The sequence below is a fragment of the Typopeltis vanoorti genome, chromosome 23 (assembly GCF_054136105.1).
Source record: "Typopeltis vanoorti isolate ZY-2024b chromosome 23, IOZ_Tvanoo_1.0, whole genome shotgun sequence".
NCBI classification, from domain to species: Eukaryota; Metazoa; Arthropoda; class Arachnida; order Uropygi; family Thelyphonidae; genus Typopeltis; species Typopeltis vanoorti.
The window spans coordinates 79,019,692-79,091,780 of record NC_143571.1 but is presented as its reverse complement, the minus strand read 5'-3'; the positions used below and the strand labels follow the sequence as shown (position 1 = coordinate 79,091,780).

Below are 72,089 nucleotides of genomic sequence, written 5' to 3'. Positions count from 1 at the left end.
TGAATGTTTTTTTGTTTTTTTTTTTGTATGATACTTTTTACAATAATAGTATCCAATGCGAAAAATATATCTGTTATGGTTAGGTACCAAGAGATGGTAGCACTTGTTTGTCAGTCTCTTCATCGGTTGACTCTTATAATTAGCGATAGTCCTGAGCCAGCTTTGTCTGATTAGTTACCACTACCGATGGAGATTGAACTGCCCACTCAGTCTCCAAAAGCTAGATAGAGTCTAAAAAAAGCCTCGTCTACTCCCTATAAGGGAATAAAAGACATTAGCTGACTTGATTTTAATAACCAATGTTTAAGTACTGTAAAAATATCGTATAGAGGTTTATGCAAAATATTTGTGTTCTGAGTCTGTCGCTAAGTCACTCTCGACGAAGCCTTTGGGAAGACTTAGATTCTGATTTCGTCTATGATGTGAGGAACCTTTATCAGGGTTTTTTTAATTAAAGATGCGAATGCAGGTTGGTGAGTTTTCAGTTAAATGTGAGTCTCCTACAGGGGTGGAGGATTCATTCCCCACAGGAAACTCGATTTTTCATCCTTCAAACAGCAAATCAAGCCGGGGAACACACATATCTAGAGACATAAAATACTTGTCCTTAGAGGGATGTAGCAAAGGAATGACAAACCGGTTACATTAAATTGCCTAAAATGCCATAATTAGAGGATTCACCGCTTCTAAGGACGGATGAGAATTGGATAGATAGATATTTGTTCGTTTTTGAGCAATTCCAAATACGAACTGAATTATAAATAACTATTTCGTAAGTGTCTAATTTACTGATCGTTGTGAATAATTTTTTCTAGTTGCAGTGTCCGAATTTATTACTTTATTTCAAATAAATAAATAAAATAAAATATCAGTACTGTTATCTCAGTTGAAACGAGTAGTTCTGAAAAAAAAGAAAGAAAAAAGAAAAGAAAAGAAAAGAAAAAAAGAGAAGGATTAATGCTTTTTATTTAAATTATTGAAACCATATCCCTAGCATTTCTAAATTAAGCGAATAGCAATGGCTGAAATTAGTCTAAAAATAGACATTCTTGTTATATTTTTCTGGTATAAAAATCTGTTTTGTAGTTATTTTATATAAATAGTTCCCATTTACTGTTTTATATTCTTCATTTTGTTTAGATTAAAAAAGAAAGGGAAAAGGAAGTTAAAAAGTATAAGCTATTAATAATGAAGAAATTTATTCATTTTTAATTATATTCATTTTTATTATTATTATTGCAGTTTGCTTCTTCATGACGTAAAACGCTATACGTAATACTTCCGTATAGCGTTTATTTCCGGCTGAGTGGACACGTAAGGCTATCAAACAGGGTCATTGAGAAACTGTATACCCATCTGCTAAAATCCTTTTTTAAAAGCTTTTAACAAAGTAACATTAAGCACTCTTAGTCTTATTCAGAGAGTGAAGTGAAACTAATCTATCCGTTTTGATGAGCAGAAACCAAGGGGAAAGAAATTTAGAACGATATTTGACTAATGTGTTTACAGATATTACAGATTACATTTTATTTTCATATTGTTCGCCAAAAGATATAAATAAATACGATTCGCTTTTGTAGTATATACATTACCTGTATATTCTTAATTGTGAAAAACAGCGATTGCAGCAGCATTTATTCCCTTTGAAATATGAAATATTTCTCATTTATGAAACATTATCTTTTATTCGTCGTTTTTTTTTTAAATTTTTTTAATAATAGTTAGTTGCGTGTGACTACGCAGTTAGTTTTTGAATGAATTTATAAATGGTCAATTGTAAAAAGAGTAGAGTGATGGTAAATAATATTAATAGGAAATAATAAACAAAACTTAATTTAGTGGGTAGTGGACTATTTAAAACTTTTATGTATTCGCTTAGTTTATAATACAATCGTTTCAAGAAAGTAACAATTTTTTTTTTTTTTTGGGGGGGGGGATGTCAGCTACGCGTAATTAGGCATACTTACCACGCAAACATTTGATTCTGACATTACTTATCCAGGCTGATCCAACGTTTATACTTAAAATGATTTTACAATCCTTGAATATGGATGATTATGCAGGTTCCCCCCCTTTCATTGATTAAAATGAAAAGGGGGAAATAGAAGGTATGGAAGTTGTTCTCTTATTTTGTTCTATTAGTTATCGCAAAAATATAATTATATGATAAAAGGACCAGAAATATAGAAATATATTGTGCCCATTTAACCTCTCTAGTACGCCTAGTTCAAAATTAGAACTATCCTACATACTGCAGTACGTGTTTCATGTTTTCAAGAACTGGGAAAATCAGAGCACTAGCAAAACAAGAATATGCGTTGGTCGACAATGTCAACTACAGTTCAACCAACATATAACAGTAATAATAATCAACAATAGACAACAAAGGGGATATTTTGCACTAAAATCTATAACTGACTCTGCACTTGGTGAACGCAGTTAATCCAGTTCTCCTGAATATTCGTCATCGATTCGTAAAGCTGCTGCGGAAATATAAGTATTTTCTTTCAAATTTTTGCTTATTATTATTATTATTATTATTATTATTATTATTATTATTATTATTATTATTATTATTATTATTATTATTATTATTATTATTATCAAATTTAACACTAATATACACATCACAAATCACTAGCATCCAATGCCTACATCCCATACATAAACAGTAGCAACAACACAAATAGTCTAGTGAAGGCTAAATTCCAATCTCTTCATAAAAGCTAACCCAAGCTTCGAAGTAGGTGGGATTAACTTGCCTCACTCATCTACAAGTAATCCTTATAAGTAAATGCAGAAATCTGTATGTATAATCACTCTTTCTCAAACTTTAAAAAAATAATAAAAATAAAATAAAAAATAAAAAAATTATACAAAAAATTCTGTATAATCTTCATTGTTAATATAAGAAGAACATGTGTTGTAAATACATAATATAAAGGCAAAAAATATTATTAAAAATTTTAATTGAAATCCAATGTAAGAATTGCAGCACTTAATGCTGAACTCTGTAAAACTATAACGTGCACTGTCACACAAGATGTTTATTGTATGTATAAATATTTTAGCAATCAATAAATAAATACATATTATATTATTAAAAAAAATCTCCATGGAATCAAACACAGAGTTTATCATACCGCCCCTCAAATGTTCACCGTCTCTGCACTCACCACGCTCTTGGACAATACATTCCAATGACTAACGACTCTACATGCAAAAACCTCTCCCTCCCTCATTCCCCCCTTCGCTCATATTCTCCTTATACAGCTTCCAGGAATGCCATTTTGGTATTATTATTATTATTATTATTATTATTATTATTATTATTATTATTATTATTATTATTATTATTACAGACAACTCCAAGGAGGCCTTAGACTCATCGAGGGAGGCCCTAAACATCATATCAAGAACAACTATTCGACATTCGCACAGTATCTATCATACTTTGCTTTGAATTCATTTACAGTCATAGCACCCACAACAAACTCTAGCAGCTTATTCCCCTCATTCACCACTCTCCAAGTAAAAAACCTAGTTCTAACATGACCCCTAGTTCTCCCATCACCAGACTTGTTCTGAAAAATTTCCCCTGAATTAGTCTTGTAAAAACTCTTCAGTAATTTGAATGTTTCAACCATATCACCCCTTTCCCGCCTATTAACCAATTTCTGTAACCTACGGATCTTCAACCTGTTCTCGTAAGGTTCATTCCATAGACCTGCTATCATCTTAGTCACTTGCCTCTGGATCCTCTCTACCTCCTCCCCATCAAGAAGAAACCCAGGGGCCCAGTAGTCAAGATTGGGTCTTATCAAGGCTCGATAAAGAATAACAAAAACTTGCTTATCTCTGCTCATCAAAGTATTCTTCAGTAACCAATTGATCTGATAAGCTGATTTAGCCACTTTTGCTATGTATCCCGTAAAGTTCAACTCCCTATCCACCTACACACCCAAATCTCTGGCTTTGTCAACCTCTTGGAGCACAGTTCCACCAATGTGATATACTGCTGCTAATTTTTTCACCCCAAAATGCATAACCTTATTACATTTTGCTACATTAAACTGATATCCATTCTCATTAGCCCAGACTGCCAATCTATCCAAATCATCTTGCAAAATTTTGATATGATGCGCATTCACTATTGCTCTACCCAACTTTGCATCATCCGCAAATAAATGAACAGTTCCTCTCAGATCCTTTCCTATATCATTAATGAAAACATTAAATAGCAGTAGTTCAAAATCAGAACCCTGTACCACACCACTAGTAACAGGCCCTCTTTTGTACTCCACTCCCGAATAAGCTACTCTCTGATATGTCTCTATCAACCACCCTCCAATTCATCTCACCATCTTATATCAATCCCCATGTACTGCAGTTTAGTGATTTGAATTCCATGTGGTATCATGTCAAAGGCAATAGCAAAGTCCAACAGTAAAACTGTAAATACATTACCCTCATCCAGTTCAGTCGTCACTGTATTATAAAACGTGAGCAAGTTACTGAGGCATGATCTACCCTTCACAAGCCATGCTGTCCTTCATACAGTATCCCAATTTCATCTATCCATTCCTGTATTTTGCTCTTGACTAATATCTCCAAAACTTTTACAACGATTCCTGATATGCTGATCTCGGTAATTTGCAACAGCAGTCTTCGAACCTCCTTTATGCAATGGAACTATCTTCCCCTATTTCCACCACTCTGGACTAACCCAGAACTGAGACTTAAATTAAATAATATGGTCAAGGGACCTGACAATTCCTTTGCCGCTTCACATAAGACTCGAGCTGGTATACCATCCAATCTGACAGATGTATTTACATTAAGGTTCTGTAATATACTATTCACCTCCATTTCATTCACTTCAATTCCTGTATCAGCCATTCGTTCTCTCATTCCTGAAATATCACAGACTGGATGATATATTCATGCAAAGTGTTCGTTTAGTAATTCTACTATTTCAGCTGATTCACTTACCTCCCTGCCATCGATATTCCTTAGATTCATTTTGCTTTATACATTTTTTCTTTTACTTGCAGCATATAGAAAGTACTGTTTGGGATTCACTTTAGCTTGCATTGCCAATTTCCTTTCATAATCTGCTTTTACTTTTCTTACAACACTAGGTACCCTTCTGGCCTGTGCTTTGTGCTGTTCATGTGCCTTCAGGTCATCTTTCTCCTTAAATTTCATCCACAATTGTTTCTTTTTTTTTTGCGGCTCAAGCTTAATGGTGTTATTCATCCATTTAACTCCCACTTGATTTACTCTCCAGACACTAGGCAGTCAGCCATTACCTCCCTCAAACGCTCCTTAACCACTTCCCAAGCACTATCAACATCCAGCGCTTGCAGTTTAACATGCCATGGCACTGATACAAGCAATATCCTAAGCTCGTCATACTTACCAGCCCGGTAATTCCACAATGCACCCTGTCTTAATTGAAAATTCCACACATTTAGCCACTTCGCAGGTCAAGACCTTATGATCACTCTCACCAATTGGTGGCAATATGATCATATTCATAATACTCAATTTCTCAGATGCAATTGCTAGGTCACGCACTCTCGAACCGTAGTATATTCCATTACATGCTGTCTCAGGTAGTTATCACTTAGTAACTGCATAAAATTCATTTCCTTCCACCCATTTGCCCTCTCCTCCCTCCAATCAATTTTACTATAGTTTAAATCCCCCATAATAATTACCTGTCCTCCACTGATTGAGTCTATTTGCCTGTGCATACTGTTTCCATCATCTATTCCATCACCTGGTCCATAGCAGCACCCTACTGTAAATTGTGTTCTGCTGACATCAATCTCACTCAAGATAGCCTCACAATGTGCTATTTTCACTATTTTGAAGTTGAACGTCTATTCTTTTTGGCTGCAGTTCATCAGCTATCATCAATAACACTCCTCCCCCATTCTTTTCTCTCTGTCTTTCCTGAAAACACTATACTCTTCACATTCTCTCCGACTAAATATATCATCTTCTGTTAGCCATGTCTCACTAACGCCAATAACCAGTGGCCAGGAAGAACTAACCAAGGCCCAAAATTCCTCCTTCTTATTCCGAATACTCCTAGCATTAGTATACATAAAGTGCAGAAGTCCCCTAGCCCCATTCGTATTTTGACGCCTTATATTAACTATCCCATTTTGGTTTGTTATCCTTCGTCCTAACTCAGGCATATTATACACATTCTTATAATCATCTGCCTTACTGATATCTGCATGTCCACTTAACAGCATCTCCACACTCCCTAAAACCTCCAGTTTCCCTGATTCTGCACATTCACTTTCACTTCATTCAGCAACAATTTTTCCAGTCTCCGAATACCAAATCCTTTCAGATGCAAACCATCCTTCTTGTATAAGTTCTTTTGCCCATCAAACTCACTCCACACATCCACAAACTTCACACCACTCCTACTGCATAACCTACGCATAGAGTCATTCGCAATTATGGTCCTCCTTCTCAACTCTACTCTGTCATACGGCGGCAACAGACTAGCTATCTTAACTCTCTCACTCTTTCCTTTTGATACCGCTAGTAATTCTTTCAAGTCCTCTCTCATAGCAAATTTTTCACCTTTTAAATCATTTGTTCTGCCCAATGCCATCATTTCTTTCACCTTATGCTTCTGTGCTCTAATAGCGTCACTTATATTATTAATTTTCGCACCCGGAAAGCACGATTTTGTCAAACTCTCATCTATTACACTTTTTGAATCAGCATATAACACTGGCTTCTTAATTTTTCTTTCACTCCCGATCATGTTCTCATTTATCTTATCACGCACTTGTTTCTTTTATCATATTATCCATATTCCATGTTATCTTGGTAATAACCTGTACAACTTATATGTCTCAATCATATCCTCATCCTCTTCCTCCTATCCACCACTTTCAGCAAATTGCATTGTCTCAATCGTCTTCATACTCAACATTTTACAAACCACAAACCACTTTAGTCAATCATCTCTGAACCCTTTTCAATATATCTTCATTTTTTTGAAAGCCAAGTGACCAAATCTCTGCACAATAATCTATATGTGACCTGATCAAAAGCTTTATACGCTTACAATGGAACCCTAACATCTATAAGTCAGTGCTATCAGCATCATTTCCATTATCCGCTGTCTTCACAAGTTTATCAATATGACTTAATAATACACACACGCGCACGCACGATTGAATTTTAAAAACCTTGTAAGAAAGATTTTACACATCAATTTCCAAAATAATTGAATAAATACATAAAGACCATTGTTCTGGTCCAATCGTGGTCCCCGCTTTCAGACTAGGTTTTCTTCCCCGCTAAGAATAAATCCACTAAGAATAAATAAATAATTAAAAGTCAGATAACTCGTTTTATTCCTATTGCATTTAAAATAATTGCACTCTTTGAAGGAAACCATGCATTTATTCAAGCAAAAACAAACCGATGCCTGTGATCCAGCAGAAATACTGTTTGTTTTCATAGAGATAGGCTGCCCTAAAAAGCAAAATTAAAAATTCAAAGCTCGTCACCAGCTATAGGAACTTTCCTAGGCCTTACTTCGGCCGGTTCCCAAGTTAATCGAACTTTGGCACAGCCATTAGAGTTTTTCTCCGGACACTGGTTTTCACACAAACCAACCACAGAATTGCAAAATACGTCTTCACATTCGACACCACGTGTTCCAGACAACTATTTAAGGATGCTGCTGAACAGTAATGGTCAATATTAAGTATGTTGATCACAATAGGAAAAGCAAAGGATCTTTCGGAGTCCGATAAATGGCCTGCTGGAATCGCAATTTTGCAGCAGATATTTAATCAGTTGAAAAATAATCCATTTGCTTCTATAAGGGGTGTAAATATGGTGCTAAAACGTTCTGTCGAGAATGAGAACGCTGTCGTCTGTATATATATAAACAGAACTTCCTGTGTACAGCAATTGATCAAAGCATTTAATGAAGAGTGTTCCCGACCAATATCTCGCTGAACTATGCGTAAGGAATAGAAGAGGATTGATATTGACAGTCGCGTGCCTATGCAGAAACCACTGATTTCTGCGCAGAATTGGAAAGTTCGCCAACAATGGTGTCAGGAACACCGTCACTGGACAGTGGAAAAAAGTCTTGGGTCCGACCAGTCATGGTACACCTTGTTCTGTGCCTAGTTTAGGCTAGGCACAGAACAAGGTGTACCATGCCAAACTCTCTGCCTAGTTTAGGCAGAGAGTTTGGCAAGAGCCCAATGTATCAATGAACTCAGATTGCCTTGTAAACATAACTTGAGGTTTAGGAGGTAGCGTCATGGTTTGCAGCTTATACTATTGTACGTAATAATATTAGTGTATTGCACCAAGAAATAGCGTAGCTGTCAGTCATACTCAGTCTCTCATGAGAGGATTCATTAACAACGTTGGTTTACTACTTACCTCTCTCTCTCTCTCTCTGTATATATATATATATATATATATATATATATATATAGGCAACAATCAAACTGGTAACAACTAAATGGAAACTTCCATTGTGCTCTCTCTCTCTCTCCATATCTGCCTTCAGGCTGGAGATGCTAGGATATCGTTTCTTGCAAGCTTCACTTGAGCTACAACCACAATTTGAAGTCCAATCCAACGGAATCAGATCACGACTTCCAGACAGCCAACCGGATGGTGATATGTGGTCGGACACATTCTCCTCCGATCACTGTTGTGTGGTCTTTGCACTGTGTGCTGGGGCTAAATCCTTTTGGAAGGTCAACTGCCTACTGTGAAACAAGGTATTCTTCAGGCGCATATCACAGGTCTCTCAGAATTTCTTAATACATTTTGATGGAGGGTTTGACCCCTTTCTCACAGACATGAAACTTTCCCGCCCACTAAACCCTCACTGACACAGTGATGATAACCTGTGAACAACTGCCTACTGTGAAACAAGATGTTCTTCAGCGGCCATACCACAGGTCTCTCGGCATTTCTTGATACATTTTGATGGAGGGTTTGACCCCTGTTAAATTTGTTTGGCAGTTAAATGATTCTTCCACTGTGAAAATCTTGTCATCTGTGAAGATCTCTCTGTGTCTGTGTCTCTGATAAGCGCCTTTGAGTTTTTCCACCCTCTGCTGGATAAGTTGTGGTGTTAGGAAATGTCCAATAGAATGAAGGTAGGCTCTAGCCCGAGGTCATCAGTTAGTACACGTGACATCATTCTCTGCAAAACTTTCATATCTCGCGTCATCGCTTTCTGCATTTTTACAGGATTAAGGTGGAGGCGTGCCATCAGAGCTCTCACAAACTGTGGCGTCCTAGCAGACTTGTTCTTTGGAGGTGAGATACATCTTGTTTATCTTTCCAAATTAGTAGTCCGATACACAAACATCCTAATCGTCCCAAGTATTTTTAGCACATTGAAAATAACTGTAGCTGCATTCTAAACTTGCAAAGTGCTATTACAGCGACACGTTTCTCATAATCACCTGAATTGCCCATAATGTACAGAAACTTTTACTTCTCTTGCAGTGACGTGAGTGTTTTCACCAAGCAGAATGATGAAAAGTATATAATTCTTTTTCATCAATACAGCATCCAGTCTAGCTACTTTGTGCGAAATTTGATTAAAAAAACAGCATCTTGAGCAGATTTTCTAGTGGCACCATAACATACACTTTTTAGATCTTCAAAATCAAATACAGATTTGTGTCATATTTCCACATTTCTCAACCATTTGCCATAATATAAAAACCTAATACTGAAAATCACTGTTTGGTTTGATCTCCCCTAACTTTTCCAAAAGTTCCATATTTCGCGACATCGCTTTCTGCCTTCGGGAAACTCGGATATTTGTCTTAACCTCAAACATGTAGCAGATAAATGTTCAATAATCTCCTCATTAAATTTTATTTCTTAAGACTGTGTAGCTCAGTGGAAGTGGCGTTTACACCCCATAGAGCTTAACTGCATGACTGAAGACTTCTGTTCAAATCTAATTGCCGACTAGATAAACATTTTTCTAAGCCTTTTCTCGACCGCTTCCCGAGTTAGTCGATCTCTGCCACAGGCAAGCGGGATTTTTTAAAAAAACTCCGGGAAACTCGGATTTTTTTGTCCCGTAAACTGAAGAAAATCGGCCATCGAATCCACGCTATTTTCAGGCATTAAAAATATTATGTTAGGGCTAGGGACCACGAGATGGCGGCACGTGTTAGCAGCTGTACCAATTAATTAGTGATAGCCTTAGGCCAGCTATCTCTGATTGGCTACCAGCAGGGACGCGCGGACAATGTGTGCAACGCACACAGGCGCCAAAGATTTCAGAGGAGCAGGAAATCCTTTAAAAAAATATTATTCGTTAATTATATCAAAATAAATTACATTTTTGTTTAAATTTTAATTATATTTTATAGATTTGTCTTAAACAAATTATTTATAATCACTTATTCGTTATTATTCCTTAAGATCTTATTTTATTCTGATCTGGTTCTAAGAAGTATTTTAGCATAAACAAGTAAAAACTTGAACTTGCATCATTTCACTGTTTACAGGGTGACGCGCGTTTGAATTTGTTTAATCTTGTTCACACACATATTTGCTCTAAACATATATAAGAAAATAGGCAGTTTTTAACTTTATTCTATATTCCGCTGTTATCAGCAGAATAAAGGCAACATCTTGCAATGTACCTGAATCGTCATGAGAAAAATTTAAATCATTTGAACAATTACAAAAAATGGACAGAATTAATTACATCCTTAAAAAATAAAACTTGTATTGATCATTTGCAACAAACAGTTTTAGATAATGAAAGGAAACGTTGGTATGAAGTTACAAAAATAATAATTTTTGTAACTTCATTACAAAAATAACTGTATTACAAAAATAATAATTTTTGTAATACAGTTTTTAGGCAAAGAAAACCTAGCTCTTCATGGTAAAAGTAATAAACTTTACGATCTAAACAATGGCAATTTTTTAAAATGCACTGAGATGTTAGAAAAGCTTGATCCTTTTATATAGGAACACACGCGACGTGTAGCTAATGATCCTGACTTTTAAAATATGCCCTCCTATTTAGGAGATAAATTTCAAAATAAATACTCACTTTATTGGCATCAAATATTAAAAATAACGTTTTTATAAAGTGTTTTTTTTATTGGAGGGAGGGGTATAGGGGCAAAAACTAAAGTTTTGCACACAGGCGCCAGACACTACTGGCGCACCCCTGGCTACCAGTGGAAGTTCCTCCTCATTTTCCAAAACTTAGATACGACTAAATCGGCCTGAACTACTCCCTATGCTGGAACAAAAAGGCGTTAGCTGATTTTTTTTTATCATTTTTTTATAGATATTTGAGAACAGAATGCTTGGAAAGAAGTGAATGGACATCATAATATGAGGAACAAGCAGTCACAGCACCCACTTTAATGAGAAGTAAGAATGCTTTCTCTGAGATGAAAGCAGCCAGCCTACAGGACATATATTTTCCACAAGCATATGATAGCTCTCAATGGGAATTTTGGACCCGTCTTCCTGCCAGCATGTAATGAAGTCCTGGACTGTTCTGCAGCAGATTTCCTTTACCTGAAACGACGCACCGGTACACTCTGCAGTTGTTCAATAGGATTGCTATCAGGGATCTGTGGATGCCAATCAAATATAGTGACGTTCATGTCCACAACCCATGCAGTTACAGTAGCAACAGCAGCAGTAGCATTATAACATGGTACCTTATCTTGCTGAAAGAGACAATCGTCAGCGTAGAAACGCCACAAAATAGGAAACTGCATTGTCCAGAATGTTGAGAAACCTCTCGGAGTTCAATGTTCATGGCACCACAAACAGTGATTCAAGGCCAAACCAAAAAACAGAACCGTACCATCACACTGCCACCTCCGAATTTCAGAGTTGGCAGTATGATCCGCCGTACCCTTCAGTCTGCTCGGCAGAGAGTCTAGCGTGATTCGTCACTCCATAACAGCTTTTCGAGTTTCCACATTCCACTGTACAACGCTCTTTGCACCACTGAAGATAATGTGCAGGTTGGTTCGAGTAATGTGGGGCTTGCATATTGCAGTTCTACCATGGTAACCCATATTATGCGCCTTGGTTCTGAATCTTTTTGTGCAGATTCGTATTTCAGTCGATGCCCGAAACTCTGCATTCAACGTGTTGGCCGACGTACCCTAAGGTCACGTTTGGTGGGTCGTCCACTACGGGTAGCAGCACTTGCAAGTTAACTCTTTGCATTTCCCTCTCAGAGTGGTATCACTGATTGTTGACCCAAAGTAGCCCAATTATTCAACAGTTTGCAGAACACATAGACCTGCAACATGGCGTCGTATCACAATGACTCTTTCTAACTCCTTCAGTTCCTTTCTCGTGGCCATTTCCCCCAGATACTACTGTATTGACTTGGGTGCATCATTTTCCTCCAATTTATATGGCTACAAAGAAGTGACTCGTTACATAACACGATATACTTTGCCCATGGGGGTGTTCATTGACTTCTTTCCCAACTGTATATACAGTCAATTTTAATCTACTTTAGCTGTTTTTCAGATTTCCAAGATCAAATTCTGTTCTAATCTTCAAGTTCTTTCATCACTACATTTCTCCTGGGTTTGCTCATAGAGCTATTCTGCCATTGATTATCCCATTTAAAAATTTTTTCAAAGTAATCACTCGGTTATGAAATGTACTGTATTTATTTTTTGTTTTCGTTTTGCCTTTATCATCCCCATTTCTCTTTAAGACACTTTTTCTTCTATCCTTAAATATTTTTTTCTCATAGTCTTTAGAGTATGCTGTAGCTAAGGAAAATTATACTTGTTCTTATCTCAAAATTGTTTTCAAATTTTCCTAACATTTCTGCATAATACGTATTGTTTTTTTTTGTATTCTTTTTCGTTCCTGTATAGTTTAGAAGAAAAAAATTTGGAAAAAAAAACGGGTGTTTTTGTAGCCCTATGGAAATTATTATTGTTAAATGATAATGTAACAATAATAATTCTACAGCTCTCTTTCTCCACCAACTAGAACGAATCGCAATACCAACACCATCTACGATTCCACCACACAATCACAAACATTCATACCCAATGCGGGATTCGAACCTGCAGCCTTTTGACTGGAGAGCTGATACGCTAACCACTTGGTCAACCAGGCCGGCCAAATGGAATTTACTTTTGCTTCATGTAGATAGCAATAGTGGACTAAATTCGATATCAGTTGTTTTTTGCCTGTTGGTTATTTATTTATTTTTTGCACGATCTCCCTCATAACTAATATCCTCTTTAACTTCTGATTTTGTTCGTTGTAATTCTACAGTTATCATCAGCATTGCCCAACCTCCTGTCCTGTTCCTTCTATTCTCCCTGAAAATACATTACTGTTTACATTCTATCCCTGTAACTAAGAGGTGTGATAATTTAATTCCCGGAATGTACCTGTAAAAACCTACATTCGGAACTATACATTAGTGGCCGCTGCCACCTCGAAGTAGTCCACTTGTGCATTTATACACTGGTTTAGATGGTGTTTCCATTTTTGGAAACAGGCCTAGAACTATTTTTCAGAATACTTTTGAGTTCCTTTATCACATTATGCTGGATATCAGCGATGTCAGAAAATATTCGTCCTTTTAGTGCAGTCTTTAATTTTGGAAAGAGCCAGAAATCACTGCGAACTAAGCCGGGTGAATAAGCAGGCTGACCTAATTCGGTAATCGATTTTTTGGCCAGAAACTCTCTCATGATGAGCGCACTATGGCTTGGTGCATTGTCGTGATTTCTTTCCAAATCTTTCGCATATCTAATTTTCAGTTAAAATTACCCTGACTGTTTCTCGATTCATTTGCAATTCATCAGTCATTAATGGCGCACTTAATCGTCTGTCAGGCCATACCAAATCTTGCACTCTGTTCAAATTTGCGTCCGTCATTTTTGTTTTTGGCTGCCCACTTTGGGATCGTCGTTCATATCTTCTCGCCCATCTTTGAATTTCTTATGGCACTCAAAGACACTTGACGTTTTCAGAGCATTCATACCATATGACAGTTTTAACAGCTCCAACGTTGCAGTAGCAGTTTTGCCGATTTTCGCACAAAATTTGTTATTACCACGCTGCTCTAAATTCCCGTCACACACTTTTAATTCAAAATTTACACGCAGATCACTATTGATTGTTTTTGCAATAGTCAACTATCAATGTCTCTACCGCTTGAGGTTTATGCACGCATTAGTTAAAAGATGTACAAACATCTTTTGTACTCACGTTTCTCCAACCAAATCACCACACGTGCGACACTACGCAGCCGTTCCAGGAATTAAATCCTCATAGCTGGTATATAATTTTTAGTCAACCAGGTCTCATTGATGCATATAATATTTGGTCAAGTTGAGCTTACTAAGGCCCCATACCCCTCACCCTTATTCCTGATACTTCTTGCATTTCAACACCCAGTTTGTACCCATTGTTACTCTTGTCTAATGTCATTACCAATACTTTAAACTGGATACCTTTAAAATCCCATTCGGCATTGCATAATCATTACGGAACCCAAGCTCATTTATCACAGGGATGATAAGATACATGCTTATTTCATCCTCCCTAATATCTCTAGTTTTGCAGTACCACATATTCTCACTAAACAACACTTTCTCCAAACATCTAACTCCAGAACCATTCAAATGCAGTCTATCAGGCATATACATCCTTTCGTTCATCAAACTCACTCCATACATCAAGAAACTGCACACCATTCCTCCTGCACAATCTTTTCATTGACTCATTGGAAATCATGGTCCTTCTCAGTTCTGTCCTGTCATACCAAGGCAGCGACTCACAATCTTTCCTTTTTTTGCTCATCATTTTCGCTTCCAGTAACAACTCTTTTAAGTCTTATTTCATTGTATATTTCTCGCCTTTGAAATCATTTGTGCCAGTCAATACAATCAACCTATTCACTCCATTCTTCTGCATACTTACAACATCACTAACATCCTTCATCTTCGCACCTGGAAAACATGCTTTCGTCACTTTCTCACTAATTACACCTCTTATAATCGAATCTCCATAAATAGTATCTCTTTTTTTCTAGTTTCGCTCACTTTTATGATTTTGCTATTCACTCCTTCTTTCTTCAATGCTATGTCCTTCTGTACTACTCGCTAATCGTTTTTCGGGTCGTTCCAGCTCACGTTTTGTCCTGTGAATGGGTCCACGTAAGCGTGCAATTTCTTTCCGAGCCAGCATCTCATTTTCTAGATTACTTTCAACCACTTCATTTATATTATTCTTTTGCACAATCTGAAAGAACAAATCTCCTATCAAGGTTATTATAACTTTCGTATAAAACTGTGCTGAATTTTTTACGGAGCATTTGTTAGCTCCATTGTAACTCGCTTCTGCTCATTAGAATTTTATGAAAAAGTTTAATTATCAGGATCTTCTAGCAACCTTGTGACTCTCATTAAACAGTTGAGTAAGAGTTACAACAAAAATACCCTTTTAATACACATGGCAGTATATTATGATGACCTACTGCTTATTTGAAGCCTTGTGATTCCATATCATTGACCATGTTCGAATCCGTCCAGATCTTTGCTAGGAGCATTTCTAGAAATGTTTATTCTCTATATTATTACTCTGTTATAACTAAGATGAAAAGCCAAACGACTATTTTTAATAAATAAAAATAAAATAGCCGTTTGGCTTTTCATCTTAGTTATAATATAATGATGGGCACACCTTTCTGGCATTCGTATAGTGAAGGTATGTAAGTTCTTTTCACTTAAACCTTGATATCATCCAGGTCTAGCTACTCAAAAAAGGTTAAAACCGGTCTGGGTAGTGACCTCTCCTCATAATGTATTACTCTGTTAGTTATCATTTACTAGATATCCTCGATGAGTCTACTTACTTCACGAGGATTTGTTAATAATTATAATATCCTAATTAAGTACTTATTTTTATATGCGTAATATGCGTTAAAAATCAACACAATCCGCTTTACTTACCATTTCCAACCAAGCACGTGCTATGTATTGATTGATAATCCACATTTAATCATGTGTTTTATGAATTATAATAAGTATTTGAATTGGATATTCAAATATATAATATAATATTTGAATTTCAAATTTAACTCATTAACATAGTCCTTTCTATCCTCAGCTGGCTTGTTTAAAATTGGACCTGAATTTCTTTTCGTGCATTATTTTTATTTCTATTATGAAAGTTGCAGTTGAATGGCGCCTTTGACTAAATGATTTCAGTAGCGCTACAACTAGAGATTCCCGGTAAAAGTGCATTTCGGCTGTGTTTTGGGGACTGTGGTTGTGAATACTATATTGGGAACTGATAGTAATGCTGATAAAAATGACAAAATCTAGGTAAGTTAACCACGGAAGAAAGTTTTATAAGAAGAACAAAAAAATGGATCCAAAATTTTTCGACACAGCTGTGTATATGATTTTCCTTATACAACCTCGTTCTCGGTGCTGTATTTGTGAGTTTCGAAATTTTGCTGCAGAATTTAAATTGCTTTTTTACAAAACATTGAAATCTAATTAGATAACTAGAGCGTTTTGTATTTCCGTTAGCTTGATATTCGAGTATGAAAAGTGGTATAGCATATGCAGACGAATGGACGTGAAAAGCATGGCAGCGTTCATAACGGACGTTGCTTACACAAAAAAAGAGGAAAGCCATGTGTTCAGCTTTACCATTGTAATGTGTTATATCTTGTGTATCGAAAATTTTACATTCTTCCAAATATTTCGGCATATATATGTAATTTGCACTGACCTTATAATATAAACGACTATAACTTATCATTATTGGATTTTGAAGATTTACAGATTGGTGCAATAAAAATGAGTTTTCGATTAGAGTGCATCTTTGGTTAAAGATGAATAAATTAACTGCATATGATTATACTTTACCGTTATTTGAATAATATACTTTCGCTTCGAATGAGTAGAACAGCAATTATCACTGGCTTTCGTTGCCATGTTTTGCGTGAATAGAGTTTTTAATATGCTGTAACTAGTCAGTTAAGTAGTATTAAGTATAGTTTAGAATCTTGATGGCTTCTCTTATTACAATGAGCACTGTTTCACCAGAAATATCGCCCAAGGAGGTTATCAAGGCATAAATGGAACAGTAAAACCCTAACTAACATCGAAATTTCCGACTGTTTTCAGTACGTTTCAAGATATTAAAAATTGGAACAACATAAATACCACTTGAAATATGTAGGCACAGTTAGCGAAAAAAGGAGAAAGTAATTTATCTAGCAGTAGGTATAGCCATTTATGTGAAGCTGAACTATAATTTGAAATCACTTTTAACACACTTCCACAATGACAGAAACCAGTCTGCTTAAAATTTGTCAAGATTCTTAAAATGGAAACGTCAAATATTGGTGCACCATGCATTTTTTTTTTTTTTTTTAGTAAAAATATAATACCAAGGAAGCTTGCTTAATCATCCTTCAGCAGCAATAACATTTTCTCCCCTGTTTAATAACTTTGCTTTTGTGCCCCCCCCTTCCCCTTTGTTTTTCCACATTTCAAGTTTTTGCTGCATAGTGGTTTATCCTTACTAGTCGTTAATAGTGAGAATTAATATGTCATCCTTCAATGGTAAGTGTGTGGAAACATGCATGCTCTTGGAGTTAATAGAACATGGCATTATCACCAGCAGTGCTATGGGCTTGAATTTCTGAGTGGCACAGATATCAGGTCTTTTAGGTGATGGTTTCATCACATTTATTGATATAACCACTTTGCTTACTGGTGACCTGAAAAAAAAAAAAAATCTGGAGTGGGTTGAAACAGTTTCCTAAAATAAAACATTTTAATAGTGCATGCATCAAATATTTTAATCAAAAAATAATACCAAGGAAGTCTGATAAATTACTCTCCAACTGCAATAGCTTTTTTTTTCTTTTTTTTTTATTAACAGGAAAAAAATGCCATTGCATTTGGAGATTGAGCTAAAGATTTTTTTTCTATTCAGAAACTCTGCTCCAAACTAAACATGGAACTTTTCAAGTTACTTCAATCCTTCAGTAAGCAGGACAGTGGTCTCACATTGGCCAGTAAAGTTCATTTCCCACCCATTGACCATCACAAACATTCATGTCCATAGCAGGATTCCATCCTGCAGCATGATGGTTGGAGAGTAGATATTGGCCAATCAGACTGGCTTATACTACTTCAAGATAGAATATCAAGGAATCTACCCAAGAGCTGACAAGAAGGCATCCCTTGAAACTCTACTAAGTTCATGAGTAAGGAAGTAAAAAAAAAAAAAAAAAAAAAGTGGTGGCTGATGAATGAGGGGAATCTGTTTTGCCATAGTGGATAGCAATACTCCAACACTATGACTTCATGGTAAGGTATGATAATTAGTGATATATGTGTGTGTGTGTTTTGACTTCCTGCAATGAGTCTTTGGACTCCATGGAGGTTTGGAAGTAATACTTTAAAGATTTGTTTTCTATTCCTCAGATTCATAATTTAGAAAAAATTATTAATATTCATCATTACAAACTGTTATTAAAAAATCGGCCAGTACAAAATTGTGTGTAATAAAAAAATGTAATTGATAAGAACAGATCAGTGTGGTGAATCAAAATGATTTTTGCAGCCAAAGGAAAATATGTGCAGCAATATGACATTCAAAACTGATTGATTTTAGTATTATCTTCAGGAATGGAATCAGACTCGCGAGTAGCCAAACACTTGGCCTGCAATACTTATTATACCTTCCCTTGAAAATAGTGTCGGAGCATCACTCACTCCAGCAATACATTCACTGCTTGCCATGCAAAATCTCCCTTTTTTCTTCCTTATTGACATGATTTTTATACAATTTCCAGGGATGACCTCTCATTCTCCAACCACCTATTATCCTGTGCAATAATTTTCCCCTCTGTATCTTCTCATTAACTAATGTTTGTCATTATAATCTCTTCTGTCTACCAAGATATGCAGACCACATTTCTTAATCCAGTCCTGAAAGAGGCTTAGTCATACTCTAAGGTTTCATTATCATGCACACTGATGATAGGTATAGATTCAAGTATCTATCAAATTTCACCTTGGGCACAATGCTTTGGTGCACTCACCACCCACTCTCCATGCAAAAAATCTTCACTCTTTTACTCATGTACTCCCCACTTCTCCCCTTTTTTTACAGCTTTTTGAAATGATCTTCTACCATCAGTTACTCTTATATCCCACACATTTGTCTACTTGATGATAGATATCTTTTGCCTATCTACATTTTGGTTAAGTCATTGCTCCTCCTTTAATCCACCAAATATTTCAGCTATTTAGGCACAACTTTTAGTGACAAATTTGGAAATAGACAACAGAATAAGCAAAGCTGGTATGGTGGAGTCATTGAATAAATTCACATGAAATAACAGAAATTAGCCATACCTCCAAACTAGCAGAATATAAAATTTTGTTCAATGCAGTTGTAAGATGGATCTGAGAGTTGGGTTAAAAATAAGACACTTGAGCAAAGACTAGAGACCACAGGTATGAATTCTAAGAAAAATTAGAAGAGTGAATAGATGGCATCAGTGACATAATCATATTAAAAATGAAGATATTAGGAATGAATTGTTAGTGAATGAATTAGGAATGAAATGATTGTTAGCATTCATGAATGTCTGAGCAGAGCTGATATGAGGAAAGATTAGAAAAAAAGGTGCTTGATGCCAAGATAGCAGGAAAGAGACCAGACCTAGAGAAAGACCAAGGTCTGGGTAGATTGATTCATTCATTTGGGAGTGCTTTAGAAGCATGAAATGCTAGATACGAGAATATTGGAGTGCTGAGAAGCAATGGAGTAATTTGGAGAATATAGTTGATAGATTAATATTAAATAATGTGAACTTAATTATATAGTGTTATAGTTGCCTATCTGAACATCCCTTCAGGTTACATATCAGGAAATTGATGATGATGATTAAAATGCACTGAAAGATATGAATGCTTGAGCTATCTGCAGTGGAAGTGCTCTGTACTGCAATCTACACTTCATTTTTGGGGATTGAAGATTTGTTTTGGCAAGCTGATGGGTTGTGGCCTGGTTAGCTGAGTGGTTAGCATATCTGCTCTCTAAACAACAGGTCATAGGTTTGATTCCTACCATGGTCATGAATGTTTCTGTTTGTCTTTAAGTGGAGATGAATTTCATCACATTCTGTGATAACACCACCCTGTTTATTAATGGAGGCCTGAAGTGGCTTGAAAAAAGCTCCATGTTTTGTTTCTGGGCTATATAAAAAATAAACTACAAAAGAAAAATTATGAAATCAATAAAAATAGAGGAAAAAAATCCCACTCATGGTACTAATGAACTATAGGCTTACAACCGTCTGTGAGTGAGAATCACATTAACAATAACTGTATTTCAATAAAAAAATTATATAAATATTATTTAATTATATAAAGTTGGCAAAAGATTATATTCATGGTTTCATCCTTTATCCAAGTGTAAGTAAACAGTCTGTGTATAAAGTGACTTCATGACTATGCTACTTGTATATAGAGGAATGACTTCACATCAGTTTCTTTAGTATCTCACAATGCAATGCACATATCCTTATGCACATGTAGAATGTACATTATACAATGTAAACGTACATGTACAATCAAGTTCATTCCTAATATCTTCATTTTCAATATGATTATGCCACTGATGCCATCTATTCACTCTTTTAATTTTTCTTAGAATTCATACCTGTGGTCTTTAGTCTTTGCTCAAGTGCTTTATTTTTAACTCATCAGATAACGCTGACCCAGTGGAGTCTAGAGGGAATAATGCTGAGTATAGAAACAGTGACATTTTTATGTTTTATACCAATGCCAGGAGTATTCGGAATAAGGGAGAGGAATTGGTGGCTCTGATAGCATCAGCCTGGCCAAAGATTATTGGAATCACAGAGACGTGGTTGACAGAAGAGTATATAATAACAGGAATAGAAGTTGCTGGGTACAGCATTTTTCGGCAGGATAGAAAGGGAAAGCGTGGTGGTGGAGTACTGTTTATGATAAGTGACGACCTATGTCCTCTAAGAGTGGAGGCTTCGGAAGGCTGTGACACTAATGATTTTCAAAGCATATGGTATGAGGTGGAGGTGGACAAGACAGGATATTTAGTGGGGTGTTGCTACAGACCAAGGAGCACAGAGGGTGGGGACCAGGAGATGTTGAGACATTTGAGCGTGCAAGTAGAACAATTGTTATGGGAGATTTTAACTACAGCAGTATAGATTGGGGAAAGGAAGATGCATGTAGCAATAAGGGAATGGAATTTCTAGAATTCTTGAGGGACAAATGTCTTAGGCAACATGTAACAGAGGGAACAAGAGGTTCAAGAGTTTTGGATTTGGTTATAGCATCTGAAGAGTTGATAATAACTGAGATGACATCTCTCCCACCAGATGGAGAGAGTGACCATATGGTTTTGACTTGGAAAATGAATAGACATGCAGGAGTATCAAAGAGATGGGAATGTATGTGGAATTATAAAGCAGGTGATTATAATAGTCTTAGACGTCAACTTGGGGAAGTTTCGTGGAGTGAGGAATTGGAAGGCGGGATATCATTAGTGCTTGAGAAATTGTGAAGGAATATTTGTTAGCAGCAATGGTAAGCTGTATTCCACGTGTGAAGAAGAGGACACAATTTGGAGTAAAGTGGATGACAAACAATATTAAACAGGAGCTACATGCGAAAAAGAGGCTATGGAAGAGATATAAGGAGACAGGTGAAGAGAAGATACATGAAAAATATAAGACACAGGCCAGAAGAGTGACTAAGTATGGTAGGGAAGGTGAAACTGGAATATGAGAAAATATTGGCCCTTAGATCCAAGGAAAATCCTAGGGAATTTTTTAGCTATGTGGCCAGTAGGAGGAGAAATGACTGTGGAAGAATGACATTGTGAGATAAAAATGGTAATAGAGTGACTGATGCAGAGGACATAGTGGAATTGTTCAATGAACACTTTATTGGAGTATTTCATCCTGGAGGAGTCAATTTGAATACTAGAGGGATAAAGCAGGTTCGGGGTTTAGAGATGCAGGAGGAAAGTGTGTTCTACATACTGAGTACTCCGGATGGTATTTCACCACGAGCTTTGAGAGAATGTGCTGAGGGACTGACAGTACCCTTGACCTGGCTTTTCAATGAAAGTCTGCCTGCGGGAAAGGTGCCCATGGAAGGAAGGTAAGATAATGCCATTGCATAAGTGCGGTAGCAGACTGGAAGTGTCTGATTATAGGCCAGTTTGTGTGTCATCAGTAGTTAGTAAGATCTTGGAGAAAGTAGTGAGGGACCATATACAGCATGGGGCAGATGAAGGTAATGTTATCAGTGAGAGTCAACATGGATTTGTGAAGGGGCGCTCTTGTTTTAGCACTATGCTAGCCTTTTATGATAAAGTTACAAGAGCATTAGATGAGGGAAAGGCATATACTGCCATTTTCCTAGACTTAGCAAAGGCATTTAACAGGGTGCCACATGATAAGCTGATATTCAAGTTGCAGCACATGGGTCTGGATGTCAGATTGGTCAATTGGATTCAGGATTGGCTGTCTGATAGGTCTCAGAGAGTGGTGTATGGTGGAGCAATATCAAAGAGGCAGAAGGTTACAAGTGTGGTTCCACAGGGTTCAGTACTGGGACCTATATTGTTTAACCTTTATATCAATGACATTGTCCGTGGATTGCAAGGAGATATTCAGTTGTTTGCAGATGATGCGAAGCTAAGAAGGGTTATTAGTAATAGTGCAGATGTGGTAGCCCTGCAAGAGGATTTGAATAAGCTAGATATATGGGCAAATGAATGGGGGTGTCAGTTTAATGCAGCAAAATATAAGGTCTTGAGCTTTGGGACACATCGATGGGACAGCACATACTCTGTGGGGGGGTTAAACTGGAGGAAGTAGGAGAGACAAGAGATCTGGGTTTGATGATTGATAGAAACCTGAAATTTAGAGGACATATTGCAAAGGTAGTGAAGGTAACACAGAGAATTGCTGCAATAATGAGAAGGACACCGACCTGCAGAGATAAAATGGTTATCATTCCGTTGTATAAGACTCTGGTCAGACCACACTTAGACTATTGTTCTCAGATCTGGTCCCCAGGATTTGAAGGGGATAAATTAGCTATGGAAAGGATACAAAGGCGGATAACAAATATGGTGTCGGGACTGAACAATGTTAGTTATGAGGATCGGCTGAGGGAGTGTGGACGAGTTTGGTGGATAGAAGAAGGAGGGGTGATATGACTGAGACTTAAACTGTTGAGAGGTGGTTACAGGGTTGACACTGGGGAGTTTTATCGCTTGGTTGAACAGCAGGAACGTCATAACAAGGGGCCATCCCTGGAAGTTACGAAAGGAAACTGTGAGAAAGAGGGTGAGGAGTGGTTTCTTTGCATGGAGGGTGGTTGAACCATGGAATGCATTGCCTGATGGAGTGGTGAGATCGAAAACGGTCAATGCATTTAAGGACTGGTATGATAGACTTTGTGTTTCCTAGGAGGGACCTCCCTCGATGAGTCTTGATAGACTTGTGTTTCTTAGAAAGGACCTCCCATGATGAGTCTTTTGACTCCATGGTGGCCTGAATAATAATAATGATATGCATTATGGGAAGGGCCACTACCCAGACTGGTTTTGACCTTTATTGAGGATCAGTGGAAGCCAGACCCAGAAGTGACACTACAGTTGAATTAATGCAGAAGTCATATTTTCATATACAAATAGTCAAAAAAGATGTCACACCTTATTACTAAATTCCAAATTATTACTGCATTACTTCAACCTTAGTATCATTTCTGGGTCTAGCTCCCACTGATGAGACCTCGATAAAGGTTGAAACTGGTAGTGGCCCTTCCCATAATGCTTAGCATTATACCTGTCTGTAAGGATATGTGTATTGCATTATGGGATACTAAGGCAATTGATGTGAAGTCATTAGCCTCTGTATACAAGTGGTCCAGTCATGAAGTTATTTCATGCACAGATTTTGTTTGTCTATACTTGAATAAAGGATGAAACCAAGATCATTTCTTGGCATCATTAATTTATAGTATAACCAAGTGAATGAACTTTCAACTGAATTCCAAATTTGATCAAAATTGGTTAAAGAAGCTCACAAAATCTTTCTCAATTGCCTCTTTTCATTTTATTTAAATTAGGTTGAATATATCAGTGAACTAAATCAACTATATGTCAACTATATATATATATATATATATATATTTCAAAATTTTGTCTCATTGTAAGTGTAAACAAGTGAGAAACAGCTGTTATGAATATGGTCAGTTGAACATTTGTAAATTATGGAAGTGTGAAGAGGAGGGAATCATCTTCTACAGGAAGAAGTTCCCATCCCTTTCATTTCTGAGAAAATCTTAAACAATATAAGAAGGAATTATATTTCATAGTTTGCTATCATTGAACAGTACAATCTGCAGAGGTTATAACTATCATGCAGCAAGGGGATATTTTCCTAGTTGGGAAAATATCCCTTATTATGATCTAGTAGTCCAGTCAGCAAAATGCTGACTGGACTACCAGATCATAATGAACCTTCATTTCCTGGTGTTCATCACCTCTGGTGATGAAGATCAGAAATCCTCGAAGGAAAAGTTAATCATACTGTGTGGACCCAAAACTCCATTCACAGACTGACTTCCAGATGGTACACAGAAGTTAGTTAGCTGATTTGACAGTGATAGCAGGGTTTTCTATCAAGGTTTTACATTTTGCAAAACACAGACCAGCCAGAAGGATATACACTTAACAGACATAATACACTATTCTTATTACATTAGTTACTTCAACTATAACTCCAAATAGTCCTGATCAGTTTATTCATAATCCTACTGCCACATACTCTTCCAGTAGTGCCTTGAGAATAGTAGTATTATTATCTTTGGAAATGCCATCAAGGCATGGAAGAATCTGTTTCTCATTGCATTTTGCTATTCTCTAGTAGGCTACTTAACAACTTATACTGTGAGAAACCAGAGGAATCATGTTAGTGTCACTGAAGTTTTAAAAAAAAAACTCGCAATTTTTTTTTTTTAAAAAGTACTAACATAACTACATCCATTTCACCATTATAGATAATCACAAATATAAATAATGTACATCATTTATAGACATTCAGAACTGACCTAGTTTTGACAACCTAAAATATGAATTGGCATCCACTGTGCATCTTAACATCACTATCCAAAGTATGCTCTGATTTTTTGTTATAAAGGTGGTACTTGTGTCTTGGTGCTATCTGATATCTCTTGTCAGAGAATGCCAAATCAGGAGTCCTCTGTTTTTGACCTTCTCTGACTTATTGTTTCTTTGCTGTATTTAGTAACATTTATCTGCTATCTTTTTTTTTTGTTGTTGTTGTTGTTGACATTTATCTGTTGACTGCTGCAAACAGTGAAAATCACTTTGTCCTCTTAGACTACTTATCTCTGAAACTTGACTTTCTGCACTACATCTCTAACAGGGAAATAATCTTCTTAGGTGACTTTAATGTCCACAACTGTACTTTGTTTTTGAAATTTATTTGGCTGATTTATGTTAGTAAGGAACACTTGGTTAACTGCTTATCCAAGTATATAGTTTAACTCATGAAGCTTTGAAATTGGCATACCATTTTGTACCTATGGTGTATACACACATTGGACTTTTTGTTTTTAGATTTGGCTGTTTTGTGTGTTATGGAATTGTCACTGTAAAGTTTAGCAACTTTCGAAGAGTATTTCATATATTTAGCAACAGAAGCAGTTGGTGTGCTTTGCTTGATATACATAATTCCCTTTTGTGGTGCAGAAAAGTGGTTCGATATTTTTAATATTATGATTATCCTATCTATCCCAATGGCTTTAACAGGCCTTTAAGGCCCACAACCTTCCAAGCATGCTTGGATTTCGTAACCGAAATACGAGGATAGAATGGTCACTCCTATGCCTCAATATTATGATTATGGTTAGCTGTAATTCATGTCATATTAAAGACAGAAGTAGTTTAAACATTTAAAATGATTTGTATCTAATGCTATTGGTGGTACATCATGTGAATTGTAGTGGGAAATTTAATGGAACTGAAAACATTGATAGCTGTCAAAATTTGCTCAGTATAATTTGGAGTTTATGTTTAGAGACAGCTTTGTTCCCTAAGAGTGAAAAATTGAAGTCAGGAAAACTAAAGATATTTGGATAGATGCAGATGAGTGAGTGTGATCAAAATATGTGGAATCTAATGTCTCAAGCAACAATATCGAATGGGGTAGGTAATTCAGGATGTAAAGGTGTTTTTTTGGTAGGGGGGGGGTTAAGATAGATGCTAGAGTTTATGTATATCACTGATACATAAGTACTAGGAAAAAGAGAGGAGTTTTTGACATTGGTTGCCACAGTCTTGCCTGTAGTTATAGGCATTAGTGAGACTTGGCTAATAGCAGATGGTGTAATTACAGATATAGAATGTGAGGGAGTATATTGTTTTCTGGGAGGATAGAGAAGATAGTGGATGAGAGAAGGATACTGCTGATTAAAGCAGATGAATTGCAGCCAAAAACATAGATCAGGAAGACATGCATATGGTTTAAAAGTTCATTGAGGCTATCTGCTATGAGGATAGAGCACAAGTGCAAAGGATGATGTGGAAGACATGCTTCAGCAAATTAGCACAATGAGTAGAGATTGAGTAATTATTATGGAGGTACTTCAACTACAGAGACATAGATTTGAAGGAGGAAAGATCAAATGGTATTTATACCATATGATGAAATGGAATTTATATGCTTACTAAGAGATGATTATTTGAAATAGCATGTGATAGAGGAGACTTGGAGCTTTGATAGTGTAGGATCTGGTCATGGGATCAGAAGATCTGTCCATAACCAAGGTGGCTGGATTCACTGATTGAGGAAGAGTGATCATGCAGAGTCTTGACTTAGGACATTGTTTCCCAAACTTTCAGTATCTACATACCCCTTCTAAAATTTTATTAACACTGGCATGCCCCCCCCCCCCCTCCCTCTCTCAGGGTAGACATGTCAGTGTGTACCAGGAAACACTGACTTGGGAGATTGCAAAATGTGGAATTTTCAGTTAAGAATGTGTGTATGTGGAACTACATGGCAGGTGATTGACAAGCTGCTTAAAAGGAAGTTTGAAGTGGTGCCATTGTAGAAGAATATGCAAGGGAAGATTGTTAGCAGTATATGGAAGAAAGTCTAAGAGTGTCTGAAAGAAACAATGTCAGACTATACCCAAAGTCAGGAGGATATAGTTGCATAGGAGTTAGATGGATGAGTAGTATCATCAAGCAGAAGCTGTTAAAAATTTTTTTTGAAAAAGTAAAAGAAAGAATGATTGTGGTAGAACAACTTTAATAAGTGCTGACAGTATTGAAGTGACAGAAGCAGATGAAATATTGAGTGACCACTTTGCAAGAGTCTGTCATCTAAGTAAGGATATTACTGTGAAAGGAAATGATGTGAGAATAAAGTTGATGAATTAAAAGTAGAGTAATCTGCCTTTTATCTGACCACAGCAGGAAAGCAATTTGCTATGCTTCTAATGGAACTGTCAGTTAAGTCAAGTACGTTCCATGCCACTCTGCCACAATTCAGTTAATTGAAGGACCATTGTTTTGAATGTCAAATAAACAGTAGAGTACTGTACTTAGGACATTGTAGAATCTGAATGCAAATACAGCCATGGAATTGCCTCTGACTAGGCTGTTAAACGTAATCTCTGATATAGTTCCAAGGGAGCAGGAGGAGACTCCAAGACTCCACTCAGTATGTCAGATGTGGTAAAAGTATTGAAAGAGTTGGTAGAATTCAAGAATGGGTAGATAAGAATAGGATACTCTATGGGGACAGCATTGCTTTCTGAAGGGTCAGTCTTGCTTTAGTAATTTACTAATTTTTTATAATAGCAGTGACTCAGCTGGATAAAGGGAATGGCTGCATGCTGATACTCCTGGATTTTGCAAAGACACTTGACAGGATACCACATCGAACTCTTATGCATATTGGAATAAATAGGGATGGAAATGAAACCTGTATGGATATCAGGGTTGCTGATGGACATGTACCAAAGACTAGTGCTGTATATGAAGGAGCAGAATCCATAGGGAAACAAGTAACTAGTGGGATGCCACAAGGCTCTGTGCTTGGACTTAATTTGTGTTTAAATGATACAGGAAATGAGTTGAAGGGATTTACTAAATTATTTCCCTTCTTTCTTGCATTTCTTGTAAATCACAGAAAAATTGGGTCAGGTAATAGTTAAGTAGAGAACTTGCAGGAATTAAATAAGCTGACAGTATGAGCAAAAGATAATGGTTGCCAGTTTAATTTATAAAAGTGTAAAGTTAGGCATTTTGAGACAAAGAATTGAGAAATTGATGAAGCTGGGGATTTGGGTGTGGTGTTAGAGAGTTGAGGTTAGGGCATGTTGCTCAAGTGGCCAAGGATTACTCGGTTATTGAAGAACATATTAGATAAGGAAGTTACCATAGCACTTTATAAAGCCTTGATATATCCATATCTGGATTACTGTGCTTAGGTCTGGTCACTTGGGTTTCTCCAGGATGAGGAAGTGGTGGAGAGGATACAGAGCAAGTAACCAAGATGGTGAATGGTCTGAGGAATGCTTGCTCCTGTTATGATAAATTGATGGGTTGTGGATTGCAAAAGTTGGTTGATAATCAGAAAAGAGGGGATATGCTAAAACCATTTAGATTTCAGCTGATAAAAGGTTGTTTATTAGGAGTGATGTAGACGAAATATTTCCACACTTGACTAGAGGAAGCAGAACAAGAAGTCATCTTTGGAAGAGTAGAGTTAGCAAAGTAAGGACTAGAGCTTTTTCTTGGAGAGTGGTAAATCAGTGGAATGGGTGGCCAGTCTATGTTGAGTGCTTTATGAATGATTTCAAGAGAGATATGATACATACTATGTAGATAGTTTGGGTTTCTTACAGTGAGACTCTGGACTCCATAGAGGTGCTCATTTACAGGGCTCGACAAATTATGCAAAATGTTATTCGCCATGAAAAAATGTACTTACCTGAGATTTCCTATCCCATTTTTAATGTCCCAATAACTCAGTAGTTCTATAAAGTGATTAGTGGTACCAGTTTTGAGAATATTTCCTTTGTGTAAGAACTATTATAAGAAGTCAATAAATAAGAATAACTTTGAAGAGCAGTAAAACATTTATTTTATTTTTTTTAAATGTTTACATTCATTTTGTTACTAGAATTCCCCTTTGTATTACACGTGTTTTGTTAAAGACAAAAAAATTGTTCAAAGGTTTTTTTTTTTTTTTTTTACTAAATAAGGCTGATGTGAGTAGATTTCACAGCAGCTACTTGACAGCTGGTGAAATCTGCTGACCACGAGTGAGTGGGCAAGCGGATTTGTTGAGCCTTTCTCATACAGTAATAATAAATATTATTAGAATAAAGAAAACTCAAAAGATGAAATGTTAAATTCTTAACTACTAGAAATGAAAGTTGGTAACATTTTATTATATAACGATTTTATACAAACTTAACTAGAACTTGCATGTTTCTAGATGAAGTAAGCTCCAGAGTATGAGTGCACAGGACGTTAATGCATAATAAGATTTTGCTGTTTGCAGTAATATATATGTTAATGGAATTTAGCAAACCTGTTGAAAAGCCATAATGTAGAACAGTAATACAGCTCCTAGGAGCTAAGTTCATATTATGGGTAAATACCAAGAATAGTGATCGGATCTTGCTCCACCCTTACTATGAGTTGCCTCAGCTTGCACTACCAAATGGGTCAGGTGCTGCACTATCCAGGTATTTGTTTATGCTTGGAATCGCCAAACTTTATATAGTTTCTATATTTGGCTAAGAAATAATATGGGATGTAATATCCCTTAACTTTAATAAGTTCATGTTGCCAAATTGAAGCCTTTGGTTCTTCATATAATTTCTAAATTCCAACTTTTATGGCAGATGCATTTTTGAAGTTTGTGTTTCACAGATGGTAGCAAATTTGTCTTACAGAATTTTTGTTTGCTGCCTTCAATTCATACTGAGGGTGGCAAAGTAATATACTGTAAGCTTACAATCTGTCATGGATTGGATAAGGATTTTTCATTTTTTTTACATAATCCAGAAACTCTGCTTTGGAGGCAACATGGAACTTTTTTTAAAGCCTTCACTAAGCAAGGCAGTGACTCATATGCCATCTAAAGAAATTCTACAAATATCAATGCTTACCATGGAATTTGAACACTCAGCCTGTTGGTAAAAACACAGGCCCTGTTTGTTTTACTAAATGAAAAGCCAGTTTCTGGAGGAAAAAACCCTTCTACCTCTGTATGAGGTCAACTAACTCATCTTCAGTTAAAAATTCCTTTTCTGATGAGAATTGAGCAAAGAATAATGGTCCCAGAGTTCAACTTCTCCTTTCATCCAGGGGTTGAAATGGTCTTGAACCATGAGAAAATGTTCAAAAATTTTTTTTTTCTTCTAATCAGATGAATTAATAATCCCAGATAGAAATTTTTTGTTATCATGAATTGTTTTATCTATCCAGATAGCTATTTGGATTGGAACAATTTATATTTGTTCCTCTGAAGATATATTTTTGGTCAGAGCAAAAAATTTCACTCTGAAGGTAATGCTTCATTTGTAGGGGGGGGAGGTCGATACATATAGGCTAATGAAAACAGTCAGGATTCATTTCCAAATTATGATAGTGAATAAAATGATGCAAAAATAGCATTTATTTATTTATTATTATTATTATTATTAACAAGGGAAAAGAATATTGATAATTTAAATTGACTGAAATATAAAATGGAAATAAAAGCTTTATTTATAGAGAATATATGAGGTGTGTGTGTTGTCATTGCTTCCTAAAAAATGAAGTTGTCTATGGAGTTGGTCCATAAAACCTATGACTTCGATTTTTGACTCTGGATCCTGTATTTATATATTAATCCTGATTCTGATTTATGCCCACGCATAGACCTACATTTTTTACCGTGTAGGTATTCAGAACCGAAATCCTACGGAATAGGTTGGTTACTTCTTATTCCAGGAGGTATCCTTATGACTGTAGCCTGTGTGTTCACGGGGCCAGTTTGCTTGCTTGTGGGATGAAAAACCCCAGATAAACTGGGGAGAAAAACCCTTGCTGCCCATGCACAAGACCGGCTATCTTGGCTATGTCTAAGAAAAATCCTTAAACTCCTCATGTCAGCGACGGGAATCGAATGCAAGACACTCCTTTCCCAGACATATGATTGTGAAGCACATAGCCATTCGGCTAACTGTGTGGACATATATCAATATAGGAAATAAATATACTAATTATTTATTTTCAATATAGACTGAAAGCACTCAACATACAAGGTATTTCATCACTGCCGATGTGAATCATCATGCTACCTTTTATAACTCTAACCTGTTAAAAGTTTGAGTCTAAAGGCTATAGATATGCCATTGTGGCTTTTTTTATTCTATTAAAGAAATTACAAACATGTAGTAATTTTAAACAAATTTTAAATTTAATTATAAACAAAAGAGTCCGCGTGGTTAGCCTAGTGGCTATGCGCTCCGCAACCATATGCCTGGGAAAGGGGTGTCCTAGGTTCGATTCCCGTCGGTGACGTGAGGAGCTGAAGGATCTTCCTCAGCCATAGCTAAGTTAGCCAGTCTTGGGTGTGGACAACAGGATTTTTTCCCCAGTTTATTCTAGGGTTTTTCATCCCGCAATGCAGGCAAACTGGCCTTGAGAACTCAACACTACAGGCCATAGGATACACCGGGGCATAAGGCTGACCACCTTATCCTGTAAACGGAGTGAGGTCCGATGATCAATGGACCCTCGACACCGCAAGGTAAAAGTGGGTATAAGGAAGATGATGATGACAAAAGACAAAACTTAGAAAATGAAAACATTGGTCAATTGAGGTTATATTTTTATCAAAAAGCTATAAATAATGAAGTAATATAGAATATAAAACAAAGAAACTATAAAAGAAAATAGGGAACATCTTTCTCTACCAGTTATCTTCCTTTTTTGTTGCATTTTTATCAGAACCACAAAAATTACTAATTTTTACATCACATGCTTTTCGCAACCATCATCTTGTATAATACATTGACACATAATATTTCCCATCTGTTATTGTAAGGTGTTCAAAAACAGCGGACTTTGTTGATGCATTTTTTTGCCATTGTGAATTTTTTCATGGGATGCCACTTTCACTAATATAATAAATTATAAAACCTGATTAGTATGTTATTTTCGACAACAAAACTAATGTAAAATGACTAACGCTGGGTTTATTTGTTGTAAGATTTGGTGCTACTAGTTACCAATTAGTTTCGCCACGTGAACTAGTGACTTCTTCTGGATTTGGATGAACATACAAATATAAATAAACAACAAGCTTTGATTATGAATCAGTATATCACTGAAAAAAATACTGAATGCATAGGAACCATTACACAAATACAATAGAAACACAAGGAGTGTTGATGCTGGCACATGGTCAATCATTGTTCAGTAGGTGCATCTGATAGTTAGCAGAGAAATTGAACTCTGATGTGTTTAGAGATCTAATGAGTGATTTCCATATATAACACAAATCATCCCTTGGTTTCTGTTTAGGGTACTTTGTGAGTGGATTACTACTGTAGCCTTTTTTATGTTGCAGGAGCTGTAGTCTTCTTCTGTGTATGGCATGGAGCTCTTATTATTATTATTCCTGACACCTCCAAGGAGTCCGAAGACTCATCGCGGGAGGACACCTACAACTGTCTCAACCACTACTAGAGGTTCGGTGTAATGGAGCTCTTATTCCATTCAATGTTGTGGTGAGTTTTGGAGAAATGGACATCTGCTGAGAAGAACACAAGAAATACATCTGCTGCCATAACTATGGTCGGTTGGTTCTAGCTGATCATTCCTTGATACCTTACACAGCATCAAATTGAAAAAAACCTATGCTTCACTACAATGAACATGAACTTGAAAGACTTTCCTTTGTTTTTCTTTTGCTACCCTTACTAAGCAAGTTACCTTTTTTTTGTTTGCTTTTTGTACTCTCCATGTAACTGACTATTTTCACTCATCTTGTGTTGCCTTCATAATGCCTTCTTCCATATTGCATGCTTCACCTCTTTATTCAGCCATTTCACATCTACCTTATTTGACCACCTGGCTTTGGGAATGTGTTCAGACAACTCCAGAACAGATCTCAAACAGCATTTGTAAACATACATGCTAGATTATTTCTGGTTCTGTAACAAGTCCCACTAACCTTGCTTCTCCCCTTGGCCACTATTTTTCATCACTGACCTTGCACATCTCCTCAGACCTGTTTGTTTCCCCTTCTCCTCCTCACATCTCTGGTCATCTGTTCTTTCCTGTACACATATATCTGCTCCTGAATCCATCATCAACTTTTCTCATACAGCATCTCCTTGTCCTCCCCCCTTGTTTCTCTGTTTGCCTCGTGTTCCTTCTGTTCACTCTTCACTCCTACTACTTGCCTCTTCATTCACAAGCTCTCCTACTCTACTTTCCTGCTCTTCCATGGCATCTCTACCACCTCTTGCTTTCTCAGGTCTTCCATTTATTTCATTCATTGTTCTTTCTTGCAGCAAGTTTCTTCAGCTGACTCGCATCATATTCATTTAAATGTAGTCCATGTCTTTTATACAGCTTCATCTATCCCACACATTCACAAAATCAATTCCTTTCTCTTCACACAGCATAACTTAGGAAAGTAACTAGGCAGCAGAACTGATGAGTAGAAATCACATTTAGCAATAGCACTGTAAGTGCCACAGGATAATGAAGCTGAGTGTGGCTCAAAGAAGTGCATTTCATAGAATGGAACATAGATGGCATAATGCTTTTTATTACCAAGAGAAGAGTTGAAACATGCAGTGTACTTGTAAGGACAACTGGTTATGAAAAGTTCAGGAGCATTGAGTTAAGGATTATCAAGTATAATGGTGGGTACCATACCCAGCCAGGGTCCAATAATTATAGATATTACAATGGGCAGACAAAATTCTTTGAATTTTTGTGAGAGGCACCTGAAAGCACTTAAATTCAACTGAAAAAAAGAAGTGGAGCAGTGCATATATTTGAACACTTAATTAAAAACAAAATTGCTGAATGTGAATTTAAGGTCATAGCACCAGTAACACTGATTTTTATCCATGATATTTTCACCTTGTGCACCCTTTGAGTGTACATATCAAATTTTATTTAATATGTACACTCAAATTTCATGATACTGTACCATGTTGCATTATTTTATTTTTCCTTGATATCACATACTTTTAAAACTTGTATATCTTACTAGCATTTCAAAATAAATATATCGTTGTTGTTTGGTTTTCCTTTCTAGGGGTGGCAGAATTGAGCTAGGATGTGTAACTCATCATAATATTAAACAGCTGAAAAGGCTAAACCAAGTTGTATTTCCTGTCAGTTATAATGACAAGTTTTACAAAGATGTTTTAGAAGCTGGAGAATTGGCTAAATTAGGTAGGTCAGAATTAACAGGTAATGAGTAATTCAGTTTTGTATAATCACATTGGTTTTAACAATACAATGTATAAATTATATGCCCATTTAAAACTTAAAAATTAGATGGGACAAGGATTGATTAATGCAAGTCTGAAATATTATATTCAGTTTGTAACATTGTCTGCATTATCCATACAAGCTATTCAAGATTTTTTTTCAACTAAGTTGGATAACAAGTCTTCGTCTTCTAATTCTGATGATAGTATTTTCCAAATTATTCTCAAAACATTTTCCAAGATTAACACTAATCATGAAATGCTCTGCTTCCATTCTCTAACTTAAAGACAGACCTTTATTCAGCCCATTCCAAAAGAGCAGTACTGGCCATTATTCTCATCTCATTGTCCTCAGCTAATTTTTCTCAAAAGGAATAGAAATCAGCATTAACAGTTAATTTCTTCATTACCTGGAAGTCCACTGATTAATTGGAGACCACTAGTAAGGATTCTGCCACTCTTAATCCACAACAAATCTGAAGAAGCTTGTGTGGTTGCTTTTGTGATTGTTTCTTCAATTTGACAATTTGCATGTTCAATCTAGTATAGATGACTGTCTTCCATCCTTTGCATTTGGATCACATATGTGTTACAGTGAGAATTTTTTCAATTAACTTTTAAATTGATAAAAATAAGATGAATAAAAATTATGCTTTTTATATGGCAAGACTTTATTTTTTTTATTTTTTTTGTTCAATCTAATTCTGATTTAAAAAAATCTTAATTTTTTTTTAATGTATTTTGAAAATTTATACCAAGGTTACAGTATGATATACTCTATAGAATTTGAGTGATAAAACATAGAAAAAGAATTCAAATTAGTCAGAAGAGTCTTGGTTGGTGACAACAGTATTTTTGGTTGAAAAGACCAGTGTTTGAATTCTATTTAAGGCCTGAAAAAATCTTTATAATTGCTTTTGAACCAAAGGTTGAAGTAGCTGTTTTCATATGTGGTGACTGTGTTTTCTCTCAAAAATTTGACTTTTTCATCTTGCAAATCAGCATGGTAATATATGCAATTAAGAAACATACTATGCAGATAGGATGCATTGCCTTTACCTGTCAAGGTATTATTGATTAGGTTATTTTTGTTGTTATGTTCCATCAAGTCATTTTCGACTCCTTATTCTATGAACATACTATTCAGATCTGTCCCTGGCCATATCTTTCAGAATTTCCAGTTGCTTCTTTAATTCCATCCACTCATCTAATTCTTGGTCTCCTTCTCCCATTTCCATCAACTTTAGCAAGCATCATCATCTTCTTCAGATTGTCATTTGCTTGCATAATATGTCCAAAGTATGACAATTTTTGCTTGATGGTCATAGCTTCAAGGGTGCAGTCTGGCCTTATTCTGTCTATCACTGATTTATTGATTTGCTTTGCAGTCTTGGTCTCCTTCTCCCATTTCCATCAACTTTAGCAAGCATCATCATCTTCTTCAGATTGTCATTTGCTTGCATAATATGTCCAAAGTATGACAATTTTTGCTTGATGGTCATAGCTTCAAGGGTGCAGTCTGGCCTTATTCTGTCTATCACTGATTTATTGATTTGCTTTGCAGTCCATGGTATTCTTAGTAAGCATCTCGAAACCCATAATTCAAATGCATCTATCTTCATTCTTTGGCTTTTTCTTAGGATCCAACTTTCATAACCATACAGTACCACAGGGAATACCATTGCTTTCATGATTCCGATTTTTGTTGCGAGGTTAATGTCTTTATCTTTAAAGATCTTTCTTAAATTTGTCATTGCTTTCCTTTCGAGTAATAATCTTCTAACTTCTTCAGTACAGTAGCCATCTTTATCAATTCGGGATCCTAGGAGCACCAAATTGTTATATATAACATCTTGTGTGTGTGTGTGTGTGTGTGTATATATATATACAGGGCTTGAAAAATCTGCTTGTATGCTCATCTATAATGAGTAAGAATTTTTAGTTGATGAGTAAAGAAATCAGAAGTGGAGTTGAATTATTAGTTTTATTTATCTGACATCAATTCTATTTCACCAATAATTTTTTTTTAAAAATTTATTGCACCAATTGGGGCATGTTGATCATTACAAATGCCTCTTTTGATTGTCACTGATTTTAATGGAATGTAAGAGGATAGAATGTGTAAGAATCATTTCATCTTTTGAGAGAACTCAGTTGTACCACAAATATTCACAGTGATGGAATATGCAGAATTTGAACCATTAATAGTGGATATTAAAACTTGGAAAGCTGAAAGAAGTATCATAATTTTTTTTTTTCTCTCTCATCATGAGACATCACTGGTCCGTTCTAATAATGCTTTTAGATCCACTCAAACCCACTAATGTAATTTATGTGTTGCAGACTTAAGAATTTTTTTTTATTGAGAGCTTATGGTTTTAAATGCTTTTATCTTTAACAGTTCTTTATTTATAATGGTAGACAAATTGTTTGAATGTTTTTCGTAAGTGATTCAAGATATACAATGTTAGAACCAAAAATAATTGTGTATCAGTAATAAACAAATGTCACATACCACTGAAAAATTAGTTTTCTTTATGTCTCAGACTGATAAATATGCTGATATTAAGTAGATAAAATATTTACTTCTCCCGTTGTGGTTACACAACTACTCATCATGGGATGTTTATACTCTTTCATGCAAAAAAGATCATTGAACCATGAACCCATTGACAGTTTATGTACTCACTACACTTTCAGCCAATGCATTCCACTCACCAATCAATCAGCATGCAAAGAATCTGCTTCTCACTCTCATCATCACACCCTCCTTATACAGTTTCCAGGAATGGCCACTAGTTATGTCCTTGCCTTCCTCTATGGAAAAATCTTCTGCACGTTAATCTGGTAACAATTTCTTACCAACTTATGTCTCAATCATATCTTCTCTTCTATTCAGGTTCTATAAATTGCATTCCTTCACTCTTCGTATCAGACATTTCATAAACCTGACACTGACTTAGTAAATCTTCTCTGGATTCTCTCTGAAAACCAGGCGACCAAATCAGTGCACAGTAGTCCATATGTGCTTGGTTCCAATGTCTTAATGCACAAGCTAAATGATCAGTGTCCCAAAACAGATTCTCGTACATTCTGCTAGTGACTTTTCTCTTTTGAGATACTATTTCTCCATACACAACCTGCTGATACCTATCTGATAGCCAATCAGCTATTCATTTCACTAGTCTGTTATCTAATCCCATCTGTTTCGATTTAGCTACTAGCTTGTCATATGTCAATATGTCAGTCCTTTAAAAATCAAAGTATGCCACTGTATACTCATCTCCTTTATCAAGTGAATTTGTCACCTTGTAATACTTCAGCAGATTACTAAAACATGACCTCCCCATAACAAATCAATGCTGACCACATTAAAGAATACTGCTATTATCAACCTATTTTTGAATCCCAGTCCTTTCCAACTTCTCTAACACCTTAACAACAACCCTAGACATGCAGTTTGCCCTATAATTTGTAGTCTTAGTCATCCTCTTCCACCCTGCAAAGTGGAACAATTTTTTCCACCTTTCATTCCTTTGGGACTCACTATGAAATTAATGGCACCTTTTGCACATCTGTTTCAAGACTCAGGTGTGCTAAAAGTGCTGTTAATTCCATAGAGCATTCCCTCAAGACACGTGGCAATATATTGCTCATTTGCCATCAGTCCCTCCTCTACCATATTTTCTACACTCCAGCTTCTATTCATATCCTTCCTCCTGTAAGGCCATGACATCTGCCCTACTCCTCATAGTTCTTCCCAACTCTGCATCATTGGTAAACAGCTGCATATCTCCAGTTAAGTACAAGCTAAACGACGATCTGTGTCCCAAAACAGATTCTTGTACATTATACTAGTGACTTTTCTCTTTTGAGATACTATTCCTCCATATACAACCTTCAAGGATGAAATACACTGATAAACTGATCATTGAATATTTCAACTATATCGTCCACATTGTTTACCAGTCTGCCAGCTCAACTAGTATTATCCTCGCATAGTCATTTTTTCTTCTACTTTCCATGTATTGGAAGAACTCACTAAGATTTTTCTTAGCTTGATTGGCTAATTTATTCTCACACTGCATTTTGCTGTCTTTACCAACTGAGTCACCTTCCTGGCTTATTTTATTTTATTTTTTTTACTCCTCATGCAGTTGATCATTACCAAAATTCATGTTGTGTTGCCTCCACAGTTCCTTCCTCTAGATTTCACACTCTTCATTCATCCATTTTACTACCTTGTTTAGTCTTTTTGCCTTTGGAATACACTCAGACATTTACATTTATTATTATGTTTACTTATTATATTATTACATTTAATTATATTTACATATAGCTCCTAGCTGTCGAAGCTTGTCATAATCACAAGCCTGATGATTCCACATGCATCCCTTCTTTATAGAAGTTCTTATATGAGTGGCAACAACCTAGGTGATTGCTTCAGGGTTACTCTCACCAACTGTAAGATTAGGCACTCCATTCACAATCACATCCTCTGATGGTATAACGAGATCTAAGGCTCTTAGCCTTTGTATGCCTTCTGTTACATATGCCTGAGATTGTGTCCCTTGAAAACTTGAAATTTATTTTTCTTATTCCCTGGTGCTATCTCTTCATTCCAGTCATTATTGCCATAATTGAAATCACCCATAATGACAATCCTTTGCTTGCTAGGTCAAGTTGCCTGTATATTTCTGTCTCTACCCTCCACATTCCCTTGCCTGCAGCAACACCCAACAAAAATCTCATTCTGTCAACTTCCACTTCACACCATACTGTTTCAAAACCACTGCCACTTTTTTTTTTTTTCTACTTTGTATCTCAACCTTGTGCAGACATAATTCCCTTGCTATCATCAGCAGCACTCCCTCTCTCTTCTTGCCTTTCTTATCTTCATGATAAACATCACATCCCTCCATTTCTGTTCCCATCAAGGTATCATTCTCATCCAAATATGTTTCACTTATTCCCACTATTTTCGGGACCTAAACTCAGTCAATGCAAAAATTTCATCTCTTATTTTTTCAACTCCTAGCATTCATAAATAAGCATAACAACCCATTTTGATCTATAATCAGTCTTATTCATGTTTTCTTTTTAAAATGATCTTTTTCTTTCATTTAAGTGATGATCTTTGTGATAAGAGGAGTAATTCTGTGAGCAAACTGACTCGGAGCTGCTAACTATAATAAAAATGTCTATTATGTACTTTTGTTGCACTTGGAACTTATTAGTGATCTATTGATGTTATTATATTGAGATGTATAAAATAATGAATAGCATTATATTTATTGCAAGTGGTAAATAGTTACATTAATTCATAATACAATTTTAATGATCATCTATAATCTGTGATACAATGCTTCTTTTATTAAAATTAAGAATTATAATAAATTAAACACTTTTCTGTTTAACATTTGTAAATTTATGACAGGTCTCAAGCCGGTTTTCCCAGGACTCAAGAAAGATTAGAAAATGTCCTGGGACTTTCCAAGACTGAAACCCTAATTTAAACAAACTTATGTTAGAGTCGATATGATATCATTTGACGACATTTAATTGGTTTAAAGATTAATGTAAGTTTCACAAGGAGAAAAGCTAGCTTTTCTCCTTGTGAACTTTACATTAATCTTTACTTTTTTACATGCACATTCTATATAGGAATGTCCTCCTTTCATGTATATTAGGCCTTGTGGTCTGTTAAGTTTGTATTAGGCATGGCCTATTATGATTTGAAACTGCTACCGCTTTGAGGATAAGGTGGTTAGCCCTATGCCTTCTGGTGTATCCTATGTCTGTAGATGCATGTGTTCATGAGGCCAGTTTGCCTGTTCTGGGGGGTGAAAAACCTGAGTTTCTGGTTGGAAAAAATCTCTACCTCAGACTAACTCGTCTTTATTCGAAAAAGACCAATTAAAGGTCCTCATGTCTTAGACATGGGAATTGAACCCAGGTCTTTCCGACCAATAGCACTGTACAGGACTTGGTCTATGCCGACTGAGCTACAGAGACTCAGTGCAGGAATATAGACATCTCAAAATATTTCAACCAGTATATGTGCATTGAGAGGGAGAAGAAAATTTTTATATTGTTTAATAATGCTTGTATTTTTCATTTAATACTTTCTACCAAAAAATTTTTGTTTGTTGTTTGTTTACATTACATGCATTAATAAAAAGAAATGTTCCTGAACTTTTAATTTGTAGCCTACTACAATGACATAGTTGTTGGAGCTGTATGTTGTCGTATTGATACTTCAGAAAACTCTCGGAGACTGTATATCATGACACTAGGTTGCTTGGCTCCTTATCGTCGTCTAGGAATTGGTAAGAGGACTTTTTAATTAAATATTTTCAGTTTCTTCTCTCCTTTTCTTTAAAACATGCATGTTTTAGTTTTAAATCTTTATGCTGTCATTTTTATCTGCTGTGAGATTGTAAATTATATTTCTTTGCTAATATTAAAGGGACGTCAGTGATGTTTGAATATGAATGGATGTAATTCTTTACGTAGAAAAATTAACTGCCAACTGATTAGTCATCTACTCAACTATCAAAAAGTCCTTATCAAATTCACGTGGTACAGTGCTGTTGTTAAGGAAGCTCGCTATATACTATACTGTACTATCCACTACAACAGACTGTTTTCCTGCATTGCCCATAAGTTAGTTGCAGCAAAAGTCACCTACCATGATATCCCATCCATAGCCTTAATGCTACACTAAAGGAAATTCATTATCATAAACCTTCTGCTATTAACAAACTATTCTTTGTTACTACGACTTTATTATAAGGAGGGTCAACTATATCAGCAAAGCGAAAATGTATTGGTATTATATTACAAAGGGGTGGGAAAGAGAAAATGGGAAACTTCATCTCCTCTTAAATAGGACATTTATAAAATATAAAGTGGTTGAAGGGTTAGATAATCTAGAAACCAAGTATGGAATTTTCTCAAACATTTTACATTCTTAAACAATAAAGATTAAGTTGTTTTCATTACCTTCATGTTTAATAATTTCACTATCTGTTCATTCAGTTCTCTTTTTGTTTCAAACCTCCATTAATTTTTTTCTGTTAATGAACTGTTTTGTTTTTAACCAATTCCTTTCTAATAAGGTAACTCTTCTTTATAATTATCTTTGTAATTCAGTTAATTCAACCCTTTAACATTTTGATACAGTTCGTGGCAAATGGTTTGAGCATACTGTATGTGCTGGTGAGATATACTGGCTAATTTTTCCTTTATACTATATAAATTTCACCCGCTTCTCACCTTAACATTCTGGTTATTTGTTTGTCTATTTTCATGTTTAATTTTCCATCTTACAGTAAAATTATGTCATAACTAAATTTTGTTACCTGTAGCATTAGCATTTAATCAAATGCAAGGAAGCAAATAATATTTAGTATCAATGTCAGATCATGATTCTCAACAGTAAAAACCCATTAGTCACCTTATACCTTAACCATGTCCAAAAATAAAAAATAAATTACCTTATCACCAGTGACCATAGTGAATTAATGCCTTCCAAATACTTATCCAGAGATCTCTGAAATTGAATGTATCAAAAACATAACTTTTAAAAATTTTAGAACTGGGATCTAATGGGGAGGAGGGGGGTATACATTCTTCTTGAGACAGCAAAAATAAAATGCATGACTTTATTGGGATGGGTGGATAATGCTGATGAAACTGATTTTCAGCTGAGCAATAAAGGACATGTTGTCAAGAAAATATGGTCTTCCTAAAAATATTTTATGCTAGGAAAAGGGAACATGAAACACCGACTCCTTGTTGATCTATAAGAAAATATTTCTTCCACCACTGCATATCATATTAAAATGAATCATATGTGGGAACTTTGTCAAATTACATTGAACAAAAGTGGAGTATTCAAGAGCCAACATACCGTTCTAAAAATCCTGCAGTTAGGAACTGGAATGCTTCACTTTTGTCCAATAAGCCAAACCTTATGATGAACATATGATGGATAGACATTATAGTAGTAGTATGTAGTGGAGGCAAATCAAAGAGAAAAGGGATAACTGGCAGAGCCCAGTGTATGCGTCACATGACGGCTCTGCATTTGTATACCACTGCTTTTAATTTTTAAATTAACGATAGACTACACCTCCAAATCAAAAAATTAGAATAATCAAAGAAAATATGTCGAATTATTTGCCATTCTAATTTATTGCATAGAAAAGAATTATATAATATTATATAATAAAAAGTAAACACATAATGTAATGTAAATTATAAGAAACTGCTATTTGAAAACATCACAAAATTAGAATAAATTTTTAATGTCGTTCAAAATATTAGAATAATACAAAAATAAATGCACAAAAATTACAGTCAAAGGGAAACAACATGATAATTGTTATTATATTATTATTATGTGACACCTCCAGGGGAGCCCAAAGACTCATCGAGGGAGGGCACCTATTCTACCACTTTGTTTCCACCACTCAATCTACCAACTACAATAAACTGCAACTACACCAATGCCATCTACCGCCCACCAGCACCACTAATATTTTCACAGACAATCGCAAACATCCGTGCCCACAGTGGGATTTGAACCTGCAGCCTTTTGGCTGGAGAGTGGATACGCTAACCACTCTGCCAACCAAGCTGGCAAACAATTAGTACTTTGTTGTATCCCCATTAGCTTTTATGACCATTTCTAAATGGTTGGACATATTATTTGCTAGCGGTTGAAATTTTTTTTTTATCGAAAAAAAGCCCATATGGTCTGCAGACTAAAAACAAGTTCATTTTTGTCTCTTGGTGCAACTTATTGAAGATGTTTCTTCATAATTAACCATAAATTCTCAATGAGATTTAAATCTGTTGAGATTGCTGGCCAAGGAATTACATTGATTTGCCTTTCTTTGAGCCATCTAGTAGTGGTCTTGGAAGTATGACAAGAAGCTGAATCTTGCTGAAAAAGGAAATCACCATCACATAAATCTTCTGATGCTGGTAACATAAAGTGCTCAGGAATTTCTTGGTACACTTTAAAATTGACTCTTTCGTTCATAATACACAGTCCACCTGGACCCTCTGCAGTCATACAAGCCCATACCATGACAGTGGTTGCAAATTTCACCAAATGTTTCACGCATTCTTTATCAAATACTTCTTGCTTAATTATTAAGACATCAACCACATATCCCCTGATAACCATGGGACACACAAAACATACTTTCATCGCTAAAAAGTAACTTTTTTCTAGTCCTCTTGACCTCACAACTGTCTTTGCTTACACCATTGCACTCTGGCTGCCTTTTGCTTGGAAGCCATAAGGGACTTCATCTTAGGCACATGTGATTTAAAACCCAATTTGTGAAGAGTTGTCTCGATGTCGTAGATTTAGACACACATTCACACCTAGTTCTTTCAATCTCCTGTGAAAATACCTTACACTTCGGAAGCAGTTTTTCTTCAAGATATTTTTCGATCTCTTGATGTAATTATTACCTTTTGACCACTATTGCAGTGATTATTTTGGAAACTGGTTATTAGAATACTGTCTCAATACTCTTCTCATGCTTTCTTGAGAACATTTCAATGCCTTAGCTATAAACTGTTGAGTTTGGCCTTCTTTGTGTAGAGACACCCCTAAGAAACTTCTTACCTTCCGATATGTCACTTGTTAGATCTTTGTAGCAAATGATTAACTGAAATATATGCTGTTTCTATGCTCTCCTCAAAACTAATCAGAAAAATTTGGAATATTCTAATATTTTGAACCACATCAAAAATTATTCTAATTTTGTGAATGTTTTCAAATTATAGTTTTCTTATAATTTATATTACATTTTTATGTGTTTACATGGTTATATAATGTACAAAGTACATAGATTTATATGACTAATTTATATTTGGTAATAATTATTTTCCTTGCAGTAAATTGGAATTGCAAATCATTCAATACACTTTATTTTCTTTAATTATTCTAATTTTTTGATTCTGAGGTGTACAAGCTATGTATTACATGAATGGAAATGGGATACAAGAAATTTAAGTATATAAAGATTTGCAACTAAAGGCATGTAAGGATTTTAATGTCAAGGGAACATATTGCAGAAGTGGAGATGATTTCAGAATAGCTGAAAGGATCATGATCCTTATCAGTGTTTTGAACATACAGACAAGTAGATTTAAGACATTTATTATCCTTTTTTTTGATAAGTCTTAGAAGCAGCCATCTGGATTAATGTACAATACTCCTATAAGGATGGGTAGATTGGTTTGTTGGCTAAAAGGTTTAGCTGATAGGGAAAGAAGAGGGAATATGATACTAGTTATAGGTTAGGTACTGAAGCAACTTTACAGTGCATGACAGGTGGAAACTGTCCTTGAGAGTTGTGTAAAAGTATGGTTAGCAACAGTGTAAAAATTCCCCCCCCCCCTTGGAAAGTAGTGAATGAGCAGAATGGGTTGTCAACAGTGGTTGTGAATACTTTGTCTAGTGAATGAGTTTGAGAGGGCTGTGTAAGACATTGTGTTAATAAGGATTAGCAGGTCTCCCATGATTAGTCTCCAGACTCCATGATGATGCCTGTATAATAGTAGTAATAACACTGAACCTCAGATCAGGAAAGTATTCATTCATTCTTTCAGAGCTGTTGAATAAACTGCTGCTGTAACAGTTTCACCTTTTTTGAAGTACTTGGGTAAGGATTACACCATCCATATCCCAAAATATAATAACAAGAACCTTCCCTGTTAACTTTTTGCATTCAGAAATGACATGACAGAACATGTTCTCTTTTGGTTGGCATTCAAACATTTGAGGACCCACTTTGCTGAGAGCTTCTGCATGTTCAGATGTTGGTGGATAATGACTCCCAACTCATCCCCTGGATATCCCCAGAGTCTTTTGCAATGTTTTTGGCTGGTATCCATCTATTGTCAAGGATCATGGCATGCACTGCTTTCAGGTGTGATTGTTGGCAACTATTGGATGTGCTGGGGCACAGTCCTGTAAAGTCTCACACAAAGTTTGGTGAATCTCAGTTGCAGACTTTTCTTGCAGCATAAAGAACTTGATGTTGGCCCGCACCTTTGTGTCTTTGAATTTCTTCAAAACCTCTGACATATCTTATATAACCTAAAAGAAAAAGAACGAATTATTACAATTTGATGAAATGTGCTGGTTAAAGGGTTTTAAGATATGTTCTTTGGCATTCAAAATTTTGTAGAATGAAAAACCAAAATGAAAAATTTTGGTTTTTCGTTCTACAAAACAAGTAAATTGGCAAATCAACACATGCAGTTTATTGGTATAATATACTTTCCTCATAGCCTTAGTTGCTCATCATCATCATCAAATTCCTGCCATGTACCCTCAAGGAGTGTACAGGATATGATAGTACTACATGAAAAATTTACATCATTACTAACTTCCTATCTACAATTTTCCTCCAAATCAGTCTGTTACTTGTCAAGACTCCGACATTACCAGATCTCATATTTCTATCACCTAAGGTACTTTGTGAATGTACCTGGTGAATGTATTTGCCAGTATGGGTGTGTTTTCTGTAAGCAGAGAAAACCAAAGATCCATCAAGCTGGTGAGTGATTAAAGTGTCTAGGAAGCGGAGGGTGTTGTTTTCCTCTTTTTCTAAGGTGAACTGGACTCTGGGGTGTTGGTTATTTAAGTGTGTTAGGAAGGAGTGGAGTGTATCTGAACCATGTGGCCAAATAGCGAACACATCATCCATGTATCGAAGCCAAATAGTGAGTTTTTGTGGGTTGGAGTTTAAGGCTTTCTCTTCAAAGGTCTCCATAAAGAAATTGGCCAAGGGTGGGGAAAGTGGTGAACCCATGGATGTCCCCTCTATCTGCTTGTAGAAATTTCCTTGCCAAACGAAATAGCCTGAGTTCATTGTGAACTAAAATAGGACTGAGATATCGGGAGGAAACTTGGCTTGGATGAGCTCTAGGGTTTCTTTGAGTGAATAGGGACATTAGTAAATAGGGAGGTGACATCAAAACTGACCATTATATCAGTGTGTTGGAGTGAGAGGTTTTTCTATACTGACTTTAAAGTTGGCTGAGTTTTTTGTGTGTGATGATGTGTTGCCAGTATAGTGTGCGAGCGTTTTGGCTAAATGTTTGGCTAATTTATATGTAGGGGAATCAGTCCCATCCACTATGGGACGTAATGGCACATTTTGTTTATGTATTTTTGGGAGTCCATATAATCGGGGGTGTCTAGAGTTATAAGGTTTTAGTTTGTTAGTGACTTCCACAGGCCAAGAAGTGACTTTCTTAAGAGTCTGTGGAGAGTTCTAATCTGAGAGCTGGTAGGATTATATTCAATAGGGAGGTAGGTAGTACGGTCTAGTACTAAAGCATTAAGCTTACCTTTGTAGTCCTTTTGATTGAGCACCACAATGGCGTTTCCCTTATCCGCTTTGGTGATTCTTTTTTTGTTTTTCTTCATTTCTAGTAGAGCTGCATATTCGTCTTTGGATAAGTTGGTTTTTGGAGGTTTTGCTTTGGTGAGAACACCGGTTCTCACCAAAGTCACCACCAACGAATGTATATGTTGACTTGTAATTTAATGCCTGTTCAAGATTCATGTACAATTTTCTATTTCTTTGATTATCAGCTACAGATGTTGGAGCATAGCAGGATATTAATTTTATTGTTATATTGTTCTCTATTCCAATTACGAGTACACCCATTCTTTCAGATATGATGTTACAAGAAAGTATCGACTTGGTGAGCTTAGATTTAACAATGAAGCCCACTCCGTCTTGTTTGCCATTGTTTGAGGATGCTCCGAGGAGTATCTGTGAGCCATTGTACCATCTTGCTGTCAGTTCTTTCACTCTTTTTGTTTCATTCAGTAGCAGGATATCCAAGTTGATATTGGTTAGTTCTTTGATTAACTAACTAATTATGATATGATATTGATTAACTAACCAATCTAATATGATAGATTAACCAGAGAAATTAGAAAACTAGTTAAGAGACAAAAATAACTGGTTAGAAGAAAAATGCAAAATGGCAGAAAAGCTATTAAAAGAAAATAACCTCCATGGATTATATAAACAAATAGATCAAATCTGTAGGACATGGACAACAAAAATGTTAATGATCAAAAACAAAGAGGGACAACTAATTGAAAAAAAACAACAAAAAGAATGGCCAAGTGGGAAGAATACTTTAGAGACTTATACAGGGTGGTGCAAAAGTAGCGAAGGAGTTTACAATAATAATAACTTTTTAAATTGTAAGTTTTGAATTTATTTCTCTTCAAAACAGTAACATATAATCCATGGAGAATTTTATGAGCTAGGTATAGAAGACTATGTCCTGTAAGTGACTGCCGTATTCGACTTCACAAAGTTGGGCTCTTTTGAGAACATTTTCCATTACGCATGTCAGAGTATCTGGCGTTAATTCCCATATTTTGGCTCTAATGTTCTCCTTGAGCTTCGCTGTGGTTCTGGGTTTATTCACATACACCCTCTCCTTAAGATGTCCCCAAAGGAAAAAAGCCAGGAGCTGTTAAATCTGGCGAACGAGTGGGCCAATTGAATGCAGAATTTCTTAAATTAGAAATTCGTCAAAAATCTCCCTTAAGACCCCTATCGTGGCTCAAGCATCTTGTGCAGTGGCCCCATCCTATTGTAACCACATCTCTGGAGTATCAGCAAGAGCTGGTCTTAAAATATTGTTGATCGTATCGCGATATCGCTCACGAATTACAGTTACGGCATTGCCATTATTGGCTTCAAAGAAAAATGGTCCAATAACATGTCATGATGCAACCAAGCACCAGACCGTACACTTAAGTGGGTGTAATTCTCGTTGGTGGACTACCCTTGGATTCTCGGTACCCCATATTCTGCAGTTCTACTTGTTTACAAAACCGTTCAAGTTAAATTGAGCTTCATCACTCATTATCAGATGATCCATAACATCATTTTGTTCTCGGACCAATTCTTGTAAGTGAACAGCATACAGCAGACATTGTTGGTTATTTCTTGGGTTCAGATCTTGCACTAAATGCATCTTGTATGGAAACGTGTAAATCATTTCTTAAGATTCTTTGCAATGACCTCAGGTATTTCCAACTCAGCAGCACGTCTTTGGGTTGATGTTCTGGAGTTCTCTTCAATCTCCTGAATGCGTTGAATATTCATGTCACTTCGGGCAAAATGTGGTCTTCCAGATCTTGGCAGATCTCGCACTGCACCTTGCTGCTGAAAGGTGTCCCACCAGGCATCGGATCATTGATTTAGAGGGTGCATTTCGCATTAAAATGACAGTGATAGGCTCGTTGGGTCTGGATTATTGAACAATGATGTTCAAAATAAAGCTCTATGATCTTGGCTCGTTGCATAATGGTGTAACGTTCCATACTGAATCTCCCAGATGTACTTCACAAGCTCTGAAAATTAGAACAACATTGAATTCCAAAAAGTTATGATTTTTTTTTCAACTCCTTTGCTACTTTTGCACTACCCTGTATAATAAAAACAGCTCTCAGGATATTATTATTCCAGCTTCTGAAATGAAAGAGGAAACAAATATCTTTACCAAAGAAATAAAATAATAGCACCTGGTATTGATCAAATATATGCAGAATCTTAAAAACAGGAAAGGAACAACTTTTGAAACATTATTTGAAAGGGTCTACAAAAATGAAACAATACCTATTGATTGGTTATAACTCCTATATACAAAAAAGGAGACAAAACAGCTCTCAGGATATTATAGAGGCATTAGCTTCCTCAGTATTCCAAGTAAGGTTTTTACTAAAGTACTCCAAAAACAAATTAAGCCATATATAGAACTAGCATTAGGAGAAGAACAAACAGTTTTCAGGACGAAGCACAGTTGATCAATTATTCATCTTAAGGCAGCTAATAGAAAAATATGAAATTTATATAGCAACTTTGGTTGTAAATTTCATACTTTTAGTCAGGCATTTGATTCAATCTGTAGAAGAGAACTATGGGAAACCGTGAAAGAATTTGGAATTTCCAAAAAAACTAAGAATAATACAGAATCTATATGACAAATCTGATAGTGCAGTACGAGTGGAGGACACTTTAATCAGCTGGTTCCACACAGAGAGTGGAGTAAGACAAGGATGCAGTCTGTCACTGGATCTGTTCATTTTTATACTTGAAAAAGCAACCAGTAAGTCCTTAAAGAAGACTGGAATCAAAATATATGGGGAAAATATAACAAATTTAAAATTTGCTGATGACATTGCATCACTTGCAAGCACAGAAGAACGTTTACAACGAATTTCTAATAAAATGAAGGACGAATGTATAAAAGTTGGATTAAACTTAAATACAGACAAAAGAAAAATTTGTGCAAATAGGAAAAAGAAACCCCAATCTGAAAATTGAAATTGATAGTAAGAATCTAAAGCAGGTAGAAAACTTCACCTACCTCGGAGTAGTAATTGAGTAAAATGGTGAAATTACAAAAGATGTAAACAATCAGTGAAGTGTCCCAAACTTTTGGATGACTAAATAAAAAATGTCAAGTGATGTCCAACAAGTAACAAAAGTAAGAATCTATAAGACAATGGTCCTCCCAATACTTATCGATGGAAGTGAATGCTGAAATTGCAAAAAAGTTGAAGAGAAAAAAATTTATTAACTACTGAAATGGGTTGGCTAATAAGATCACTTGGAGTATCTCTGGATAGACTAAGAAACGAAGACATAAGGAAAACAACTAAAACAAGAAATAATAATAATAGACAAAATCCAAGAAAGAAGACTGCGATGGTTTGACCATGTGAACGGCATGGACACAGAAAAGTTATTAATGAAAGCCCTATATACAACGATGGAAGGTAAAAGATCCAAAGGGCAGCCCAAAATTAGATGGATAGGCAAATAAGAGGACCAAACACCTAATCGTAACAAGTGACACCTAACTGGACAGAATTGTTTGGACTCTCCAGGGATAGACAGAAGTGTAAAGAGTTCATTCAGCCTCATCATCCACATAGATGATGGAAGAGAGAAAAGAAGACTATCATATCCTTTACATCCCTTGAGGGTACATGTCAGGAATTTGATGATGGTGTTTGTTCTGACACTTGTCTTAATCTTTTTAATGCACATTTCATGGTACATGTTTAATTTTTCCCAGGTGTGAGATATAAAAAAAAAAAAAAAAAAAAAAAGAATAAATAAATTTACATGTTCAAACTTTTTTTGCTTCAATCAAATTTACTTCAAAATCAAACTCGTAACCAGTAGTTGCGAGTGCTAAATAAGCATTTAGGGGAAATTCCAACTACTTATATGAAATTCAACTTGCATAAATTCCACGGAACACAACACTTGTGTGAGTCAGGGAGTGACTGTACCATGTTTCTGTGAACAACATCATGCTTTTCAAGGATTTAGGCTTAAAATGGCCTAGGAAGTCATTGTTGAATCTCTTTAGAGGACATCCTGGTTTTATTTCCTAATGGTTTGCAATTTAATACTTGTTTTGGTTATCTTTCTCTTTTCATTCTTTTAATGTGTTCCATCCATTTATGTTTCTGTGAACTAGTGAAAAGCACTAAGAGATGGCAATATATGGGTTTCCTTGATATATCTTGGTATTATGTAGTATTTATTTATTTATCGTATGGCTTGTACACAGGGTTAAAAGACAATAAGATATAATACACATGAATATAGATAAGATACACATATATGATTTAAAAAAACAAAAGTACATTCAGGCAAATACAAATATGAAATTTATGAAAGCATCAGACAGAAGATTAGTCATATTTTAACATTTAGGATTTTGATCCTGTTGATCGCCTCTGGGGATAGGTCAAATATATCCTTAAAGTCACCTGGATATGTTGTCAGCTCGCATTCCTGTACTATATGATAAATGGTTTGGGTCTCGGCTCCACATGGACAGTGGGGATTTGGTATCTTACCCCACTTTGAAAGTAAGTCTCCACATACACCATGGCCTGTATGAATCCTGTTAACCGTCGTCCATATATTCCTGGGCAGGTCAAATCCAGATGGTTTTTGGAAGATGTTTATGTGATTGCGAACTTCAGGTGATACTGCTTGGGACCATAGTACATCCCGCCTACTCACCATACTGTCATTCTGGCTAAGAAGATTACAGGCGGTTTTTATGGCAGGTCTTCTGGATTTTAGTTTATTGGATAAAGCATCTGGAATAAATTCATGTATTGGGAGATTTTGGTTATTTAAAATTCTTTTATATTCACAAAGCAAGACTTCCTGTCATCGCAGTTCCGGAGGAGCAATATGGCTCAAAGTGGGGAGCCATTGTAAGGGTGTACTCCTAATACAACTGGTTATTAAATGCAGAGTAGAGTTAAGTTGAGTATCTAGTTTATTGACATGGTAACTATTGAGCCAGACAGGAGGCGAGCACCATACTCTGCTGCACTGTAAACTAGACCCATTGCAGTGCACCACAGCGTTGTGGCCCTTGAGCCCCATAGAGTACCACAAAGCTTCTGAACTATGTTATTTCTGATGCGAACTTTAAACTTTAGCAGCGATATTAATCATATACTGTTTAAATGTCAGAGCTCTATCCAGAGTTATTCCCAGGTATTTAGCTGTCGGATTAAATGAAATTAATGTTCCATCAGCATATATCTCTGGTTTTTGATTTACAAGACTATTGTTCAGGTGAAAGCAAGAACATTTGATTTTACCAGAATTTGGTGTTAATCTCCATTTTTTATAGAACTGCCATAAAGCTGACAGATCATTTGTCAATATTTCTTCAGTTCTTTTGATAGACTTGTCGCTGATCGCCAAAGCTAGATTATCTGCATAAGCAAACTTCCTGCTGGCTGTTTCAGGAATATCTGCGATGTCAAGGCTAAAAAGCAGTGGTGCGAGCACTGAGCCCTGAGGTAATCCATTCTTAAGCATGCTCTGTTTACTGATGCTTCCTCCAGTGACTACCCTGAAATATCGATCACACAGTAAGTTGTTTAGGAGATGACCCAATATTTTACATGGGATGACCTTAAGAAATTTATGAGTCCCTCCCTCCAAACAGTATCATAAGCCGCTGTTAAGTCGATAAAGACTGCAGTAGTCTTCAGGCATCTTTGAAATCCTGCTTCAATGTAAGTTGTTAAGCTGAGAACTTGATCGGTGCAGCTGCGATCTCTTCTGAACCCTGCTTGTTCTATTGGAACACGTTCCAAAATTTTATCACTGATCCTGTTCAATATTAGTCTCTCCAACAGCTTGTAGATTGCACTTAAAAGGGCTATGGGGCGATAGCTTTTAGTTCTGTCTGCTGGCTTACCTGGTTTTAACACAGCAATGATTTTTGTCCTTTTAAATTTTTTAGGAACACAGCCACTGTCAAGTATATCGTTAAAGAACTTAGCCAGCCACGATCTTGCACAAGGTCCACAGTGCATCAGGAATTCATTATGAATATTGTCAACTCCAGGAGCCTTCCCCGTTTTGATATTTTGAAGCTCCGAGGATATTTCCTCACAGGGAAAAAGGCAAAGAGAATTGTTGATTCTTTTGAGTTACAGACTTCATAGCCTTTGGTTTGTGTTTTACTTCTTTAGTATGTTCTTTATCTATCAGAGCTCTAGAAAGCGAAACAATATCAGCAGCTATCTGATTCGGATCGACAAGAGGAGATTTCTTTGGTACAGAGGGGCTTGAACCAAGCTTTTTAAGTAGCGACCAGTGTTTGAAATCTATGTTTTCAGTTATTTGAATCCACTTTTCCCTATGAGCAGCATTGAGACTATGGAGCAGTTCTCCTATATAGTATGAAGGCAATACATGCTAATAGTTATCATTTCATGTCTTGTCTTGAAACTTAATTTGAAAAAGGCTTAGAAGTATAATGATGGATAATCTTTATTTTAATAACTGACTGTGTAAAAATCTTTGGTAGTCTGCCATTTGAGGATTCCTGGATTGATCATTCTTGGAATATTAATTCCAAACATCACCATCCTCTTCCTCCCCCTCCCAAAAAAAAAAATATATATATATATATGTAAATAATTTTTTTTAACTTGAGTAATGTATATTAGGGTTACCAAGTAATTTTATAAACTTGGTTATTTTACTCCTAATCCCAAGTAAGCAAACAGTTAAGTTTGCACCTGGTGTTGCACCATCTTTAGACTTGAACTACGTTCAGGCACAAACTTAACTGTTTGCTTACTTGGGATTAGGAGTAAAATATATATATATATATATATATATATATATATCACAAGGAAAATATAATATCTGATAACTTGGATGGACACTTTCATTACAACAAAATTAGTCATATGACCAAAAGTAAGGTAAGCATTCAAACAGAGGATGATATTTGATTCCAAATATCAAGTATAATCCTTTTTTTGAGAGTGATGAAATTTCAGCTTTAAGATTAACTCTCCACACATGCACACACTTAAACAAAACTGAAAATACACAATAATTTCCATTTAATAAAAAAAACATGAATAACTTCCATGAGGTTCAAGTGAGCAAAATCAAGTAAACAAGTGGCAAATAAAAGTGAACACCAAGATATGTATCAAATTTGAACAGGTGTACAAATATTTTCATATATAGTGGCACACTGGAATTATACTTTTGATATTTATTTTATACTTTTGAATACACTTCTTCAGTTGATTGAAGTGCCTGTTTACCATTTTGCTGAAGATATCACTTTTTGATGTTGTTTGGTAAATGTTCGGCACAAGTAGTTGAAACTTCTAGAATTTCAATTGCTAGTTTCTGCACAGTATTTTTACCAATCTCACTCTCTTTTAAAGGTTGAAAAATCTCTCATTTACTACTAGTACTAGGATGAGCCCAGAGTTAAAAGAAAATTACTCTTTGTACTGCAATTTAATATCTGATAACTACTAGTGTATTTGTTCAGTGTAAGATGAATAAAGAGGAACAGTTGGCATTTGCACCGAATTTGCTGAAAATGAAGAATGGCAGAATTATAGATACCAGTTTAGCTAAGCAGTGACCATTGGGTTATCTGTAGAAAAGGCATAGGGAAAAAAACTGAATATTGCAATAATGACTGAGATAAATCAATAAGATTGTATATAAGAAGGAATAAGTAAGCAGCCTGCTTGTGCTGTGGAGTACTCTAGAATTTGAAAAACTTTTTCAGGTATCTTTTCCAAATGCATTTGTTCAGGTGTATCGTAATCTCTGGAGCAAAAGATAATGCTCATTAACTTACACAAATAAATCTTAAAATACTATTCTACCATTTGAGATCTTCAAATCACTCCATTTCTTATCTCAGAGATGCATTAATTTCATGGATATTGTATTTAAAACTACCAGCCAAGATTCTTTCACTTGAAGACTCAGATCATTTTTCTTTCTTTTTCATTCTTTTTCCATCTGCACTCTAGAATAATTGCAGACAAGTTTTTCACCCTGTTTCCCTTTTCTCCATCTATCCATCCACCAGCTGGATGGATGAGAAGAGTCATTATCATTTTAACCTTTTATATCTGAGATTGTTGTTAGTTTTCATAATGCTTATTAACCAAGTTGTTTCAACTTTGCATACTTATATTTTGTTCTTAAAAATAAATACTCTGTTGCTAATGACATTTCATTTCTTGTATTAGGTACCAGGATGGTTGAACATGTTTTAAATTATGTTGAAAATGATGGTAACTTTGACAGTATTTTCTTGTAAGTATATGTTTTTGTCACTTTTTATTCTTATAAAGTGCAAAATATATTTTAACTGAAAATTGGACTTCTTTCAGAATGATTTAATGTTGTGATATTTAGGATTACACCACATTTCAATTATTATTCACTGTAACTTTGATTATTTTAGTTTATGCATGGTATCACTGAAAAGATGCTGGCCCAGTTGGTGTGAAGTTGGACTGTTTATGAAAGGCAACTGGACGTTCATGTCTTCATAGCTTTTCAGGAAAGCTTAGGCTCATGATTACCAGTTCAGTTAAATAGTGCCCTCTGTACAGGTGTTTGTAGAAAAAGCATACATCAGAAAGAGACCAACTTTCTGAATAACAGACTAAGTAAAGGGGATATGTGTAACTCCAGGAGCACCATCCCAAATTTAGGAACTGTATTTTGTGAAGCATTGGGTTAGGATTTATATAAAATGTGCAGGTTGAAATCACCCACTCAAGTAAAAAAGATATTCTGGTATCCTGCACATCTAAACATCCATAAGACTTGAATTATTTATGTACATGACAGATTTCTCATTGTCATATAGTCAAGGCCTTATGAGCTGCAGGTCTTGTACAGAATGTATGCAGATTCTATGCTTGTAGTGGAAACACTTATGGAGTTGCTTGTGGCTGCTCTCATCCCTAAGCATAGATTTTTATCGCCATCTATCTTATCATCATACTAGGAGTATGGTGATAAGATGAAGCCATTTTTGTCAAGGAATGTCAGATCCTGTGGGTTTGGGAATGCTTGCCAAAGTAACATGCAGAAGTTTTCTTTATATATTATCTCTCAGAACTGTTATTCTTTCCAGTGCTTATTATTCAGTATACAAATGACTAGTGCTAATCTCTTTTATAGTTTCATCCATTTTGCATATATCCATGTAATATGGATATTTACAAGAAATTTTAATAGTATAACCATATAACAAGCCATCATCATCATTTTTGTTATGTACATTTAGGAATACAGAATGTTATTTGTTAGGTCTCAAATATTGTTCAGAACCTATATTTAATTTTTCTAAGGCACTTCTAACTACATCAGATGAACCAATGTAGTTAGAAATGCATTGTCAGTTAATTATTACATTAATTACGATTAGTTTGAAATTTTCAAATTGCAGTTTGGAAATCGCTGCCTATAAGAAAGTTTCTAGTGTTGTGCATGATGTGGTTTAGATAACCATCTCTCTCCTTTGAATGGAATTGTGAAAATTTTGAATTATTCTTCATAGATGCTTGTTCAAAATTTATAAGAGAAGCCTGTTTTTGAAAGTCCCTGATATAGCCAGTGTTTCTAAAGATGAGCAGCATAATACTGCAGGAGATTTCAGACTAGAAACTCTTAGTGGAGCAGTTGAGTCTAGGACTATACAAAGACTTTGTCACATGAATTAAAAGACCAAATGCAAAAGTTAGGTTACTAGAACTATTTCTAATTCTGTAGGCTGAGTACAAAATACTGAATGTATTCTTTAAACCTCCTCATGTCCTAATACCATCCTTTATCTGGCAGTTTTTAGTCCTGCAACATTAAATTGCACATCTTTGCTGTTGCTCTGTTTTGGAAATTCATAAAATGCAACTATGTTATGTATTAGCTCTGAGTATTGATGATAGATTTTGAATATTTTTCAGCTTCTATGTAAATTTCAGAAGTCATTTATCTAGCAAAGGGTAAACATTCAGATTCACTGATGTGAAATATTTATATACAAGGGAAAGTTAGTTACAAATGGTTATGAAAAATAAAACAAGTGAAATACAAACTTTGAAAAAAACATTGATTTCTCTACACAATTCCCTTCAACGTTTATAAACTTTCTTATCACTTTATCAGTCCTTCAAAACCAGCAGCATGGTTTTGTCTATCTTAGCCAACTCCACACCTCATTTTCAGTCTTCTGATCATCAACAAAATGTTTAGCTTGCTGAAACCGCACCTTGTGGCAAATAGGTGAGTCACTATGTTGAAGTCGGGACTATAAGGTGTTCCCACTTGAAGTTTTTGAATTCTTGCCAGGGTGTATGAGGTCTTGCATTGTCGTGCAAGAGCAGTACTTCTCTTGTCATTAGGGCTGAATGTTTTTGGCTAATTGCATCCCAAAACTTCAATAAAATTTCACAGTAATGGCCAGCAGTACTCCATGGGAATCCCAAAAAACCATAAGCTTTTATGCTGATGTCTTAATCTTAAACTTCTTTTTAGCTGGTGAAGTGGGATATTTTCATTGCATTGCAGCATAAGGGGGGGCACAAAAGTTTTTTGTGCCCCCCCCCCCCACACACACACATAACAGCACACTGTTTGGCAGTTGTGTCCTTGAGCATTTTAGACTGTGAAAATGGCTACAAAACATGCATATGCATCTATTACATGTACAGTAATACTCCACATTGCAATGCTTTGCTGCATAATGATCTACTCATACAATGCTTCTTGATTATGACTAGTGCCAATTTATATGATGCTTTTCAGTTATGAATCAATGGATGAACAGTATTCTTGAATTCAATTCATTTATGATGCCATTGCTTTCTACATCTCTGATTTTGGATGTATCATTGAAAATTGATAAATGGCTACAAAACATGCATACACATCTACTACATGTACAGTAATACTCCACATTGCAATGCTTTGGTTTATAATCTACTAATAATGCTTCTTGATTATGACCAGTGCCAATTTATACGATGCTATATTCACTCATATATAATGCTTTTCAGTTATGAATGAAAGAATGCACAGTATTCTTGAATTCAATTTATTTATGATGCCATTGCTTACTACATCTCTATTTTTGGATATATCATTGATGTACCAATTAAACAACAGAGTACTGAGTCCTGTGGTACACCACTGGTCACATGCCTTCTCCTGGACTTAACTCCTTCCTGAACTACTCTTTAATATCTGTTCATCAGCCACCCTCTAATCCAAATCACCAGATTTGTGCTGATCACAATTTGTTTCAATTTATGCAACAGTGTTCTTTGTGTAATCCTGTCAAATGCCCATCACAAAGTCTAACAGTATCACCGAGTAGCCATTTCCCTTATCCAACTCCATTGTTACTTGATTATGAAAAGTAAGCAAATTACTAAGGCGAAACCTACCCTTCACAAAAAGGAAAAAAAAAAAATTCCTTATAGAGTATCATCTTCCTATCCAACCAGTCCCGAATTCTGTTTTTCACTGATTTCTCCAATACCTTAACCACCACTCCTGAGATGCTTATTGGCCTGTAATTTGCTACTTCTGTCTTTGAGCATCCTTTATGCAGTAGGTCTGTTTTGCCTTCTGTCTGCTCTACTGGTACCTTCCGGTACTGAGGCTTAAATTATAAACAGCTTGATCAGAGGAGCTGATAATTCCCTTGCACATTTTCATAATATACAGGCCGATATGCCATCTAATCAATGTTTTCATTGAAGTTCTGCAATATTTTAAGCACCTCCATTTCTTCAACCTTTATTTTTCCATTTGTCAATGTCACATCTGGCTTTGCAACATCACAACCTAAAGGTACACTCCTGCAAAGTTTAAGTTAGATAACAAAATATTGTTCATATTTTTCTTACATTAGCTACTAAGGTGGTGCTTCTTAGAATTTTCTGTTATTGTTTAATTGCTGTTCCCTTTTTGTACTTAAAATGCATGTGTAACATAAGCAAAAATTTTACAAACATTTTGATGGTGAATTTTCCATTCTTGTATTTTAGTCTTACTATGCCTACTTGTAGTATTCCATTTTGAAACAAGCATTTTTTATTTCATTTTTTATTTTTTTTCTGACTAGTGGACCGGTACTGTGCATTAATCATAAACATGATATCTCAGTCTTATTTAAATGAGATTTGACCTTGAGAAATCTGTTGTTTAGCTGAATTATTTGCATCTATAGGACTGATCTGCTAACTACATAGACTACATGAACCAGAGATGATCAAGGTGCTGTATTCTTGTAAACTGTAAGCATAGCAGAATCTGAAATGCATTCAAGACTTGCATCTTGGTATAACAATAGTATTTTTTTTCTGCAATCAAGCACTATGAGTCAATTCATGTATTTAAAAACAAGTAGTGTTGAGAAGAACAAAAAAGATCAGTCTTGACTCCATGGCAATTGAATCATTTTAATAATAAAAGAACTGTCCATATTTTGTGTGTATTGTTTTTCGATATTAGTGTTTTCCCATTTTGAACATGCAAATCCTCTTGTATGTTTCATAGTAGCAGAATAGTGACAAGATACTATTCTGTAAGTTTTCAAGGAAGGTCAGACTGCTACACATTCAACTCACTAAAGCAAACCAGCAGGAACTGTGATTTAATTAAATTCAATAATAAAAAATATTTTTTTTTTACAGAAGTTTCATGTTTATGTTTTCATTCAGAGGTGGGACCAGTTCAGAAAAAAATTTAATTGTGAATATTTTCTGATTTATTATTGTTTAAATAAGGAATATTTAGTGTAACTGTAGTTCATGTATTATTATTGATTCTGTTGCAAGTTGTAAAAGTTTTGTTTCTTTGTTTTAGGCATGTTCAAGTGAACAATGAAAGTGCCATTAAATTTTACAAAAAATTTGGATTTGAAATTGTAGAAACTAAACAGCAGTATTACAAGAGGATAGAACCTGCTGATGCTCATGTATTACAGAAAATGCTAAGACCTCCAAGAGAACCTAGAAATAATATTTACTAATAAAAAGAAAGGTTTAAAATGTTTCTTTGTTTTCTAGAGTAAATGTTTATACTATAATTCTTGAAATACAAATGCACAGTGCTGCAGAAGAAAACTTCCAGAAGGAAAAAACTCAAGTATAGGAAGTTATTTAAATTACATAATATTCTAGAGGCATTTTTTTAACACTCAAAATACAGAATTCATTTCATTCAGCTCTCACTATAGCAAACTTCTAGTGACAAATGATAGTTTCTTAGAATAAATTTCCTTCAGCATAACACTTATACTATTAGCCTAGCATAGGCTTCTCAGTAGTTTGTTATATCAAGTCAGATTAATATAGTTGTAGTGAGAATTGACTGTAATTGCATGATACTTGCAATTAGTGTCTTGAAGGCTAAAGGATTTGTGCTGAAACTTTTCTGCATCACTGTTTTCTGTATTATAAATTGGACATTTTTTTTAAACGTTTTCCATATTTATTTCTAGCAACGATGTTTTCTTTCCATTATTTACGAAGTTTGAAAGACTTGTCCATGATGATGATGAATGTTCTTTAGTAAATTGACAAAATATGCATTTAAAAAAATCCTTGTGTGTGATCTCTGGCATGTACTACATGCTTTTTTTTTTAAGAGATTCTACTTTTTCTTTTTAATCTGCCTTCAACCAAACACGTTGTACATATGAATCCAGTTTTGCCTTTCTAGCTCTATTATTGCCATATGCTGTTGCTACTGCTGCTGTAGCAAAAAGAAAAGGAAAATTCAGAGATAATGTGTGTGGTTTATTTTTGGATATTAGACACATGACTAGAAATGCTATGCTATATAACGGGATAGCTACAAATGAAATTACTACAACCATTATTTGCTTCAAATAATTTTTACATCTGATAAAGATAATAAAAATGGACTAAAGATATCATACCTGTTTTAACCCTGTGCACAGATAGCATCTACACTCACAGAAATAACTGACCAGTAAGCATGAGCTAATGCTAATCAAGTTAACTGAGTGAATAACATGCCTGCTCTGCAATCAACATTCATAAACATCTATGCCCACAATGGGTATAGATGTTTGTGGATGTCTTTAGTTGACAGATGATTTTCATTGCCTGGTGTGAGACCACTAACACCCTACATATTGGAAAGCTAAAGTGGCTTGAAGTTCCATGTTTAGTCTCCAGAACTGGAATCCTGGATTTTCTTATTCTTAGTCAACCCACAGATTAAAAATTTAATCATATGTTATTTAGCATTTTTTTTATATAAATCTGAAAATAAACAAGAAAATGCACACACATATCAGTGATGTCGCATGCCCATTCAGATTGGGTGTGCTGTCAGGTGGCTTATGCAACCTGTGCTAAAAAATTTGTATCAGTTCGACTGTATGATTGCATTGTTTTTGATGTATGAAAGTTTTTTAAGAGTGCATAGTGCATTGGTGCTCATCTTAATTAGTCCAGTGCAATTAATTGTAGGATAACTTTGAATACTTTAATTTATCAATTAATATAATTTTAAATATTGAAAGCGTAAAGGTCAAATCAATAATAGTTATGCTTTATGCATGCTGTTTATGTGAGAAGACAAAGGGTTTATGCTTCATGCCGAGATTAGATTAACATTGACAAATACTAGACTGATACACAAATAATTTGAATTTCAATTTGATTTTTAAATACAGCCATATAATATGCACAGAAATCAGAAAAAGTAATCACTGGGGAAATTATTATTTTTCTGGACTGAACCAAAGAAAGGCCGAAATAATTAGTTTTACTTATTTATACACATGTTCCAACCTCCAACTATAATCAATCATACAATCTGCAAAAGCTCTGGCAGAAAACGGGACGTTCAAGAGATTGTCAACACTGATTTCCATTTTAAATGTTGGCAGAAAAGTTATAAATTATTTTTAGAAAATTACTTGTCTATATCGCTGCCCTAAACATGTCAGTTTACACTTCGTGCATCTAAAACAGATGAAACTCAGAAAACAAGAACGGCAACTCATGACAAATGATAACGTTCAATTGAATTGGATGACACAATAACCAATCACAGCCACTGATTTCTGAGTGCTATTGTCTCAGTGTTCACTCTGCCTCTAAACCACTAGAACACTAAGAATTTGACCTGCTTCGCAATCTATACATCTGTTTGAATGGCCCAAAGGTGTATGTATTTGTGGATGCACAACCAGGCTATTAATGCGAATGAGATGGTGTTTATGTGTCAAAGTGTCCTCTTAATGAAGCATTAGTATACTGTGTTTATTTTTAAAAATCACATGAAGCCAGGAAACAATTAATGGAGTCTTTAACGGGAATAAATGAAAAAATATAATATCGTTGTTATTGCTGTTCTGTGGATGTGCACCGAACACCTAGCACACCCCGAATATTCACCCCTGATATATATATTTGATGCAACAGATTTACTTGGCTATATGACATAAAAGAAATTTAATGACTAGAAGCTGAGAGAAACCAAAATAGAAAAAAAAAAAAACGTTATTTGAACACACAATGAGTTTTGTCTTAGAAGACTTCATCAGGTGCATAACATGAAAAGAGAGATACGAAAATATACATTACACGAAAACAACAACCATAAATTAACTTGCAAATGTATTGCTGACATCTGAAGACATTCTGGATGCCATAGTATTGTTGAACAAGTTAACACAATCCAGATTGAGGACAATTTCTGTTGAATTGTCCTCTGATCAACAGAAATTGTCCTCAGTCTGTCCATCTTAATACTATGGAGTCTTTTTGATTTTCACTCTTCAGCTATCCAGCTTTGGCATACAGGAGATCATGCTTACGTGAATGTAGCCAACAATACTTTGGCATCCTGAATGCCTTCAGATGTCAGCAATACATTTGCAAGTTAATTTATAGCTGCTGTTCTGTTGTAATGTATATTTTTTATTTCTCCTTTTTGTGTTATGCACCCAATGAAGTCTTCTAAGAAGATGAAAATAGTTGTGCATTCAAATAATAGCTTTTTTTTTCTATTTTAGTCTCTTGACTTCTGGTCAATAAATTTCTTTTATTTTGTTATATGTAAATATGGCATGATGATAAGGCTTCATAATTATTAAAATTTTTAATTTCAATCATGCATCAGAAATAATTTTAATAAAATAGGAAGATGTAGGTCCTAATAAATTATATATGATTATTTAATTTATTTTATGCAATTTTTTTTGTTAAACATGCTGATATTATTGTATATGTAAAAATGAATTTAAAAAAGACATACAGAATAATACATATAGTAAAAACAGGAGAAGGAAACATTAAGTTATGAGCATGAATATACACAACTATGTGATCATTATCAGATGGCTCACTTTTGTGATTCATTCCTCCCCCCCACCCCAAAAAAAAAAATCTTTGAGTTAGTGTTGGCCTTAAACTATGGGGTTTCTTCTTTTGTGTTGTTTGATCCCCCCCTTTCCATAGTTATAAAACATCTCAACTACTAAATCAAGAAATCTGTTATAACTATAAAAATTGTCATGATTAAAAATCAAGGCACACTTATTTAAAATGCATCTATAGTAATTTTAATTATATAGTAAGTGACTTCATTTTTGATCATTAGCTTTTTTTTTTATAACAACTGCACCCCTGAAACAGCTGTTATGTTAAACTTGTGTTTTTATCCACTATTTCTTCAAGAAAAACCAATATTTGTATAATTAGTTGGAATACTATCAGGTAATTAGATTTATTATAAATTAAAAATTTGCATTTTTCAGGATGTAATTTACAAATTAAGATCATTTGATTATTTAATAGCTGATTAAAAATAGGAAAGGAACATAAAATTTATTAATTGGTTTAGATATCAGCTTTTGCTCTGTCATGAACTGTTAAAATAAACTAGCATTTCAGTTGGGGGGGGTGCTCTAAACTCTTCAGCAATAACAGTTTCCTACACAAATTGGTGGTAGGAAAAGTGTCTTAAATAATAGTCATTGTGATTAAAATTATAAAGTTAATTTAAGTATGAATGCTTTTAAAATTCTGTGAATGAGTAATACATATCTACATGCTTTGTGTGGGTTTTTCAGATGTATGAAATGTAAATCAAGATATCAGTTATTAAATGGAAATGCTTAATTTAAAAAATAACTAAATGGATTTTCTCATAATGTAATCACATTATAAAACATTTGATTTAATTGACAAAGGCTTGAAATTTTCATAAAAGAAGATTTATTCTCTCTTCATTCTGTTTACAGTTCACTTTAAATAGAATTTATTTCTAGAACATTTTCATAATGTAGTCTGTGACAGTTATGTATAGATAGGCAACTTAAGTATCTTTTGATCCTTAAGAAACTGTTTGGACTAGATCAGTATTCTTTGAATAAAAAATGAATCACTGGGAATGTTTTGATATACAGATATCTTGTGCAGTGATATGATTTTTGATATATGAAACTTTGTTGTATTTAAACACCCCATTATAAAAAAAATCAGCTGCTAAGAAATAGTAATATCAGATTTCATTATTTTCAATACAACTTCAACTCTAAGTTAACATTGGCTATTTATAACAAAATTGTGTGTGTGCATGTGTTTTTAAAATGTACTCTATTAATACTGTCATTTAGATCCGTTATTCAATAGAAAATTAGTCTTAATATCTTAGCTAAGTGGTTATTGGAAATAAGTTTCCCACTAACAAGTGTGAGACTATTGCCCTACTTAGTGGGAGGCCTTAAGTGGCTTGAAAAAGTTCCATGTTTGTTTCTTAGAACAGGGTTTGCATATTATGTAACATAAAATGTTACATAATACATAATAAATGTTACATAGCAATAATAATACAAACTCTTAGTCCACTCACAGTATTAGAGTTTGTGTGATGGGAATCGGACAAAATCTAAATCCAAAGAAAAATTTTGATATATTTATACCATCTTGTAAGAATAAATTAACAACAAATATAGCATCCCAGGGGTATAGTCAAAGAAGGGAACAGGTTATACTGTATATTGATCAGAAAACACAATTTTGTTTTATAATTAAGGAATGTTTATGCAGTATTAATAGCACAGATGCAGATTTCAGAGCATTTCACAAGATGAATGCACTATCGGATATCTAACAGCTGAAGTTTCAGGTCATTGAATTTAGCCTTATTGTTTAAAATGATGCTAAGGACTATACATATAACATAAATTGAATGTATATCTCCATTTCTGATGTAAAGCACTTCATATACTATCCCAATCCAGTTTCTTATAAAATTTAGTACTTTATTATAACCTTTTCAACTGTAATAAGAAAATTCTTTCAAATCAATTAACACTTTTTGAATCCCCTAGTATTAGATGTAAAGCAGCTGCTGCGTTTCATCTTTATCCTATCACTGGCAGTATTTTATAAATGTCTGTCAGTTGTTATTAAGTAATCAGATGATCTTAATTTGAAATTACTAATCCTGATTTTTCAGAACTGATTTTTAATCTTGTGATGGAACTAATTATTAACATTATTCTGTCATTTTTTCTTGAAATTGTGGTCAGTGTTTCATCTTATTATAGCAGAAATTCATCAGTATTATAGCCCTTTTAGTAATAGTTTATATTTTTTAAAAACTTCCAAAATTGTCACTTATTCATTTTGATGAAGTGTGCATCGATTTAATTTAAGGAAAATTATATGGCTGTATAGTTATAACAGATTCCTTGATTTTTTTTTAATTATTATTATTATTCATGTTAGCTTTCCACTTGAAGACAAGCCTAGCTAGGGTGACCAATGCATGAATGCCATGCATCACAACATCTACTTCATGTCAGTTTTATATTTATGCGTGTGGGGAAGCAGAGAATCCAAAAGAAAACTTCACAGTCCAAGCCCCTATAACTCAATGCTTTGGGTCCTTTCTTTTAGGCTTGCATGGTGATCCGAATGCATTTTTGAAAATTATGGAGGCAACTACCGTGTTTGAATGAAAACTTTAGTTTAATATAACTAAAATCTACAATTCGACGTTTCGACCTCTATGTCAAGGTCATCTTCTGGAGCATACAACTATACACAGAAAACAAGCTACACTACAATCAAACTGGTTTGTTAAAGATACTGACCAACTGCTACAACAATTGTTGGCCTGACCTCTGGTGAAAAAAAAAAATAAAATAAAATAAATAAATAAATTATACATCAACGCTAGAGTCCTATTATTAGTGTTATCTGTTGGTTGTAGAAATACATTGGGTGCAACAACAGGTAACTATCTATATACATATAATAACATGTTATACCTGTACATTCCAGCCAGTTGGTATGGAATGGCTTCTAATAATAGTTGTAGATCTTATGCTGGACGTAAGATCCAGCATAAGTCAGGACTCTAGCCAATCTACAACTATTATTAGAAGCCATTCCATACCAACTGGCTGGAATGTACAGGTATAACATGTTGTTATTATATGTATATAGATATTTACTTGTTGTTGCGCCCAATGTATTCTACAACCAACAGATAACACTAATAATAGGACTCTAGCGTTGATGTATAATTTTTTTTTATTATTTATTTATTTTTTTTTTCACCAGAGGTCAGGCCAACAATTGTTGTAGCAGTTGGTCAGTATCTTTAACAAACCAGTTTGATTGTAGTGTAGCTTGTTTTCTGTGTATAGTTGTATGCTCCAGAAGATGACCTTGACATAAAGGTCGAAACGTCGAATTGTAGATTTTAGTTATATTAAACTAAAGTTTTCATTCAAACACGGTAGTTGTCTCCATAATTTTCAAAAATGCTTTGGGAATAGGGTTGGAATCGCACAATGAGCTATATATACTAATGATCACAAATAGGTTGGCTTATTCCTCTTTTTTAATTTCTTGTGTGTATATGCACGTGCATGTACAGTTCAATTTTTAATTCAGTCTAGCATTTGCAGGAATTTTCCTGATGTAACAATGTAAATGATCTTTGTAATGTTAATATAATCATCATATATTCTGTTCACTCCTAAATCTCCTTTCATTATATGATGCATTCAAATTTAGTCCATGCTTATTTCTAAATTATTTTTGTGATAATATCAAGATGTCGTGAACAGATATGCTGTTCCTCCCATCCTCTTTACGTACTTAACAGATTAAAATCAAAACAGTACTTGAATGGAACAATTTATAATTGCAGCAGTTTCATTCATAGTCATTCTCTTACACATGTTTTATTTCTAGTTAGGTTCTAATCTCAAGAAATGAGCTGCATGCAATTATTTTCTGTTTTTATATATATATTAAGAAAATAATACATAATTCATATAAACTTTATTCAGCAGCGTACTTTATTTCATTAGGTTTTGAAATTGAAATACTGCTTTGTATAAATAGTTTAAATCAAACTTAAACATTTTGTTTATATTATTAAACAGCATTCATATCATCATGGACAAATCTTTTCTCAAACTTTATAAAACATGGAAAGAAAGATACTATTACTAGAAGTAGATATAAACTAGTATTGTGTAATTTATAATACAGAAAACGGTAATTCAGAAATCTTTCAGCACAAATTCTTTGGTCTTTGTAGGAAGGACATAAAAAATGAAATTGCAGTCAACTCTCACAGTAGCAAACTACTGAAAAGTCTCAGCTGAAGCATTATAGCATAACTGCTATGTTAACATAAGTCTTTCATTCTCAGAAGTTTGCTTTGAGTGTGTTGCTATCCAACCTGCAGGGCTGTGGATTCCAATCCCAATTGGCATGGATGTTTTTGAATATCTTTAGATGGTAGATATAAGTTATTGATTTGGAGACCATCACTCTGCTTATTGTGGAGGCCTAAAGTGGCATGATAAAGTACTATATTGGTATCTGATCAGAGTTTTTAGATTATCTGACCTTGACTTACCAACACATTACTAATATGCTACAGGTTTACAACCTTTTATGGGTGGGAGTATCATTAAAAAAAAAAAAAAAATCGCATTTGTCCACATTAAATTTTAATCTGAGATTTCCTGTCCATTCGTCCAGACTTTTAAGGTCATTCTCCAAAGAACTGAGATCATCTAAGAAATTTCTTACTCTTACCCATCTTCACATCATCAGCCAAAAGAGAAATTTTACTTCTTCATATGTGAACTTGAGTCATTAATGAATATATTTAAATGAGGACCTTTCTGAACACTACTTGTTCAGTTTCCTGTCCATCTTGCTAAGTAAAATTCTAGCCATCTGGAACAGTTGATTTTATTAAAAATAAATAAAAATAAAAGCTTTTGTCAAAATATGAATAAATCATATGGCTGTTACTGTGAACTGCTTAATCATAGTGATTAATGAAATGCTGATTTTCTTGATATTGCAATAGTTAAAATTTGTATTAAAAAATTGCTTTTTTCAATTACTGCCATTCTATTCAATACTTGATATTCAGCATAAAATTAATTTTATTAATGATAAACTAAATTTCGAGAGAATTTTTGAAAGGAAATGTCAAAAATCTCATAAATAAAATATTAAATGTGTAAAATTTGAGTGGACAAAAATACAAAATTCATGTTGAGCATGTAATGTTTCTTTAATAAACCATAACTCATATGGAATATTCTATAAACTATTTACAAATTAGAGGTCATGTTTACTTAATCACGTAAAATGGCCTGTGATTAATACTTACATATATGGAATGTTTTTACTATAAATTTAGTGTTTGACAATGAATGAGTTTATTGTTGTGTGCAATATAATTTAATGGCTTTCTTTAGAATATTTAATTTCAGAAGTCTGATTTGCAAAGAGTGCTTTTTTAAATCATTTTAATAATATATTTACAGTATTTATGGTATTTCCACTTATGTTATTAGGTATTATATAATTTGAAAGATTTTTAAAAAGGGATGTTTAAGTTCAAGATGAGAATTTAATGTTCCCAATAGAACTGAAAACAGGAAGCAGTTGACAATCTCTAACTTTTGTTAATTTTATGTAACTTTACATAAAGTTACTTGTTTTAGATGTGTATATATTTTGAGTTTTGCATTAACTTATAAAAAAATAAAACGTGCAATTCAGATAGAAACAAATGAGATAGGAAACATTCATTAGAAACAGTCAATGCCATAATCAAAAGACATGCTGATTCTGCATTTTATGTGATACAGATATTTGTATGTACGTGTATGTATATATATACACACACACACATACAGTATATGCTTCTACTGAAATTTTGTACTTTATAATGAGAATAAGCAAATCTAGAGTTGTTTTTTTTATGCTTACTGCCATGATGTAACTGAATTAACATATTCTGGAAGATTGTGAATCTTTGAGATTTCTTTGTAAATGACTAGATTGACCTCTCAATATTATAATGGATCAAGGAGTTTTGCTGTTTATAATTTCCATCTATCATCAGCTGAATCATTGGCTCTGGTCTAATTGACTAATTACCACTCTTATAGAATAGTGACAGCTGTCACTGTTCCATAGGAATAAGAAAGATGTTCAATTACTGATGTCACCCATAGCATAGACTGTGAATGTACAGGCACAAACTCTTTCTAATGGATAATCCAGTTCTTGCATTGTGTAAAATTCTGATTTCACTATGGATAGCTATCAGATACATCTGACTTATGCATTCAGATTTAGGTAGTAGGTACAACTTATGAAGTGCCTTACTTCAGAAATGGAGATACACTAAATCGAAAGTTCTGTGCACAGTCTCATTAAGGTGGCACTATTTTTCTTTCATTTCTTTCATTTAAATTTTTATGGTGAATATTCATAACATAATTTGAGATGTAGCTTATGCTTATTTCATTTATATGCTGAATTGCCCACTGGAATGTGATGACTGATTTTATCATCGTATATAATTTTAAAAACTTAAATCTTGAGTTCACTATAAATGTAAAATTTCTGTTCAGGTGCTCTCATTTTTTTTTTGCTGTTCCTCATAGCAGTTAAGTTACGCTGTAAGTTCTGGATGACAGTATTAGACGTTTACAGTTGTGTGCATTTGCAAACAATTCTTGTATATAATTCAATTCTGATTAAACATTCAAAAGAAATGGTTAAAAGTCAATATTTATGTGAATACTTTGATCAGTTTCACAAACAACTGAATATAATAATCAAATAAGAAAATTGGTTTAACTTTTGGATAAGATTATTATAATTGCAGTTTGACTGTGCATTATTAATTACCTATGAATAATTAACCAATTACTTTTGGTTATCTATGAAAACTAGTAGTAAACATTGAGCATTACTTATTATTGAAGACAAAAATGTGTGTAGTTATGCATAGTATGAATCAAGTTATGGTAAGTTCTGAAATTAGAACAACTGTAAGAGGTGCAAAAAACATGTATGGCTTTCATTATATGATAATGAAGTGACAGCTAAATGTAACATTTGGTTGATTCGGGATTTAACTCTTTCGCTATTTACACTTGAAACAAATTTTAAGATGATAATCAACTCTTTATTGTTTAGATCATATTTTTAACCTAGAGAGAACATTTTTATGGTATTCAATTTTTTTAAAATTTATTTTGATTTTGTTTTCCAAGTCAGCGCATCGTAAACAATTTTTTTGCCACACAAAATCTGATTTTTCTTGATATGAAGTACAGTTAATACTCATAGCATGGCGGGTTCCTATAAAATGTATTGTGAAAATGTGTTATGACTAAGAACCAGTATGGGGAGGGGGGGGGTATATATTCAAAAAGTTAACTGAAATATACCATTCTATCTCTAAATTATTGGAAACTTAATTTTTATTAAAAATAGTAACTGACAATTTAGAAACCATTCTTTAAATCAGCAATTACCAAGTTTTTATTTGCTTTTCAGTTCTTATTTACAGTCTTCATTGCATGTGGGTTGGAGGATCTGTAAACTAGCATAGGTTTTATCATGTAATCTACTGAAGTGCTACAGTACATACGCGATGTTAGACAATCTTTTGATGCAGTAAAACTTAGCATCGTTTTTACTCCTTTTAAAATAAACATCCTGTTGGCCTTTTTTTAACACCAAAGACCTGTCTCATCTGCATTGTAAACTTGATGTGGTAGGTATCCTTACTTTTCTAAAGTTTAGTAAACAGATACCTGAAAAAATTTATAAATGATCAAATAAAAACCAAAATAACCTTTCAAAAACCTTTGTCACCAACTTTATGCTTGAAGTTACAATTTTTAATGGTATTAAACAAGCACAGGTGGGGATTTCTCAAGAAAATATGGAGATTTCCCATTTTTGCATAATGTCCTGAAAGTCGACAGTGGGGATTCGCAAAAAAGGGTTAGAAATATTGAAAGATTACATCCAACATGATACCCTGCACAAGAATTCAAAAATGCCATGTTATGTGCAAGGGTTGTCAATTCTTTATGGCAAAAAAAAAAACACTTGTATAAGGTTTGCTTATGTGTGTGTGTGTGTGTGTGTATATATATATGTATATATATATATATATATATACTGTGAACATGCTATTAACAGGCATATCCTGCTATCTATTATATTATAATAGTGTTCAGTAGTTTTATCTTGGATGGAGGAGACATGAATTTGATATATGAATATTCATAATTTTTGTTTCATGCCACCAGTAATTTTAACTAGCATCATCATAGCAAGAGTAACAGACTTAAGAACTGCTAAAAAGAAATACAAAATTGGTTCAGGCGCATCAAGTGTGCACCAATGTGATTGCCCTAGCTGAAATAGATGAAACAATATCTTTCTGGAAGTATGTTGGCTCTTTAAAAAAAAATTTTTTTAAATGTATTTTTTCTGTTAATGACAACTTTGGATATTGGCTTGTTTCCACTGAAAGTTTGTAAAGATGATGCAGGATGAGTATTAGTCCAGAAGCATGAGCCTCTAGCTCAGTCGGTATAGATGAAGCCTTTGGTCAGAAAGAACTGGGTCGGATTCCTGTCCATGACATGAGG

At 34.8% G+C, this 72,089-nt stretch overlaps 1 protein-coding gene across 1 annotated transcript; it reads left to right on the top strand.

The window, feature by feature from the left end:
- The first annotated feature begins 16,262 nt into the window (after nt 1–16,262).
- On the top strand, nt 16,263–60,144 carry san (Probable N-acetyltransferase san). The gene is made up of 5 exons (XM_090412952.1): nt 16,263–16,400; nt 34,490–34,629; nt 40,877–40,996; nt 55,318–55,384; nt 59,954–60,144. The coding sequence occupies exons 1-5, from the start codon at nt 16,375–16,377 to the stop codon at nt 60,117–60,119; spliced, it is 519 nt and encodes a 172-aa protein (XP_090269078.1). The 5' UTR covers nt 16,263–16,374; the 3' UTR covers nt 60,120–60,144.
- The last annotated feature ends 11,945 nt before the right edge of the window (nt 60,145–72,089 follow it).

Coding starts and splice junctions, on each gene's coding strand:
- san (XM_090412952.1), top strand. CDS start 16,375: ATGCTGATAAAAATGACAAAATCTAG. Junction 34,630..40,876: donor TGGAGAATTGGCTAAATTAG/GTAGGTCAGAAT, acceptor TTTAATTTGTAG/CCTACTACAATGACATAGTT. Junction 40,997..55,317: donor TTATCGTCGTCTAGGAATTG/GTAAGAGGACTT, acceptor TTCTTGTATTAG/GTACCAGGATGGTTGAACAT.